Here is a 70,690-nt window from a genome sequence, read left to right on the forward strand (position 1 = left end):
AAAAACAAAAACAAACATTTGGACCACATCATCATCCATTGTTTAAATTAGTAATTAATATTTTATAAAAACTTACCTAGATAAGTACACAAATTCTCGTATAAGGTCTTGCATATTGCATGAATAATTATTATAATATTATTGAAATAGTTTTAAAATAATTTGATAATTTTCTATCCACAAATTTGAACTTTTAGGCTAAATTATTATTTTGGTTGCTATACATGTATTAGAATTTCAAATATATATATATATATATATAGTATACATTAAATTTTTTTAATTTTTTCCTTTAACTCTCAAACCAAGGCTCTTCAATTATTTGTTATGTCAAGTTCGTTGCTTAGCTTTCAAGATCTTGTCAAATTTCATACATATTTTTAAGCAAGCAAATTTTTTAGTGAAAATTACATAAAATATATAAAGTTTATACTTTATATCATGCTTCAAATTATGTCCCATGTTTATAATTTTATCAATTACAATCTAAACTTATGAAATTGTTTTAATTTGAAACCTTTTTCCATTTTCATTATTCATTTATATTATTTTGGGAATAATAGAGTAGAGAAAATGGGAAACTGTCGATAAAATTTTGTGTTTCACCTAGATAAATCAACTTCAATTTATGACGTAAAAGATTCATTTTTATTTCCTTACTCTAAAAACTCTCTCTCTCTCTCCCTAGTGGCGGTTCTAGGAATTTTTTTTAGGGTGGTTACTAAGAAATTTAATTTATACATGTGGGGCCCAAACGATTTATGGGCCAGGCCCATCTACCCGGGGAGAATCCAAAGGCCCAAGCCAAGGAGGGCTATGGCCCAAGCTCGGCAAGATAGCCTTTGGATACCGCCGAGGGCAGTTCAGTCCTCGGCAGACCCAAAGTCCCCCTTGAAAGAGGGGTAAAAACGGTATAGGACTGAAACTTGGAAGAAAGATCTAAAATATCCAGGGAAAGCTGCTCTTACTGCCATTCAATGCTCTGAACCTGACAGAGCCGCATTCTTTGGCTTTTACAACCACCCCCAACGACTTTGAATATGGGCTGATGGGACAAGTATCAATCTTGGAAAGGTTGACCCTATACGTGGACGAAGGACAATGAACGCAGGCAAATATAAAAGGAAAAATAAGTAACCTAAAGAGGGGACTGGGAAAAAAAGGCCAAAAACTAGAGCCTCCCAGCCCACCTCCAGGAGAAAGACTCCATGGGTGAAGATAACCTAGGCACGTACGAATACCATGAAAAACCCACCATCTGGTGACTAAGGCCTAGCTTTTTAAACCCACACTCTACAAATGATATTGTTTTGGGCCTTTTTACGTGCGAACCCCACATCGCTGCGGTTCGTTACGAATCGTGTCCTTACAATACAAAATCTAATAAAGCGGTAAATTGAATATTTGCTACAATTGCGAGTCAAGTCACTAAGGAGAGTAAAATTGTTGCAATTGCAAAGCTAAAAGAGTATAATTGTCGTCACCATCAAAGAGAACTCACAACCACAATATTTTTCTTATTACCATTTTTTAAGGAAAAATGAAATTAGAGATTATTTTATTGAATATGTTGAATGATCTACAAATTTAAATGATTATTGATTTTTATCTTTTTGTTTTATAATAGGCTTTTTGTTAAACAATTTTTTTCACTTGTTATTGTTTGGTCTTGTCTTGTTTTTGTTTGATTTATATTTGTTGTTATTTGGGCTAATATTTATTGTTGTTATTTAAGATTTTTTTTAAGTTTATAAAAGGGATTAAGGATTATGTTTGGGCGGGCGGGCGGGCGGGGGCAGGGGGGAATTAATTTTGGAGTAATGTTACGTCTACAACATTTTTTACAATAAATATGTTAGGTTCTAAATATTTAGGATTAAATGTTTAGATTTCTAAATTTATGTATGTTGGCAAACTGAGATCAAAACATGTCTAGATTAGATGTTAGACATTGCTCATGATGGTTCAAGTCAAGGTTCAAGAACATGTAAGCAGAAAGAAGAATCTAGTTTTTGTGAAGCTCGACTGATTGAAAGATAGGTTCAACTGATTGAAAATCGTGTTCTGCAGATATTTTAAATTAGGTCCAAGTTTGCAAAAACGTTTAGGGCTTCAGTCCAACACTACAAGGTATAAAAGGAAAACCCTAATTACATTTTAGAAGCTCTTGCAAGTCTTGTGAGTTACTTCTGTGAGGTTTTTGTAACTTTCTAACTCTACAAGCATCTACTAGAATGAGATCTACAATTAAGAACTGGTGGAAACAAGTTGTTGCATAAAGATCTACTATTGATGGTGATCTGAAACCTTTGAGTGAGATCTTAAAGTCACAAACGAGGAGTTTGTGTTTAGCAAATCCAAGATAGAAGAGTCTGTGGAGTCGAAGCTATACGTGGTCATATTAGTAAGTTCTACTTGAGGTAGTTTTAGATTTAGGGTTTAAATCTATTGTAATCTTCCATTCTATCACAATGAATTTGTTTACCTTGAGGATAGCTAGGTTAAATCTTCCTTTGGATTTTACTTTGAAACGGTTGGTTTCATTAGTTTTCCTAGGTCATCATATTATTGTCTTCTTTACTTTTCCGCACCAAGTAATATGTTTGCATGTGTTTAGCCTAGAACTCATAATTAACCTAAGTAAATACTTGGCTAATTCATTAGGTTAAACTAATCTGTTTTTTAGGGGGTCTAAACAAACAAACAAAATCTTATGCAAAAAACTGTTATTGATGAGTAAAAAAATAATATCTATATTTGGGTTAAATTAGAATTAGTAACAGCTTACTACATTGAATTTGTTGTGAATGTAACATTACTCTTATTTTTGTTGAACCAAAATTTTTGTAATTCTCAAATCAGGGTGTTTAATATTTTTATTAGGGTGGTCACAATAGGTTAGTTTAACATATAATGTTTTTTTAGCAAGTGTATATATACATTTTTTTTTGCAAGTCAGGGTGGTCCTATGACCACCTTGGCTTGCATGTGGAGCCACCTCTATCTCTCTCTCTCATAATGGCTTTCTATACCTACCTTCTATATTCAATGGGCCAAATTGATTTAAAACATATAATTTAATCAATGGCTTCCTGCTTTCCTTTGCTTCATTTTTGCTTAGGATAACGAAAATGATTATTATTATTATTTTTTTAAATTAAGAATAGAATTCTTGAAACCCCCTCTACCGCATGGGCCTTGACTTTTGATTTGTCTCAACTCTCAACAATGACTTCTTCATAGTAAACTTGAACACCATGGGTGACCCTTTTTTTTTTTTTTGGGTAACCAAAGATGGTAAATTATGAGTGGCAAAACTTTCATCCAGTATTTCAATACATTGAACAAGACATGATGCAAACATATGATCAATTTTAAACACGCATCCAAACCATTTTGGGTTCAATGCATTGAAGCCAAATCAAACTTAATTGTCCCATATTAACCTATTGATTAGGCTATTCAAGCACTTTCCTCTCTAGTTAACTTCTATTAGAGTACCAAAAATGTAAAGTTGAAGAAAAATTTATAACTTCATTCACAAAAAAGATATAAAAGTTGGAACTTATTAGTTGGACCTAACCTACCTCGTCTTTATAATAAAATTAGGTAATCTAATTCCAATATTTCTATTAAAAATATACTATAGTAGTATTAGGTAAGAAATTGATTAATGATTATTGAAACTTGGACCCCAAAACATAGTAAAGATGCAATAAGTCCCACCTTTTAAGGCAGGCAGTCATATAAACATTGGAAATTTGATTTGATGATATAGATAGTTACTACTTACCACTTTCTTTTCTCTTTTACCATTTTCTTTTTTTTTTTACTTTCTTTTTTTCAGCACGAGAATCTTAAAATTAAAAATCCTAGAATTTCTAAACGTTCTCCCAAAATTCCCATTCCCATTCCCAACGAAAGAATCAAAAAGAAAATTCCACTCGTTTTTCTCCACTTCCAACACTGTGAGACAGAAAGAGACAGAGAGACTTATTATAGACTTACGAAAGATAGAAAATTAGAAAGCGAGGTGGAAGACCAGAGCGGAGAGAAAGGAAAGGAAAGGAAAGGAAAGGAGAGAAGAAATGGTCACGTACGTGAATGCCTTGCTGTACGGAGTGGGCGGAATAGTGGTGGCCGGGATGGCATTGCTGGTGGCGTTTCAGGAAAAGCTAGTCTACGTGCCGGTGCTACCTGGTCTCACGAAGTCCTACCAGATCACGCCGTCTCGCCTCCGCCTCCCCTACGAGGACGTCTTTCTCCACGCCTCCGACGGCGTCCGCCTCCACTCCTGGTTCATCAAGCTCTTCCCCGACTGCCGAGGTCACCCTTCTCTCTCTCTCTCTCTCTCTCTCTCTCTCTCTCTCTCTCATTCGTTTGCTGTTGGTGTTTGTTTCAGAGTCTTAGGGTTTGGTTGTTGCGATATATCACATATACATACATATAGGAGTTGCTTCCCTTCGATTCGAGTTCTCCAGCTCGAATTGGAGCATTCGGCTTTTGTTTATTTATTTTGGAATTTTGAATTTCGTGCAAGTGAGTTTTTCGAAGAGTTAGGTCGCTGTTTCACTGAATTAGGGTTTTGTTGTTGTTAGGTTATAGGAATTTAGTGTTTAGAGTCGTTGAATTCTAGTTGGAGTGTGTTAGGTTTTTGTTGTTATAGCTTTTTAGGGTTTGGGTTTAATGGTTGTACCTTTACTTAACTGTGGAAGATGAGAATTGATGAGCGCAAATGGGAATCCCTTTACTTACAAGCTTGTCTTAATTTTTAGACTAGGCGGAATTTTGAATTTTCGCATTTCATTCCAAGTGACTTTTTCGAATTTGAAATGATTTTGTTTTATATATATATATATATTGTTGAAGAGTCTGAATTAGGGTTTTGTTGTTGTTGTTGTTGTTAGGTTATAGGAATTTAGTGTTTAGATTCGTTGAATTCGAGTTCTCGAGCTGGAATTGGAGTCTTCAGCTTCTTCTTCTTTTTTTCCCCTTTAATTTTTATGTGTAGTGAATTTTGGATTTTGAAATTCAGTCAAACTGAGACTTTTGAATTTGAAGGAATTCAAGACGATTTCTTCTTCTCTTAATAATTAGGTTGTTGCAGTGTGTTAGGGTTTCATTGTTATAGGTTATAGGAGTTCAGTATTCACTGTTCAGGCTTCATTTCATTGTATTGGATTCAAGTTTTCAAGCTAGAATTGGAGTATTCCTATTTTATTTTATTTTTAGTAATTGTTTAATGTTGAATTTTGGATTTCAATATTGTTGAAGAGAAATTTGGAGGAAATTGACATTTTTTTTTGGTTGATGTGGAATTGAATTTTAGAATTCGAATCTCGTTGAAGTGAGAATTTCAAAATTAAAGGAATTTGGACTGAATTTTTGCCCAGATTTTGGACGATTAAATGCGGTTGGTTTATAGGATTGGTTGGAATGATTGGATTCTATTTTTGTTGTGATAGCTTTAGGGTTAGGGTTTAATGGTTTTACCTTTAACTGTGGAAGATGAGAATTGATGAGTGCAAATAGAAAACCCTTTACTTACAAGCTTGTCTTACTTTTTTCTTTTAGGTTTTGATTGAGGCAGAGTGACTTCTGGAATTATGTGTGGATTTGAAGTGTGAAGTTCAGAAGTGATGTCTACTTGAGTTTCGATGAGATTTTTGTAAAATTAGCTTGTTTCTATGGTTTTTACTTATGGGGAGATGTGTGTTGCGCTATTATTGTTGCACTCTGTGTCAGCTTTTTCCTTGTCATTAAAAAAAAAAAAAAATACAAAAAAAAAATGGGAAAAAACACTGGGTACTGGAGGAAACATCCAGAAATGATTGGAACATCAAAATTATGGATTACTGGTGTAGCATATATTAATCATGACCTGAAATATTGCTGTTAATTGTAGAATCCATTATAGACAGCTGTATTCTATGTTAATTATGCTTTTCAAGGCTTCTGAGTTAGTGCCTTTTGTTTTTCAGGTCCAACCATTTTATTCTTCCAAGAAAATGCGGGAAGTATCCTAATAGTCATAATCATGGCTACTAAAATTTAGGGAGATTTACATCAGATTGCATATGTTATTTTGTATCTCTCAATTGGTACTTTGTCCTGGTTTTATTTTATTTTTTACTAGGTTCAGTTGCTTTTGATGTTCCTTGACTATCGCCTCAGATATTGCCCATCGTCTCGAAATGGTCCGCATAATGATACAGAGGTTGAATTGCAACGTTTTTATGCTTTCATACCGAGGGTATGTGCTGTGTTATTTCATGAGTAGCTGAAACTGGAATAGTGTCTGTGCCGTTTGTTTGACTGAATTAACACTAATGCTTCATTTATCAACACAGTTATGGAGCTAGTGATGGATATCCTTCCCAGCATGGAATCACAAGGGATGCTCAGGTTTGATTTTTGGTCAAGATATCTTCTTCTTCTTCTCTTTTTTTAACTTCCAAATTCACCCACTTAGATTTGATCATTGTTCTCAAATGGCATGGCTTTCTTTCATTTGGTTAGGCTGCATTGGATCATCTTTCTCAGAGGACTGACATTGACACATCTAGAATTATTGTTTTTGGAAGGTCACTTGGGGGTGCAGTTGGAGCTGTGCTTACCAAAAACAATCCTGACAAGGTATTTTTGCAGTGAAATGGTGAACCAGGAATCATGTTGCTAGCTCCAAATAGGCAAATATTATAACATAATGTCTTTGTTGTGTCTAATAAGTTGATGCCATATTACTTATATATAAAAATGGAAATATTGTCGGTGATATATTTCTGTAGTTAGCATGAGTTCAATCATTGTAGAACATATGGATATAATTGCCAATCTGGTTGTTTATTTCTATTGGGATTGCCAAACTTTATTTTATGCTCACTCTTATGTCATTCTAAGTTTCCCTTGCCTTTTGGTTGCTCAAGTAGCTTTATTATGTCTCTTGTCTGTGGATATAGTAAACTTGATGATCTTCTCAAACTGGTGTGCGTGTGTGAGAGAGAGAGAGAGAGTGAGAAGGGATCTACACAAACCAGTCTCTTCATCATGATTTTTTTGGCTAGCACCTTCATAATGTATATCATCACATCAATATTAGATATATTCTCACTAAATTCTCGATCCCTGATTACTTTGTCCAATTCCTTGTGATATTTGCAGCTTGTTGCAATAAAATTTCTGTTCCAATTGCCACATCTCCTTTTCTCTTTTGTGGACTTTTTTGGGCACATTATTTTTCTGGCCTGACTCTGTGTTGCAGGTTGCTGCAATAATACTGGAGAACACTTTCACGTCTATTCTTGACATGGCTGGAGTTTTATTGCCCTTCCTGAAGTGGTTCATTGGAAAAAATTCAAAAGGTCCTAAAATTCTTAATTTTCTCGTACGATCTCCATGGAGTACAATTGATGTCGTTGGCCAGGTAAGGATATGTCTTGGTAGAATCTCCTGCTTTGCGTAACTAACTTTTATGTAATGTGTTGCACATACATAAAGGACTTGAATGGTATGTCATTGATTTGGTTGTCACCTACGTAAGTTTTTTGTTTTTTTGTTTTTTTGTTTCACCCTTATGAATGTGAACTATCATGATATATGATTGAGCATGCACCGTACTTGATCCTAAGCGAAGTTTATCCTTGATTGTTTTTTTATTCTAAGCAGGCATCATTTCAAGATTGAATAATGCAGTTCAAATATTTCAGGACATTTTAAAATATTTTCAACGCATGCACCAATGAAAATTTCTACAAATTGCCCAATCTGAAATTTAATGCCTGTTAGATTCTGGCATCAAGAAATATTTCCAAATTTCATGCACAACATCTGGAAAAACGAATATGTTCTGTGCTGCTCTTTGTGCCCTTCTTTCCCTCTATCCTTGCCCTAGTTTTTCTTCTCCTTCTGGTTTACAAGTTTATGTGTCAGTCTATAATTCACCTTTCGTAACTGTAGATTAAGCAGCCAATCCTTTTTCTTTCTGGATTGCAAGATGAGATGGTTCCCCCAGTCCACATGCAGATGCTGTATGCTAAAGCAGCTGCTCATAACAGGCGATGCCTCTTTGTGGATTTTCCTAGTGGAATGCATATGGATACTTGGCTAGCTGGTGGTGATCATTACTGGAGAACAATTCAGCAATTCCTTGAACAATATGTTCCAGAGAAAAAGGAAAATGGATCATCTGGCAATAACAATGGTAAAGTTTATGCCATAAGTTCTCCTGAATTTCTAATGTTTTGAACCTTGCCTCTTCCCTTCCATAAAATAAGAGAGAGAGAGAGGAGCAATGAGGGAAAATCAGAGAATTGCGTGTTATTTGATTAATTGTTTGTGGCCTCTGATTTAGATTCTTCAAGCTCTGTTAAGTGCATTGCATGACCTGGGATATATCATGTGTTTTGTCCAGTAGGCTGGAGTAATACAGTTCAGTTGAGTTTTAAAACTCTTAATGGTTTGACCACGCACAAGCTAGCATATTTGTTTAGTTGTTTTCTTTAATTGCACAAGCTTTATAACATGGTATATGGCATGCGTTGATGGCCAATTTAAGGGTTTGCTATCTTGTTGTGTCCTGACACCTGAGCATCATCATCATGTCTAACCAGTGTTCCACTCGATATAGTTAAGCCTGAAGAGTGGAAATTCTTGTTGTCTTAAAACTTAGACCTCATTTTATAGTAATTTATTCTCCTGGATTTCTGTTGTAATAAACTGTTCAGTTTCATTTAATCTATATGCTACTTCATAAGTTTTTGATGTCTTATAAGTGAGAAATCATTAAGCCCCTCCAACCTCTGCATTTTGATTACTTTTTGTGATCATTGTTTTGGTCACAAACACCAACACTTGCACTCGTACTTAATCGTTTTTGCACTTTTTCATAGTTGTTTTATTCTGCTTCCAGATTCTAAGGCGAGCTGATTGGTTGACATGCTGACTTTTGAGATGTTATCGATTGGTTCACCCAAGGATTCAAAATATTTCTACATTTTTTTTTTGAAGTTGCAGCAATTGATAGCTTTCTGTGAGGACTAGCTGCTGCCAAGACCTGCTGCAACCACTCAGGTGTTCCTCGAGGAGATTTTTTTGTAGGTTTTAAGAACTTAAGAAGAGGTAGAAGAAATGTGAATGCCCTTTGGTATACTGTGCGACTTTGACATAAACATTAAATACCTAATTAGTACTGACTGATTCTCATTGTATGAGAAATAAGAAGTTGCTGTCAGTGCAAATATATATCCTGAGTTGATGTGCTAGACTGTTGTATTCTAGACTGTTATATCTCTTGTTCTATGATATACTCATATTGCTCTGGCAATTGTCAGTTTGACTTGCGGAGTCGTTAGAGTGTTTCATCTATAATAATTACCTTCATTGCTAAATGCACTAGTTCTTTAGTCCTGCTAGTGATGTTAGCCAGTAAGTTGACATAGAGGTCCCATGTCTCTACGAGCAGTCTTCGTTCAAGACTTTGAGCTTCAATTATGAGATGGGCCTATTGTGCCTATAATCATACCGTAACAAGATTCTTTGTTGGAAGTCCTGATCCCTGAGATTGCACTTGACTGGAAGAGTGAAGGTACAGCACCTTCATCTACTGCTATGTTGAACACAGTTATTATTAGCTAGAGAGAAAATTTTAGAACTGAGTAGCTCTCTCTCTCGTTTTATTAAGTGGGTATATCGCTGGTGGACAAATTTGGGAATTTCATTGATGAGAAAAAGAAGACGCTGACGTCGCATAGACAGGCATTGTTAACGAAAGCAATGAAAGAAGGCATTGTGGCCATTCAATTATATTGGACCATGGAGAAAGGGTTTAGTCACTTTGTGGCACCTCTATTTCGTCATGTGGTATCTGCTGGGACCGACTTCCCTTGATGTACACTCAATTCTGGGCTTCCGAGCCCCTCAACCAATGCATCATTAATAAAAAAATGGCGTTGTTTCTCTTCCATGTGACGATGCTTAGAGGTGAGCTAGCTAATGGGTACAAAACCTTTCACATTTCATCTTAAATTTTTTCAAGTATTTTTTTTTTGAGAGAATTTTTTTATGTAATTAATTGTGATTATAACACAAATAAAGTGGTTGAATTTATGTAAAAGTATTGTTGTTCTATTTATAACTTTGGGAGAGGCTTCTATCCAGTGGCCAGTTCTACTGGACACGTTAAGATCTGAACACGTGTTAGCATCTCAACGTGTCTGGTAGAACCAATCATTGGACACAAGCCAACCCTATAACTTTTCACATGAACAAATGAGAAAAGTAATGAAAAAAATTTGTATCTCCAATTGAGACAGAATTAATTCACACGTCATGAGTGTTTACTAGTGGTAGTGGTTTTTGTTTTTGGATAAATAGAATGTTAGGTAGATAATTAGCTTGAGGAGTTTTCTTAAATAATTAATATAACATATAAAAACATACTTTAACCCAAAAGGCTTAAACTAAATGAGTATGTGTTCAATTATGTTATATTAACAACTCATTTTTCTATATTAAAAAAAAAAAACTCATTCTTCTTATTATTATTAATGTAGAACTTCACTTACATGTGTATACATAACAATCTTCCACTCACGTCTAAACTCAATAGGGTATGTTCTCAATTATGTTATATTAATTATTCTTTTTTCTCATCTTAATATGAGGCTTCACTCACACATGTATACTTAACATAGAAATACTTACATACTAAATATGATTTCCTCATAGATTGAATTCATGCCTTTTCCCATGCTTCCCTCAGGGCTTGGGAGAGACTGTATCTTGTGCGCGCGGCCTAATTTCTATGGAGCATGGCTCTCAAAGCTTCCAAGTCCCGACAAAATCATTTTTCTGCTTAAGGAGACGTTAAGTTTGCCCAAATGGTGCAGAGTTTCTAGTATTTAATACTTACTACTAGTGGGCCAAATGTGTAAAAGTCCATTCGGCAATTCTCATCTTGAAGGCTATATATATGTATGTATATGTGTGAGTAACGCTGTCCTCCTCTAGGATCGATGTTCTCCAAAACCAAAACAAGCGGTGGTGCTCGCTCCGGGTCCGGTGCTCCAAAACAAAGATTTGATCAGAATACTAATACAACTACCACCGGAGCTCAAGAATATTTTGTTTCTGTTCGGGTTGCAACGACATGTCAGCAGCTACGGATCTGGACCCCACGACTTCCCACCCCCAACGACCCACAAGGCGATCTATTAATAGCCGTCCGATCCAAACGCTCCCTTGGATCGCACTCAAATCTAATTGATGGAGACACGACACAAAGTACGCAGTACCACCACCACCGGTTTTCAAAAACTTAACCAACACCTGCATCGCACGTTAGCATTACCTACGTACCACAATCTCTGTCTTCCTCTCCACCCGACCGGACCTCTCTCTTCACGCAAAATCCAATTTCAAATTTCCATTTAAATCCGCTTCTCATAATATATATATATATATAATATAAATTAAAAATTAAAAAACCCACACACAATCATCAGGCTATAAACAAACGCCACGTCAGACTAAGCTAAAAAAAATTTATTTTCTTTTTTTTTTTTTTTTTTTTTTTGGTTCCCTCCTTCCAAAAGACATCCTAAATTCCCAACCTATCTTTTCGTTCTGTTCAATTTGTAAGAAAGAAAAAATGTTTAGTTTGTTTTTTTGTTTCTCAAACTCAAAGCCTTCCTATCGCATCGTATCGTATCTCTCAATAAACACCCCTTGACAACTCTCCTATTTCCCATTCTGTCTCTCCTCTTCTTCTTCAATCTTTGTTTTTTTTTTTTTTTTTTTTTTTTTTTTTAATTTAAATTTTTTAGATTTCTAGTTTCGAAAGCGAGCTCTGGAAGAGTACGGAAATGGACGGTGGAGGACAGTACAACCCTCGCACAGTGGAAGAGGTTTTCAGAGACTTCAAAGGCCGTAGAGCTGGCATGGTCAAAGCCCTCACTACTGGTCTCCCTCTCTCTCTCTCATTTTCTCTTTTCTTTTTTCAATTTTTATTTTTAAATTTTTTTTGAGATTTTATTTTGTAATGGCTCTGAATTTTTTTTTTATTGGTTGGGTGTGATTTTCGCAGACGTTGAAGAATTTTATCAGCAGTGTGATCCCGGTTAGGGTTTCTATCTTCGCTTTGTTATGATTTCTTCTGTTGTAATGATTCTTACATTTTTTGTTGCTTCAGATTTGTATTTGCGAATTGTGTGTGTGTGTGTTTAAAACCGATAGGAAATTAGTGATTTTCCTTTACTGGTTAGTAAAAGTGTTTTAAAGTTAGTTTTACTGATGGGGTAGAAAGTTGGGTCTATTTTAGCTTTGAGTTAATTAATAATTACTATTTTTTTTTAAATTAAAATTTTTACTTATTAAAAAGAATTAATAATTACTTTTTTCTTTTTCTTTTTCTTTCTTTCCTTTATTGATGATATATATTGCTTTACAGTGTGAATATTTTGTTCGCCTATGCACTTGCTGAGTGTGTAATTAACATCATTTGCCAGATTTGTTAAGTTTAATGTTTTTGTTTGAGGAATGAATTGTGCCAAAGATGCATTTTTTATTTAATGAATTCTGGTAAATGCTGGAGTTGTTTTATATGTAAGGTGTGTTTCAAAGTTCATGCTGATTCTCAAAAAAAAGAAAAAAATTCATACTATTGGGAATTGACTATTGTTTGTTTACTTTGATTATTCACTTAATTTTTTTTTACGATTGAGAGTTTGAACTTCGTGTAATGTAAGGGTGCAATTCATTGGTGAACTTCTTCTAAGAGTTTGACTGGTTTGATATTTTTGATTTCAATACTGTTGTGGGTTTTGCATTTTCATTAATATTACTACGTTTTCTTTCTTGTAGTAATTCTATGGAGAGATGATTATCCTTTTTTTTTTTTTTTTTGCTTTATTATTTATATGATGTTTGGATATTTGAGGATCCTTAGGCAGATTCAATTGCTTTGGCGAAGAAATTGTACAATGTAAAAAGGAGTTCTGGGACAACACTAGCTTTGGACTTCAAATGTGTATATTTTTAAGCATTTCTTTTATCTTCCAATTAAATGTAAGATTAATGTACTTGTTATTTGGACTTGGTGTCTTAGTATTGAACAGCCTGAATGAATAGTAACTGTGTATTAATTCTCTGGGTGACTATGTTGGCAAAACATGGTGGTCAGCAGCTACAATTCTTTCAGTTATTCAGCTAGGTTGACCATTTTTAGGACATTGAGTGAGCACCATGGCGTTTGCTGTATCTTAAATTATGTGGTAGTTGCATCCTGTAATCCCACTTAACATTTCTTATGGAAATTTCATGTTTTGCACACATATGGGATATATTAGATTTGGTTATGGTTTTGTATTGTAAGTGATATGTAGAATATGCTAAATTAAAAAGATGACCTTTTCATTTACTTGCTGTGGCTACCTACTGCCTGTTACTGATGCCTATTGTATTTGACTGACTGGTGCCTGTCAGAGAAGGAGAATCTTTGCCTTTATGGATTCCCTAATGAACAGTGGGAAGTTAATTTACCTGCTGAAGAAGTGCCTCCGGAGCTCCCAGAGCCTGCTTTAGGAATCAACTTTGCCAGAGATGGCATGCAAGAAAAGGACTGGCTGTCTCTGGTTGCTGTTCACAGCGATGCATGGTTACTTTCAGTGGCATTTTATTTTGGTGCCAGATTTGGTTTTGATAAAGCTGACAGGTACAATCCAGAAGCTCTAGAAATTTTATATTTGTAGTAATTGTGATGATCAATGAAATTCAATAGCTGTTTATAAATCTTCTTCCTCTATTAAACTATGCCTTTTACAACTTCTGATGTTATATTTTACTTTTGTAGCCCTTATCAAATAGTTTTTCCCTTCCAATGTGATTCTTCCTTGTTTGACTTGAAAAATATGGTGTAAAGAATATCAAATAAAACAAATTTACCATTAACATAAAGGCCTCATCAGCCTCCATGATAAGGATTTCTTTTGTGTTTGCAAGCTTCCTATACATGTTTGTACTTTTGGATTTTAATTTTTGAGTTTCTCATCTATGATCTATGTGTAAGTGCTAGTGTGTGTGTGTAGATTTCGCATTCCTTGTGGTTGAGCTTTGTGTTTGTTAAATCAGTGCATGCAGCATGCGTGTCTTTTTAGAGCCTAAATCCTGTGGAACTTAGTAAAAATAGACAATGGCGCTTGATTGTTGACATTTGACATAGATTGTTGGTTTCTAATCTGTGCGGGGAACAATTGGAATGAACTCAGACAAAAAAGCAAATTAATTAATAAGTTGAAAAAGTTAGAAGTCACAATTAACTTGTATGTGTTGTCATTGAAAAGAAGCCTCAAATGTTGAGTAATGTTTGGCATGACCTTTTAGGTTATGCTTAATATTTTCTTATTTACCAATTAAAATGCATTTCTGATGCAGGAAACGTCTCTTCACTATGATAAATGATTTGCCAACAATATTTGAAGTTGTAACTGGAACTGCAAAGAAACAGTCCAAGGAGAAGTCATCAGTTTCAAATCACAGCAGCAACAAACCCAAGTCAGGCTCAAAAGGGGTAAAATAAAGATATACTTTCTTCTCATTTTGTATCTGTCACTTCTATGATTTTATCCTTTGCTGTGTCTGACAAAGAAGCTTGTTATATGCATCAAGGCTAATGTGAGCTCACATATTCTTTTTGTATGTTTCTTAGTATTTCTAATGTTAATTTTGAATGTAGAAAATGCTTGACTGTTGATAGGTGTTAATGGGATGGAGCATTCACATCAAGGATCTCAAAAAATATAGCATTTAGCAACTCAAAAAACCTACTTTATCAATTTTAACAACTCACTTTACAATTCATCCCACATCAAAGTTTCTATTTTTTTCCCATTTCATTTATAATAATATAAACAACTCATTAAAATAATAAAAAAAATCACCACTAAAAGTCTAAAACCAACCACCACAAAATCATTAAAAAATAATAGCAAGTTGCTACAGTGAGCTCTCATTTATGAGAGTTCACTGTAGCAGGATGTCAAATTTTTTTAGATATGGTATCTTTGATGGAGCATATTTTTGTGGTTTAAGATGCTAAAAATAGCTTTTGAGTGGGTTTGACACCCTTGTTGTGAATGCTACTTCCCCCTGTTTGGGGAGGGCTTGTCTGGTAAAAGGAAATTTAATAATGATGAGAACCTGTTCAGAAGTTACGCATAATTGAGACCTTTCATTTCTCATGCTGAACTCTATTTGTGCATATATTGATGCTTAAAATGCAGATCCTAGGTTAGTTGCCTTTTGTTGTTTGTGACTTTGTTCCATGAGGGATTGGATGTAGTAAACTGGATCCTTGGCTGGATGATGAATTGTAATGTTAAAGCAATTTAGTGATAAAAAGAAACTTTTAATCTTGTGCCTGTATGCACTTTGAATTTTGCATAAAGTGTCTTTGTGCAATTAATGAAGACATTCATTGAATTAGTGTCATAGACCCTTGTGATTTGCAATTTTTGTGACCAGAGACATGTCTCATCCTCATTTTTCCAAAACATGCTTTTAAGTGATTTGTTTCCACTTTTGGGTTTAATTTTTTACCTCTGTCATATAATAAGGTTTAGTTGAATTAAGTTGATTTTTAAAATGAACTATAGTTAATCTAAATGTATTCACTAATTCTCGATAATATTTCCAATAAGTGGTGCTACTTAATATAAGTTCTCTCATGTTGTTCCTGCTGAACAGTGATGCCTGTTTGCATTGAATACTTTCTAATTTTTATGTTAATTTCTTGTTAAGTTATTATATGTGGCTTAGTAATTAATTTGTTGTTCTTTTTTGATAGTTGATATGGTCTCAAATGCTTTCTTTCTTTATTTATTTTTATAATTGATATATCATTTTTATATCTCTGCTGCTTTGCTATTTGCTTTAATTGGCCATAAAAGCAGCGAGGATCCGAATCAGTCAAGTTTCCAAAGCCAACAAAGGATGAGGATGAGGTAGTGGATGAAGAAGATGACGACGAGCATGGGGAGACCTTGTGTGGTGCTTGTGGAGAGAACTATGCTGCAGATGAGTTCTGGATATGCTGTGACATATGTGAGAAATGGTTCCATGGCAAATGTGTGAAGATCACCCCTGCAAGGGCTGAGCACATCAAGCAATACAAGTGCCCCTCATGCAGCAACAAGAGAGCGCGTCCTTGATATTAAAGGGAGGTGGGTTAATTCTCACCCCTTGTTACTCATCAAAATTAAAAATTCTCACCCCTTGTAATTCTCTTATGTTGAACTCAGCTAACTATTTAGTTGGTGAGGTTTTGTGTTGTGCCATTTTAGCACAGCATATGTATTCAGTACTTTGGTCTTGGGAATCTTGTCCTTTAGACATGTTAAATATTTGGTAGTTTGCAGGTTTTGAACGTTGTCTTCTATTTATTCTTGAGTGGGATGCATATCTCCACTGTGTAAGAAAGCATTTTCCCAGTTTAAGTTCAGTAGGTTTTAATTTATCCTTGCCTTATTTCGTATCTAATTTTTTACTAGTATTATTTCAGTCTTATGTGACAGCATAGAACGTGCTTTGTAGCTTTTTGTAATACGAAAGGGTATAACTTTATCAGTGCTGTGCCTATTTCGTTGGAACTCTCAAGCGCCCTTATGAAATGCTTTTGTGACTTGGAAATCGTATTAATAATAAGTATAAACCTATTTAAAAGGTTGTCCTTCAATTGCACTAAGTAGGGCAAGAATAATTCTTTTCTATACACACAATTTTTCACAATTATTCTATGTAGCAGATTGTGATTAGATGCTTATCACTTTTACATGAACTCATTACTTTTTATCTATCACTTATTGCTTGCCACATGAGAGTTGTGGCACAAAAGGGTGTTGTAAGGACACGATTTGTGGCACAAACCTAAGATGTATGGGATCTTGATCCAATGAACTCAGTACAATAAATTTGTAAAGAGTAGGTCAAAGAATTAGGTCTTAATGAGTTGGACAACGGCTAGTATTGAGTTAAATGTCAATTAAACACAAATAAGAGGATCTGATATTAATGGACTTTCAGTCCGAGGAGGTCACCCTTGTATAAATTGATCACAATTGGATACAAAAACAATTTAGATTGCTATAGTGTTTTCTTTTTATTCTTTCAATCCTTTTCTCATGGAGAATCTCTCACATTATATAACTCCCTTAATCATACACTTGTTGATCGTCTGAGCACTTACTATACTTTCGATATTGGCTGGGGTTTACGTTAGCAGTTTTTCCTTAGATATTTTTGGATTTCCTTTCTTCTCGTATGTTCATAAGGCATGTTCCTATCATTGGAGTTTTCTGGAGGGTCATTCTAATTGCTGGAATAGATACTTGAGTTGCATTCATCATATCCGAGGAGGAGTTCCTTCTCAGACCAGCTCCATTCATTCCTTACTTATGTGACTTTAAATTGGAATCTCTAATAACTATTTGTTCCTCCTCGGACCTTTCAATGTCCTCGGACAAAACCCAAGACCCAATATATGATCTTGAACTCTTATCCCTACAGGTGTAATTTTAGATTTTTTTTTTTTTTTTTTTTTTGGGCAATGAAATGAAGCCAGTTTTTCTGAACTATACTTTCGATATTGGTTGGGGTTTATGTTAGCCAAGGTATACATGTCCTGATTCCACAAGAGATTTAAATGATCAACATTCCATTTTTTAAGTATACAGATATTGGATTTGGATCCGGTTTGTAAATACCTCTATATCACTCACAAAAATTTCAAATTTTTAATTTTTTACTTTTTTCAAAAGGCACACATCACTTGGTTCTTGAATCCACAACTTCACCTTCTGCCTTATATTCTTAGGTGTCACTTAAATTAGAATTTATTGGCAATTTCTTTACTTTTATTTCCATTTTATCACGAGGGAACTTAGATTTTCCTTATTCCTATACTCATAATTTTTTTACGCATAGGGAGTTGCATAGAATATAGTGTGTATCAGATTTGAGATTTTGATTATTTGTTGAGTCTCATAGGATTCACTTGGATGAAGTTTATATAAGTTTGAACGATAGCATGGGAAATGTGAAGTGTGGCTAAAAGTTTCGAATCTTTGTTTGTTTGAGACGTAAAAAATAAAAAATAAAAAAGAAAAAGAAAAAGAAAAAGAATCTCAAGTAGTGTGAGATTTCCAAGAAGTTTTCCCCAGTCTTTGTTAATTAATTTGACAGGGAAGCAAATGGTGTGTCATACAAAGCATGATTCATGAATTCCACAAGCAAAAAGACATCCGAGGGTTGGTTGAGATGGAACTGAACCGTTTCAGCTTAGACCGTGAATTACACGTCCTTCGGTTTGGTGCACATAAATAATAGAGAGGATAAGGTTGCTCAGGAGTCAGGACCAAGTGAGTGGTATCTCCACCAAGGTCAATTAGTCTTTTTTGGAGTACTTTGTAGAAAGCCACGTGTAGAAACCCAGCATTGAATAACATTTTTTCCTGGCTAGAAAAAGTAGACATAAAACTTTGGAGTATGCTTCCATGCAAGTTCTGTCTACACCAACCCACTCTTTCTCAACAAACAAAGATTTGACCATAGGCGCAGCCCCTTTCCCACTGGCTACCACCCACTCACTTGTTCACTACTATAAATAGATACTAGTTACCTCCTAAACTCAAAAACAAACTACACTGCATAATAGCTTGACCACTCCCAATTTTTTTTCTCCTTCACCCTTTGAAATCTTTGGTCAATTCCAGCAATGGCAACCAATGGATTTTCCCGCCCAATTGAGCATTTCCGTCCTTCAGCTCTCCCTCTCCCAAAAGACACTGCAAACCCCATTTGTGTATCGGAAAAATCTCACATATCAACCCCATTACACTGGAAGAAAGCTGCAGAGGCCCTCCAATGCAACCACTATGATGAAGTCTCTCGCATGGTGTCGCAATTTTCAGGGGTGCAAACCGTTGACATCCAAGGTACAACACTCACTGTTGCTCAGGTCACTGCCATTGCACGCCGTGGCGAAGTGAAGGTTAACCTTGATGAAGCTGTGGCTCGTGATCGTGTGGCCAGAAGTGCTAACTGGGTTGCTGACAATATCTCCCGTGGAACAGACACATATGGTGTTACCACTGGCTTTGGAGCCACATCACACCGGCGCACCAACAAAACTACCGACCTTCAAACTGAGCTTATTCGGTTCCTTAATGCCGGAGTGATTGGGAGAGAGAATCTTCCATCTAGTTATTCGAAGGCGGCTATGCTTGTTCGCACAAACACACTCATGCAAGGCTATTCTGGTATCCGGTGGGAGGTACTTGAAGGTATGGCCAAGCTTATGAACAAGAACTTGATCCCTAAACTTCCTTTAAGGGGTACTATCACTGCTTCGGGTGATCTTGTACCATTATCTTATATTGCTGGGTTACTAACTGGCCGGCATAATTCCAAAGTGGTCACCTCTGAAGGTGAAGAAATTACAGCCATAGAAGCTCTGACAAGAGCTGGAATTTCTGGTCCTTTTGATCTTCAAGCCAAGGAAGGTTTAGCTCTTGTAAATGGAACAGCTGTTGGCTCAGCTGTTGCTGCAACAGTTTGTTTTGATGCCAACATTTTGGCTCTACTTTCAGAGGTTCTCTCTGGTTTGTTTTGTGAAGTTATGCTCGGTAAGCCTGAGTTCACAGACCCTCTAACACATGAGCTCAAGCACCACCCTGGCCAGATTGAATCGGCTGCTATTATGGAGTTCCTTCTGGACGAAAGTGACTTCATGAAAGGCGCAAAAATTCGTAATGAGAAAGACCCACTTACAAAGCCAAAACAGGACAGGTATGCACTCAGAACCTCTCCTCAATGGCTTGGTCCCCAGATTGAAGTTATTCGAATGGCAACACATTCAATTGAAAGGGAAATCAACTCTGTGAATGACAACCCATTGATCGATGTTGCTCGAGATCTTGCTCTCCATGGAGGGAATTTCCAAGGTACACCAATTGGTGTCTCCATGGACAATCTCAGAATTGCCGTTGCAGCAATTGGGAAGCTCATGTTTGCTCAATTTTCTGAATTGGTATGCGACTACTACAACAATGGCTTGCCATCCAATTTAAGTGGTGGACCTAATCCAAGCTTGGACTACGGGTTCAAAGGTGCAGAGATAGCCATGGCTGCATATTGCTCTGAGCTTCAGTACCTTGCAAACCCTGTAACTACACATGTACATAGTGCTGAACAACACAATCAAGATGTGAATTCTCTGGGTTTGATTTCAGCCAGAAAAAGTGCAGAAGCCATTGAGATTCTAAGGCTTATGTCTGCCACTTACATGGTAGCACTTTGCCAGGCAATTGATCTTAGACATTTGGAGGAAAACATGAGGGAAGTTGTGAAACACGTTGTTCTCCAAGTAGTGAGGAAGACCCTTTACACTACTGAAGATGGATCACTACTTGAATCTCGTTTCTGTGAGAAAGAACTCTTGCAAGTTATTGAGCATCAGCCAGTTTTCTCTTATCTTGACGACCCCACTAATCCCTCTTATGCTCTCTTGCCTAAACTGCGAGAAGTACTTGTAGAAAGAGCACTTAAAGATCCTAAAGCTGATTCTGAAAATGACAAGGGCTACTCAATTTTCAAGAGAATACCAATATTCCTAGAGGAATTGAAGACAAAGCTTGGAGAAGAGGTAGTGAAAGCTCGGGAGAGATTTGAGAATGGAGATTTTCCAATAGCTAACAGGATCAAGAAATGTAGGACTTTTCCAATCTACAGGTTTGTGAGGACCGAAGTGGGGACTGAGATTCTTACTGGTGCAAAGAAGGTGAGTCCAGGGGAGCATATAGAGAAGGTTTATGAGGCCATCAATGAAGGGAAACTAGGAAATGTCTTGATGAATTGCTTGACAAATTGGAAAGGGTCTGCTGGTCCATTTACTCCAAGGCCAATTGTGGTGTCCTCTCCAGCACATTGTAATCCTGAGTATTGGGGTTGGTTTGAGGAGGTGAGGTCTCCTTCAGTGGCAAATGGGGGAGCCTTTTGAACTCTTCTAAGTGTTGCTTTCTTTTCTTAATAAGAATTGTATGAGGATGTAAGGAAACATTGAATCATAAATGATTCAATTTTTGTGTAATAACTAATAAGATTAAGAATGTATAAAGATTTGAACTTCTCTCTCTCTAGTATTTGGTCCTTTCTCTTTAGATAATTTATTCCCACAATCCTAGAACTGGTTTTGCTTGAATCCCAATACCATAAACAAACATCACATGTTTGACTTTCAGGCCAATCCTCTAAAATTAAATCTAGAAAAGATTGGCTAGGATAAGCATAAATATCTGTCACATGGTCAAAATTGGCCTCCCATGGAACATGTGGATTTAGCCAATCAACTTGTATTATCTTTTTCTTAATGTCTATTCTGATCCCTACGTTGGTTGATGTTAAGGGTCCACCGTCCAGGTTTATTTAAAAAGGGCAATAAATGTTAAGATGATTCATTTCATGTGCGAGAAATGTCATGTATTTTATCATGTCATTCCTATTACCAGGTCAAATAGTGCATTCACACTCTCAAGCCTTACCCCATAAATAGTGATTAATACACACCGAGACTAAAGGCGCATTAACTGATTCACACATTACTCGTTAGCTTGTGTATAATTTCTCTCTAAAAAAAAGTTTATGTACGTATCCAAATGCAGACACAGCTTCTAAATTAGAACATGACAGTCACTTATCTACGACTATTCTTTATTTACAGTACTTTTAGTAACAACTAACAAGTTAGATAAATTGTTTTTAAACGGACACTAAACACATATGCTTAAGTTAAATAAATTGTTTTCAAACGGACACTAAATACATATGCTAGAATTATTAACTGCAAATATTCCAAAGAGAATCTTGTTTGAGATTTTCCAAAGCCTCTAGCCATGATCTTCCATTTGCGGAAGAATTAATCACCAAAAGTGGTCAAAAAATTAAACACTTCGATCATTTTAATCATTTAGCCTACAATCTTGATTGTGGAAAATGAAAACTTGTGTAGGTTAGAACTCTTATATTGTTTGATTTTATTATACACTAATCACAGACCTACGCAATGCATAGGAATAGATAATTATTTTTTAATTGTGGTATAATGTACCATTTATTCTCTAAAATTTGTTAAAGATAATTTGTTCTCCCTAAAATTTATATAATTTTTAAAATTATTTTTTATCTTTCTATCTCTACCAATATATCATTTTTTATTTTATTTTGTGTGTGTTTAATTGCTATTATTCATTTATGAGTTGGTCCATATTCTTCAAAATTATGTTATAGTGCTCTATATTTTTCTATTATTTTTTATGTACAACTAAACTTTTTAAGTTTTAAATAAATTATTCAAATTCTTCATTCTCTTAAAGGAGATTATTATGACAATCAAAACTCATAACAAAATTACACTTAATATTACTCAAATAATTGATAGGCATATTCAAATGCATAGCCAAGATTGTGTTTTGATATAGTTTCAAATTCTTACTTCCAAAATAACTAAAAATTAATTCAAATGATTATAAATAAAAAAGGTATTAACTAAAATAAATAAATAAATCAAACCAGGGATCTAAGAGTGGGATACACTACTTTTGATGGGGCACTCAAAATATAACACCAAAACATATTTGTGGGGGAGGATTTTGTTCCAAGCTCGCAATCAGTTTGTCTGCTCTGGGGCCGAAGGACCCGCACGGCTTTGTTCATTCAAGCGACATGAGCAATTTTTGAGGTTGTAGTGGTACACTCTTGCCTTCAGGTAAGGCTTATAAGGCATGAGTGGGCGCATCTTTCTTCAATGTGGGAGCAAGTCTCAAATACTACTCATGTCGCTTGAAGGAACAAAGTCTTGTGGGTCCTTCAGCTCCAGAGCAAACAAACTGCTTGCGGGCTTGGAACAAAATCCTCCCCCACAATATTAATCCAAAATAGAGTTATAAAAAAAAATACAATAAAGAATAAGAGAGAGAGAGAGAGAGAGAGAGAATAATCACTTTTTCATGAGAGAATGTGAGAGAAAATAATAAATTTATAGAAAATACAATGAGAAGAAAAAATTTAAAATAAAAGATATATTAATAAACACCAAATTATTTGAGTTATGTTATGTAATGGAATAACATTATATTCTTATATAATATCTTCATATAACATCTATGAAATCAAAGAAAGGAAAAAAGATAACAATTTTAAAACACAAATAAATCACATCAACCAAAATTAGAGTTTTTAAAAACACAAAAATTCATCAACTTAAAGTAGAGGTGCAAGAAATTTTTTTTAAAAAAAAATCCACCAAAAAATGAAAAAATTGAGAGAGAGAGAGAGAGAGAGAGAGGGTAAACTTTTTGTGTGGAAAAAAATGTGCATAGAATCGGAAAGACAATTGCAGATTTATAATAAGAGGATGAGAATAAAAATAGTCAAAAATAAAGGAAAATAAAAGGATATAGGAAGAGTATGTTAAGATAGATAGTAGTGGGAGGATGAAAATGTAAAAAATGGGGGTGTAGGAAAAAGTGTAACAATAAATTGAAAAATTAATAACAAAAAAAAAATCTAAAAATAAGAGAGATGGTTGAAAATAAGTGGATGATAATGCGATTCAATAGAAGCGTAGCAATAATAAAGGCTACCGTTTAGTTTTTAGATATATAGATATAGACTAGATAGAAAATTGTGAAATTTTTTGGATTTTAGAAGAAAAAACGAGAATGTCTAAAAATTCGAATTAGAATTTGGAGTAGAAACCAAGTACCTAGCATTTAGATAAAAGGTTTTAAAACATTTATTGTTTTATCTATTTTAACATCTCAGTTTAATGCATCCAACATCAAATGCTCTATTTTTTTACCACTTCACTTAAATATTATTTATTTATTTTTTTTACTATATTTTTATCACTCAAGTCTCTCTCTCATTTTAATTTAAATAATATTTGTTGTGCTTACCATCTAGTTACAGTACAATTTCAAAGATGGCAATTTAGGTGTTAAAAAATTAAGGGCCCGTTTGGTACATGTGTCTAAAAATTGAAAATTATTGTTTAAAATTTTTTGTGAAAATATATATGGATGAAAAATTGTATAAAATTACGTAAAATATTATTTAAAAATTAAAAATTGTTGTTTGGAAACACTTACCAAACACCGCCCTTCACTTTGGGCACCGTAGTGAGTTTTTTTACTTTTTTTTTTTTTTATTTTTTATTTTAGGTTTTTGACTACTAAAATAGCTGTGAATGCTCTAAAGAAAGTCAAATAATGTTAAGAAACTTCTTCGGGTCCCACTTCTATTTTATTTTTCCTTTTTATATATATAGTTGGGTCCAACGAACTTCTTGTTTTACTTTGGTAAAAGCCACAAACTTCCAATTCCAAACCTTTGACCTCAAGCATTCAACATTTCAACAATGTTTGCTCTCCAACTTTCCAGTCAAGTCTCTCGGCTGCTGTCATCTTTCATTGGCTTCCACCAACAACACCCCAATAGCCAACACAGCTCACATTCACAAATCAATAAACTCAAAAGTCCCCGAACTTAAAAGAAATCTCAGACTGACACAAAAAACTAAAAACTTTCCACATAGAGAGAAAAAAGAAGAAGAGAGAGATGGAGAAAAGGCTCTCAGAGGCAGCAATGGAAGGAAACATTGCGACCCTCAAAGAGTTACTCTTAGAAGACCCTCTCCTTCTTGACAGAACCATTGTTTCTTGCGTATCAGAGACTCCTCTCCACATATCTTCCATGTTGGGCCACTTGGGTTTCGTCAAGGAGTTACTGAGTCTTAAGCCCGAGTTGGCCTCCGAGTTCGACTCACACGGATCCTCCCCTTTGCACCTTGCATCAGCTAAAGGGTACCTGGAGATAGTCAAAGAGCTGCTGCTGGTGGATCCTGAGCTTTGCATGGTGAGGAACCAGGAAGGGAGGACCCCACTACACGTGGCGGCTGTCAAGGGCCGAGTTAAGGTGGTGAGTGAGTTGGTACGAGTCAAGGCTGAGTCCACCCGGGTGCTCACGGACCGAGCTGAAACGGTGCTGCACTTGTGTGTGGGGCATAATAGGTTGGAGGGGTTGAAAGTTTTGGTTGAGGCAATTGGGAAAGATGATGAATTGGTGAATTGGAAGGATTGTGATGGGAATACTATTTTGCATATTTCTGTGTCCAAAAAGCAGATTGAGGTATGTTTTCTATACTTAATTTGTTAATGATTATTTGCTGTAATTGGATTGATTGGGGTATGCTTTCTCTGCTAAAGTTTTATGCATAATTGCATGGATATAAAAAGATTGGTCATTTGATGTAATTTGATTTTGATTGTATAATTTTGGACTATAAATTTCAGGCTTAATCTTTGTCTAGGAGTGAGGATATGGAATGTGGGATTAATGTGTGACCAAATTTTCAGCAATAAGGTAGCTAATGTTGAGTAAGATAATGAAAAGAATGTTTTTGGTTTAAGGAAATGTTAAGAGAATAATTAATTGTAGTTAATCTGCAGTATGTGGAATTTCCGATTCTTTACCTTTACAATTACAATGTTAAACTTAGCAGCTTTTTGCACCCACCATTTTTAATCACAAAAGTAAGAAAGAAAAGAACTTAGCAGCTTTTACTAGAGCTCATATTCACAAGATTAAAAATCTCACACTAATGAAATTCTTGGGTTTCTGGCATTTTCAAACTACTGTTAATTTAACATATGTCAGAAATCATACTATTTGTATTTTTATTTAATTGTGTAATTGTAAATAGGCAGTCCCGCCTCTTTCTTTTTAGGCTGAAGAATTGAGTATGCTTTAGACTTATCTTATCGAAGTAATGATTTTAACTAGTATGGTTAATTGCATTTCATTTACAAAAAGGGTATGTATGAATTTTGCAGACCATAAAATTTTTGCTTGCCAAGACTAGTGTTGATGTGAATGCACTGAATACAAATGGCTCTACAGCTTTTGACATTCTAATACAGAGTCCCAGAGATTTGAGGGACATGGACATTGAGGAATTTCTTCGAGGTGCTGGGGCTTTAAGTGCAAAAGATATACGTCCGATTGTGCAAGAATGGGCTCCAACAAAAGTTCCTCGAATAACCAAATCTCTAACCTCAACACTAACCACGAAAGAGAGTGGATCAGAGAGGCCAGTAGTGAAGCATAAACATACTGATTGGCTTGGTAGGAAGAGAAGTGCATTGATGGTGGTGGCATCTCTTATTGCAACTGTGGCCTTTCAAGCTGGAATAACCCCACCAGGAGGTGTGTGGCAAGATGACCTCACGGTTGATGATAATGGGAACCCTGTGAAAAACCCTCACATCGCTGGAACAGCAGTCATGGCATACACTGATTCACTTGAGTATGGTCAGTTTATGATTTTCAACACAATTGCTTTCCTCGCATCTCTAAGCATAATTCTTCTACTTGTCAGTGGCTTACCAATAAGACGTCGGAGATGGATGTGGATTCAAATGTTAATTTTGTGGATTGCCATCACTGCACAAGTGGTAACTTATTTTATCTCTCTACGTCACATGTCCCCAGATAAAGTGCAAGGCATGCTGCGTGATGTTACTGAGATATCAGTCTTGACCTGGTTGGCGCTAATTAGTGTCGTGTTCATAGGCAATATTATTCGTATGAATTTGTGGGTTCTCAGAAAGTATGGTTATATTAAGGAGAAAGAGTTAGCAGTACCTAATGCTGAAATTGATGATGACCAAGAAGAAGTGTGAGGTGAAGATTGTAATAAAAGGAAATCCTCCCAATTTTTATACTGATAGCCAACTCTGCTCTTCTTGTTTTAGTGTTGCTGATATCCCAGATTGTTAGTCATCAGTGGAATGCTATTTGTAGTATGGGTGTGGGAGTAGTCTTTAGGCAAGTTTTGTTGCTGATAAAGCCAAGTCCTTTTCTGGTAATTGCCTGAAGTAAGTCATTTTTTATCCGGATTGTTTTAGTAAGTCAGTTTTTATCCGGATTGTTTTAGTTGAGATGGGCTAAACACCATTTTTGTGATCTCTCTTGATTGGTTGTACTATTTGTTTGGGTTATAAATTGACCCAATTAATTAATTCATTTACCCAACTTTATTAATTAGATCAAATTTTATGCAAATAACCTGTAAGCACAAATAAATCATCAAATAATTTAAAGTGCAACGGAAAGTAAATTTGACACGGTAATTAGTTAACAAATGGGGAAAACCTTCACAAGACAAAAACCCTCACTAAGTGAATTTCAGGTCACCACTCTCAATAATCCACTAATCAAGAATAAGCTGTTACAAGTATGAGGAATCTTACCACTACCTGGCCTATCTCAAAATATCAACCTACAGTTAAACCTTTATTCTAATCCCCAATTAAACTTGATCTTGCAGATGACTTCTTCTGTTGTACGAATCTCAGTATGTGACTAACACTTTGCAAGAATCCTAGTATGTGACTAACTCCAATAACTGAAGAGTTGTTGTTGGGTGCAAAATTCATTAATCCATGCTTGTCGATTTGAAAGTGGCTTGGTACAAAACCCTAAGACGCATTATAGTCACAGCAACTTCACAGAAGTGTGTAGTACAGTGTATGTCTCTGTGTTAGTCTTCTCTTTTGATGATGGCTATAAAATATGTTTTTTATGTCTCTCAAAATCTTAGGCATGAAACCCTAAAAGGCTTTGGTCATCATGGGTTGCAAACAAATTTGAACAGTCGAAATCTATATGGCTCGATAGGTTGAGAGATATTGAGGCAGGTATCGCGATTCATTAAATCTTTATAGATCAAGAGATGTCGAGCTAGGTATCGAGATCTTCTGTTTGTCAAGTCTTTGATCAAGTCTATTTAGATCCATTCTTGTCCCTTTCAAGTGTAAGATAGCATAGACTCTATGTATTTTTTAGTTTTTAGAGACAGTTTTGGTTGAAAATATCATTTGGGATGGGCTATTTACGCCAATCTTGTAATCTATCTCTGTTGATTGTAAATGCACCTCTTTGAAGGCATCCTTAAACCGAAATGATAGGGTAAATTTTAATTTTTTATTTCTTTTGTTTGTCATCTGTTTAAAATTTACTCTGGATTTTCTGTTTAATTTGTGCATGTACCAATTGAGCTACAATTTTTCATGCATTTAATACCAAGCACATGGAGTGGAAATGACGAAATGTTAGAGCTTCTATCAAAAAATATTTCGCCTCAAACTTTGCCGAATAGTGTAGTCCACTCTGACTACCATAAACTAAGCATGTAAGATTCAATTTCTCTTCAAAGTTCAAACTCCACCATGCCTTGCAGAACCTTTGCTGGACGAGTCACCAAGATCACATCTCGCCTCTTCCAATGCACACAAAGACTACTACCATTGAAATCTAAGGGCAACCCTTCAACTAAATGGACTAGGAGAGAAAAGCAACACTTAAACCTACGGTTTCGGATATGGGAAAAGGCCTCCAATTCCAAATGCGTGACAAGTCATCTTCACCTTGTTTAAGCTTCTAATTGGGTTCGGAGAAGTGGGCTTTTCTAATCAATTTGGACCAAGTATTGACCTTAGGAATTGAACTCCTAGTTGGATTTTTGTCTAAGTATAGGGCTTTGCTTATAGCTTCAATCTCATTTAACTTCCTATTACTTGAATCCTCACCAGTATTCCTCCCAGCTTCAAATTTCGACAACATCTTCCTTTCCACACCCCCCCCCCCCCCCCCCCCACCCAAAAAAAAAAACCATTACTAAGCTCATCAATAAATGAATAAAACCAACAATAAAGAAATGAATAAAACCAACAATAAGGGAAGATAAAATGATAGAGGAAAAGTGATATTAAAGTAAATAATAGTGGAGAGATGAAAGGTAAAAGAGATGGGGAAAGGTTGAAGACAGTGTAACAATAAATTGAAAAATTAAGATATAAAAAATAAAAATAAAACTAAAAATAAGATAGTGTTGAAAATAGGTGGATGATAATATGGCTAAACAGAAGTGTAATAATAATAAATGTTATGCGTCAACTTTTAGATATAGATATAGACTAGATGTTTCTGAAAAAAAAAAAAAAAAAAAAAAAAAAGATATGGACTAGATAGGAAATTGTAAATTTTTTTGAATGAAGTTTAAGTAAGATTGTCTAAATAACTTAAAAGTCTGAACGATATAAGTCATTTTAATAAGAATTTGGACTAGAACCCAAGTACCTAGCATTCACATCAAAGGTTTTACAAAATTTAGCTTTTAACAACTCAAAAAACTGTTTTATCTATTTTAACATCTCATTTTACAATACACCATCATCAAATACCCTATGTTTTTACTGCTTCATTTAAATATTCTTTTTTTATTATTTCTTTTACTACTCAAGTCTCTCTCTCTAATTTTCATTTAAAATAAATTAAATAATACTAGACGATGTCCCTCGCAATGCATGGATAATTTACAATTTCATTCAAAATCACTTTTATGTATATTAAGACCTACATATAATACTTATTTTGTTGTATTATATTTATATTTACCCACAATATTGTTAAATACTTTGAAACTTGATTTTCTTAATTCATATTATGGGGCCCGGCCCAAAATAATGGGCTAGTCTAACTACAGGCCCGTCCGAGAAGCATCCTGTCCGAGGAGAAATCACAGAGAGCATTATTCAGGCCCAATTGCGCCGAAGAAACCTGTCCGAGGAGTAATCCCTCCTCGGACATTACGAAGTCCAGACGAGGAACTCGCCCCAACCATTGCAGTTCATCCTCCCAGCATATAAAAAGAATAAAATCCAAAATATCTCATGGAAAGCTGTCACCATCACATTAATTGCGCCACAACCACCCTCTTGGCCGCATTAATGAGGAAAAGACCCCTGAACAGTACTACCTTGGCCTTTGCAACTCACAAAGGGAGTGATAGGGGTGTCTGATGGGACAGGTGCTCAAGTAGATGTTTAGATGATCAACAAGTGTAAGGTTGAGATGAGAACAAGAGAGCTATATAATGTAGTGGAGTCCCTCAAAGAGAGGGGACACAAAAAACTGTATTCGGGACTAAAGAAATAGAATCTTACGTTGGAGATCCATCCTTGTGTTTTTGTTTCTGCAATAATATTGTCCATGTATCATACCAAATAGGCTCGCTGAGGCTAAGTTCTTTGACCCATCCTCTACAAAAATTTATTGTGGGTTGCATCTTGGGCCGAAGCCTGATCAATAGGATTTGGGCCAGGAAAATCGTGCAACCACAATTGGCGCCGTCTGTGGGAAGAACTAAGGCATCAGCTAGTGCAACAATTGAGCATGGCAGAACTAGGTCCGTACCAGAAGGATCCTCACCAAGCTAACTCCCAACGGACACAACCCGCCGAGTCCCAGAGGCAAAATAACCTAACCAACCCAGGCGGCAGGGGGAATCGTGAGGGAAGTGTGCATACTATCCGGACGAGCCAGAGTCACACTCAGATAGGTAGTCACATGTCTCAGAGGCGAAATAGTCACCAGGCCATGCAGCGAGAGATAGATGACCTAAAAAGGAAGTTACGACGTGTGCAGCGAAAACGATTTCCCTCTGACTCAGGCGAGTCTTTTAATGCGGAGGATGCGAGTTACAGACGGAGGTCAAGGACCCCCCCAAGTGAAACCTTTTCTTACGAAAGGGAACCGCGCCCTATACGGAAGTATGAGAGCCCATCCAGCAAGGGTTCGGGGAACGACGCCATGAAGAAAGCGCTGGACCAGGTCTCAAGGTCACCCTTCACGTATAGAATCGAAGGGGCTAAGCTGCCTAGACGCTTCAACCAACCGGTGTTCGCCATCTATAACGGCCGAGCAGACCCGGTAGAGCACGTGAGTCAGTTTAACCAAAAAATGGCAATTTACTCGCAAAATGAAGCCCTAATGTGCAAAATCTTCCCATCCAGCTTGGGATCGATGGCAATGAGGTGGTTCAACAGCCTGAAGACAAACTCCATAGGCTCCTACAAGCAACTCACTCAAGCTTTTTGCTCCCGTTTTATTACAAACACCAGAGTCCCTCGACCTCTCAGTTCGCTACTGTCCTTATCCATGCATGAAGGAGAAACCCTGAAAGCGTACTCGGATAGGTATTGGGAGGTGTATAACGATTTAGATGACAACCATGATAATGTTGCTATCAGCACGTTCAAAAGCGGTCTCCCCACCGAGCATGGCTTAAGGAAATCCCTCACCGGAAAACTAGTTGCCAACGTCCATCAGCTGATGGATAGGATCGACAAGTACAAAAGGGTAGAGGAAGATCAGCTGCAAAGGAGGGGAAATGAGAAGGTTATCCCCCCCAAAGCAAATGATTTCAGGTCGAAACGGCACAACCCTGGCCAGCCGAGGAGAGATTTTTTGCGACAGGCTGGACAGAGCAACTCGCAAACAGTGAATTCCGTATTCAGGGAGCCAGTACAACAGGTACTGGAGAAAGTAAGGAATGAGCCCTATTTCAGATGGCCGAGAAAGATGGCTGGAGACCCTTCCAAACGTAACCAAAACCTGTACTGTCACTATCATCAGGACCATGGGCATACCACTGAGGATTGCAAAAATCTATGGAATCACCTAGATCAGTTGGTCCGAGAAGGGAAGTTACGTCACCTTCTGCACCCATCGAGTGGCCATCCTGGCCAAGCAATACAAGAGTCTCGAAAGGATGTGTCCTTAAGACCCCCCACCGGGACGATACATGTCATCCTCGCTGCACTAGGAAGAACTGGGCTACCCATCCCCAGGGTATTAGCTGTCGATCGGCTCCCCTTCGAGGGCAGGCAAAGGGAACCCAAAAGGTCAAAAAAGGAAAGCTCTTTGATACTGGGATTCTCGGATGAGGATAAGAGAGGAACTATTCAATCTCACGATGATGCCTTGGTGGTTACGTTAAGAATTGGGGGCTTCGACGTGAAAAGGGTGTTGGTGGACTCGGGAAATGCAGTAGAGATAACGTACCCTGATCTATACAAGGGGCTGAACTTGAAGCCGAAAGATTTGGCAACTTATGATTCCCCCCTTCTCAGCTTCGAAGGAAGAATTTTTACGCCAAAAGGGCAGATCCGACTACCCATACAGACTGGGTCAGAGGTGGTGGAGGTGAATTTTATCGTGGTCGACGCTTACTCACCCTACACCGCAATAGTCGCCAGGCCATGGATCCACGCCCTAGAAACCGTAACCTCCACACTTCACCAAAAAGTAAAATACCCATCCAGAGGACAAGTAGAAGAGATCCGAAGAGATCAGGCCGTGGCCAGGAAGTGTATGGTGGCCGCCATTTTACATCGGCCCCTAGTCGAGTCCTCAACCCAGGAGAGCTTATAGCAACCAGCCACCTCGGCAAGGCAAGGCGATGGGCTGGCCGAGGAGATAAGGTGCGAAGGTTTAGATAAGATCGCTGTCAACAACGACCTGGAGAAGTTCTTTCAGGTCGGCTCTGAGTTGCCTTCTAGAGAAAAAGAGGAACTGATCAGATTTCTCAGAGAAAATGTCGATGTGTTTGCATGGGACGCCTACGACGCCCCGGGAGTTAATCCTAGCCTTATTTGTCACCACCTGAACGTCAATCCCTCTTCCACACCGAAGAAGCAGCCACCCCGACGCCCTTCAAAGGAACATGCTAGTACCGTAAGAGACGAAATGGCAAAACTGAAGAAAGCAGGGGCTATCAAAGAAGTCTTTTACCTCGAATGGTTGGCAAATACGGTGGTGGTAAGGAAGAAGACGGGGAAGTGGAGGGTCTGCGTGGACTTCACGGACCTGAACAAGGCGTGCCCGAAGGACCCATTCCCCCTACCCCGAATCGACCGATTAGTGGACGCAACCGTCGGACACCCTCGAATAAGTTTCCTGGACGCCTTCCAGGACTATCATCAGATACCCCTTGCGCTAGATGACCAAGAGAAGACGGCTTTCATGACTCACATCAGAAATTATCACTATAAGGTGATGCCGTTTGGGCTGAAGAACGCAGGCTCAACTTACCAAAGGATGATGACCCGGATGTTCGAGCCACAACTGGGCAAGATCATTGAGGTTTACATAGACGATATGGTTGTAAAGAGTAAGAGGGTGTTCGAGCACGTGAAAGACCTCGAAATAATCTTTGCCATCTTAAGGGAGCACTGGTTGCGGCTGAATGCTTCCAAATGTTCATTCGGGGTCGGGTCTGGGAAGTTTCTAGGGTACATGGTGACCCACAGGGGAATAGAAGTAAGCCTCGACCAAATCAAAGCAACCAACAGCCTACAGGCTCCTCGGAACCCGAAGGAAGTGCAAAAGCTCACTGGTATGATTGCAGCATTAAACCGGTTCATATCGCGATCAGCGGATCGGTGCCAACCTTTTTACCTCTTAATAAACAAGTGGAAAGGGTTTGAATGGTCGGAGGATTGTGCTCGGGCTTTCCAACAGCTTAAGGACTACCTGCCTCGACCACCCATTATGTCCAGCCCTGAGGCAGACGAGGTACTGTTTGCGTATGTCGCTGTAGCTCCCCATGCTGTTAGCCTGGTACTGATACGGGATGATCATGGGGTGCAACGACCGGTTTACTATGTGAGAAAATCATTACATGAGGCCGAGGTGCGATACCTACCTTTAGAAAAGGCAATTCTGGCGATAGTGCATACCACCCGAAAGCTTTCTCATTACTTTCAGGCGCATACAGTCGTCGTTCTAACCCAGCTTCCCTTTCGAGTAATGCTTCGAAGCGCTGACTACACAGGAAGGATCGCCATGTGGAGCGCACTTTTGGGGGCCTTTGATATCAAATATATGCCCAGACCCTCCATCAAAGGACAGGTCCTCGCAGACTTGGTAGCAGAGTTTGCTGAGCCCTCTATAGAAACAATAACCGAGAAGAAAGACACGGATGGAAAATCGGTTAGTGCAATTTCAGCAGGAGGGACCTTGCATTGGAAGGTCTACGTGGATGGCGCGGCCAACCAGAGAGAATCTGGAGTTGGGATAGTTTTAATATCGCCGGACGGTGCTGCCATTGAAAAATCACTGAGGCTCGGATTCTCAGCTACGAACAATGTAGCTGAATACGAAGCCTTGCTTCAAGGGATGACGATGGTTCAAAGATTGGGCGGAAGAATAATAGAAGCATTCTCGGACTCCAGATTGGTTGTCGGACAAGTGATGGGTGAGCTGGAAGCCAGAGATGCTAGGATGCAAGAGTACCTGGAACAAGTCAAACGGCTACAGACGAGTTTTGAATCCTTCAAACTGACGCACATTTCTAGAAGTGTAAACACCCATGCAGACTCGTTGGCCACTCTCGCCACGTCCTCGGCGCGTAATCTGCCGCGAATGATCCTTGTTAAAGATCTAGTCCGGGCAAGTCCCATCTGCGGAAACCCGACCCAAGTCCATCAGATCAGAAAAAGTCCCAGCTGGATGGACCCCATAAAGAACTTCCTCCAAAACGACATCTTACCGAAGGAAAAACTGGAAGCCGAGAAGATACGCAGGAATTCTCCTCGGTTCTAGCTATCAGAGGACCACAAACTATATCGGCACTCTTACTCTAGACCGTACCTACTCTGCATACATCCAGAAGAATCCGAGTCTCTACTTGAGGAGTTACACGAGGGGATTTGTGGATGCCACATCGGAGGAAGGTCGCTGGCGCACAGGGCACTCACCCAAGGGTACTAGTGGCCGAACATGCAAAGAGAGGCCCAAGAATACGCTAAGAAGTGCGACTAGTGCCAAAGATTCGCCCCGAATATTCACCAACCCGGAGGGGTTCTCAACCCCCTCTCTAGCCTGTGGCCGTTCGCACAATGGGGCCTTGATATTGTCGGACCTTTCCCCAAAGCTGCAGGGAACAGGCGATACATAATAGTCGGAACTGATTACTTCACTAAATGGGTGGAGGCTGAACCCTTGGCCAACATTAGGGATGTGGACGCCCAAAAATTTATCTGGAAGAACATCATCACCCGCTTCAGAACTCCACGTACACTCATTTCTGACAATGGTCTCCAGTTCGACAGTAAGAACTTTAGGGAGTATTGCCGCGAGTTTGGAATCATTAACCGATATTCCACCCCCGCCTACCCTCAGGGAAATGGGCTAGTCGAAGCCGTGAACAAGGTCATAGTGAACGGACTGAAGAAAAGACTGGATGAGGCAAAGGGGAGATGGGTAGAAGAACTCCCGCACGTCTTATAGACCTATCGGACAACATCGAGACGGTCAACCGGTGAGACCCCCTTTTCGATGACTTATGGGGCTGAGGCTGTACTCCCAATCGAGAACAACTTTCCCACACTAAGGTCTAAATCATTTACCCCAAACGGCAACGACGAGCTATTAGGAAGGAGTCTGGACCTAACCGAGGAAAGAAGGGAAAAAGCAATGATTCATATGGCCTATTATCACCAGAGGCTGAGACAAGGGTATGATGCTAACGTTAAACTGCGGCCTCTAGGTCCAGGTGATCTCGTGATGAGGAAGATTCTCGGCAGCGCAAAAAACCCCTCTTGGGGCAAGTTGGGGCCCAATTGGGAGGGACCATACCGTGTCACATCCGTGACCGAGATAGGCGCCTACTACTTAGAAGATTTGGATGAAAAAACTGTACCTCGACCATGGAATGTAAATAACCTCAGAAGATATTGTTATTAATGAAAATGGCTTAGCCTACGTTTTGTTTCAGGACTAGCCTCTGCTTACTGTTCTATTTACGACTATTCATAGTTTTAAACAGAACCTAAGTCCTGCATGGCTCCTCGGACCACAGACTTAGGAGAAATTACTACTCATGACAATTTATACAAGTTTTAAACAGAACCTAAGTCCTGCATGGCTCCTCGGACCACAGACTTAGGGGAAATTATTACTTATAACAACTATACAAGTTTTAAACAGAACCTAAGTCCTGCATGGCTCCTCGGACCACAGACTTAGGAGAAATTATCACTTATGACAACTATTCATAGTTTTAAACAGAACCTAAGTCCTGCATGGCTCCTCGGACCACAGACTTAGGGGAAATTACTACTCATGACAATTTATACAAGTTTTAAATAGAACCTAAGTCCTGCATGGCTCCTCGGACCATAGACTTAGGGGAAATTATCACTTATGACAACTATTCATAGTTTTAAACAGAACCTAAGTCCTGCATGGCTCCTCGGACCACAGACTTAGGGGAAATTACTACTCATGAAAATTTATACAAGTTTTAAACAGAACCTAAGTCCTGCATGGCTCCTCGAATCACAGACTTAGGGGAAATTATTACTTATAACTATACAAGTTTTAAACAGAACTTAAGTCCAGCATGGCTCCTCGGACCATAGACTTAGGGGAAATTATCACTTATAACGATTATTCATAGTTTTAAACAGAACCTAAGTCCTGTGTGGCTCCTCAGACCACAGACTTAGGGGAAATTACTACTTATGACAGATTGGGAGATTGTTACTTAAGGGAAATCATTCTAAGGCGTGCGCACAGTCTAGCACCATTGCAACCCTCATTCAAATTCGCTGCCCAACAACCCTTTTTATCTTGAGCGTTTACATTTATCTATATCGCGGCAAACGTTTATAAAAGAAAAGCGGTACTAGCACACATCCATAGAAAGCAAAGCAAACATTCTATATTAATATTCCGAGAACAACATAGAGAGGTCCTTACAAAAGAGCGCAAAAACAGGACGACTCTCATTCAAAAAAAAAAAAAAAAGAAGAAGGGAATACAAAAAATTGAAAGCCTAAAAGCTAAGCCTCAGCAGGAGGATCTTCTTTTTGCTCGGGCTGAGGAGGAGGAACCTCGATGGTAGGGTCCGTGGCGGGATCCTTTGCCTTGTCATGAACAGGGACGGCATCAAGCACCGCCAGATCCTGCTCTGAAGCCACCTGGACGCCGTCAGGATTCTCTCGAATCTCCTCAGGATAGAAAATGTTCTCGGGCAGTTTTAGCACCGAATCTGCAGGAACTCCTGCAGCATCAAGGGCACGAGCCCATGAGATGCTACAGTAGTCCCTGCACACCTCGGGAATCTCCTCGGATAGCCTGGCCTCCGTTTCTTAGGCCCCGAGCTGGCGAGAAGCATTCTTTTCAGCCTCTGTGGCCTCTCGGATCAGCTGGGCCTCCTCTTTGACCCGCCGCAGCTCATCCTCGACTTTTTGCAGAGCAATCTTGAGATCCAGCACTGCCTGCTTCTCGGTAGCAAGGTTGATCTGGGTCGAGTACAGCTCTTTGCGCTGGTCCTCTGCCTGGGTCTCGGCACCAGCCTCTGCACTTTTGCGTCGTTGCTCCAACTCCTTGCACTTCTCCATGAGTTCAAGGTGATCGTGCTTGAAGGACCCCAAGGTTTTCTCCATCTCCGTCCGAGACTGGGTCTCAGCCTCAGCCCGACTGCGGTTACCCCGGCAAAATTCCTCAGCCACAAATACCTGCTGAGTAATCTGCGAACGAAACAAAATTGTTTTAAAAATCTAACAAGGTTAAACAAATTAATAAAACAGTAAAAGGATCACTTACCATCGTGAGATCCCTTTTGAGGGATAGGAAGATCTCGGGCTGAGAGAACCGCCTATAGGCCTCCATATCCCGAGGAAGGAGTAGGGGTTGCTCTAAGGCATCAGCCACGTACCCTGCTCGGCCTCGGTTATACTCTCGGACCGACGCATTGTAGGGGATGGCAACCCCATCCAGCTCCAACTTGGGGTTCCACGTACGCGGGGTAACGCGCACCTCAGCAAGGTTCTCCTCATCTCTGCTTTCCGAGGAGTTGCCCTTTCTGCTCCTTGGCGCCCGAGTGGTTTTTTGCTGCTTGGTCGGCTGGGCAACCACCTCACCCTCCTCAGGAGTGTCAACCGGCCTTTTCTTCTTTAGGTCCGGATTAACCTTAAGGCCAAGGTCCGAGGTGTCCTGAGGGACCACAGGAGGAAGGGTTTGGACCTGTGACTGAGTTGGTCCCTTCGATGACTGGCCTTTTGATGACTGGCCTTTCCCTCGAGAGGCCATCAACTCCCTTAAAGTTTTTCCCTTCCCGGCCATGGGCTCTATCTCTTCGTTCGAGGGATCGTTCGAGCAGATGATGATTGAGGAAACATCGACTGCGGAATGTTGGTCCTGCTCTCCTTCAGGATCAGAAAGTTCAACCAAGGGAGTTTGCTGAACTTCCTCCTCAAAATAAAACTCGTCTATCTCTTCCTCAAGGGAAAGACGAGATGATTCAGTTTCCTCTTCGACCGGAATAGCAACGCCAAGCTCGTTTGGCAGAGGTAGCTGCTCTGCTAAGTAGGGGTCTCTAACGCCGGGTAGCACGACTGGTGGTAGATCACGTTGAGCTAGGAACCCGTTCTTAGACACGTCAATCCTAGCCAACCTCGGACTGCCAGCCCTTATGGCGTGACCGATAGCTTGGAAAGAACGGCTCAGAGGTTGATAGCCCAGAACCAGATGGGCCGCACGCAACTGTCCGTCCTTAGTAACGTAAATCTCCGACCTTAGAAGGTAGTTCAACGCTGGCACGTTCACGAAGTTTATCTGAGGAGCGACGTGAACTTTATCTGCACACGTCCAAGGAAAGTGGGGTTAGTTCATGAAATTTTCCAATTGTAAAGAAAGCGAGAAAAATAACCCCCCAATACTAAATCCTCTCCCAAAAAGGATTGGCCCTAAAGACGCCGCACCTGGAGTTCCTGCCCGAGTTGGACAATGAATACCATCGAACCACTCCCCTGAAGCAATGAGGAAGTCATTCTTCACGGTCTTATTGGATATTGGGAGACAAGAGATCAACCTAACGACCTCGGATCGGGATTTAAGATAATACCCCCCACTCTCGAGGCGGTGACACTCGTACAGATGAGCCACATCGTGCCAAGTAAGGCCTAGATTCATCCGTTCGTCTAAGACATCTACACAGCCTAGTATCTTGAACATATTCGGGGTGCACTGATGCGGCGTCAACCTATGGTTGGACAGGTATTCCCTTGTAATCCTACGCATGGGAAGTGTCATCCCTTCCTCTATGAAAGCAATCATAGGGATAACAACTTCTCCTTCACCTCTATCTGTCAATATTCCTTCAAGAGGACAGTACCGCAGCCCCACCCCCGGGGGAATGCGGTATTTTGCCCTAAAGGCCTCCATAGTGGCCGGAGTTTTTACTAGTTTTTCGAATCTACCTATTTGAGCTGAACTGGAGGAATGAAAATAAAGACCGAGAAGGAAAGTAAAGTCCGAGGAGGGAATCGAAACGACGAAATGAACAAAATTCACTGATACCTTCACAAAACGCTCAAAGGGATGCCTGGAAATCTCTCTTGGAGGAGATGCCTCACGAAAAACGGCTACGGTGGCTTAGCGGACGCAAGTATTCACCGATCTCTGGGGTTCAATGGAGTTCTCTGGAATCCTCTGGGGTTTATGAGATGCAGATAAAAAGAAAAACTGAACCCCTCTGACGCCTTATATAGCCGGGAGGAGAGAGAAAAGATCGCTCCTGCCTAAAAATTCGAGAAAAAACGATGGCCGTTCGATCCACGCCACACCGTTGGATGAGGGAGACACAAAGCCTCCAGAAGTAAATGACCGCGCCTCGTAAATTGTAGCGCGTCCAACGTAACTGTCCGCACGCGCGGCCCAAGCTCTCCTTACTTCTATCCTGTCACTAACATCAAAACCCCGCTTTTTTCCTCGGAAGGAAATAAAAACCGGAGTTTTTAGGGGCTATTGTGGGGCCCGGCCCAAAATAATGGGCTAGTTTAACTACAGGCCCGTCCGAGAAGCATCCTGTCCGAGGAGAAATCACAGACAGCATTATTCAAGCCCAATTGCGCCGAAGAAACTTGTCCGAGGAGTAATCCCTCCTCGGACATTACGAAGTCCAGACGAGGAACTCGCCCCATCCATTGCAGTTCATTCTCCCAGCATATAAAAAGAATAAAATCCAAAATATCTCATGGAAAGCTGTCACCACCACATTAATTGCGCCATAACCACCCTCTTGGCCGCATTAATGAGGAAAAGACCCCTGAACAGTACTACCTTGGCATCTGCAACTCACAAAGGGAGTGATAGGGGTGTCTGATGGGACAGGTGCTCAAGTAGATGTTTAGATGATCAACAAGTGTAAGGTTGAGATGAGAACAAGAGAGCTATATAATGTAGTGGAGTCCCTCAAAGAGAGGGGACACAAAAAACTGTATTCGGGACTAAAGAAATAGAATCTTACGTTGGAGATCCATCCTTGTGTTTTTGTTTCTGCAATAATATTGTCCATGTATCATACCAAATAGGCTCGCTGAGGCTAAGTTCTTTGACCCATTCTCTACAAAAATTTATTGTGGGTTGCATCTTGGGCCGAAGCCTGATCAATAGGATTTGGGCCAGGAAAATCGTGCAACCACACATATATATATATATATTTTTTAAATGTATAACACTATAAGACTATAACATATTATAATATTTACTATTAAGAATTTATTTTTCAAACTAATTAAATGATTTTGAAATCTATAAATAAGATTTTAAAGTAAAAAATACTTTTATATCCTAAAATTATATAAATTTAAGCAACCTCCTAAACACTTCCTCAACTACTCCACCAAATAAGGAGACCCCAATCCCAAACATTCAATTCATTATCTCAACGAAATTAAGGAAATCATGTGTAAGTATCTACATAAAGAGAACATGATTAAACAAAGAGAAATTGGCTAAAATTTATCTATTTATCAAAATTTAATTGCCTTTAGTTAGCCTTCCATATCCTTTAAAAAAAAAAGTGAAAAAACTTTGAAATCATCATTGATTTTTCTTTTTATCACTATGGCTCATACCACACAAAATAACGGTAAAATACCTACAAAGAAACTTACAAATTATGAGTTAAAAAAAATAGCAAACTTCATAAATTATCAATTAGAAGGTTTTTTTTTTTTTTTTTTTTTTTAGTTATAAAAGAAAATACATTTATGACTTTCCCAAATCAAAATCCTAAACACCCAAAGACTCAAAGCAAATCACAACCTTCACAAAATTCATAACGTTCAACTTCAACATCAAAATTGTAAGCTACCATCACTAAATAAAAAATGCAAGCCCCCTTCCTTGGTCACAACCTACTCATACAGGTTAGAATCAAATAGTACGATAATGTTGGAGTTATGTAGGTGTCATTGAAAGTTTAAAGATAAAATGACAAAGTTTTTGGTCTGGGTGTATTTGAGATGGGATGACATAAAGGGCAGTGAGCATGTATATATAAAGGAGTAGAAGTGAAAATGGGTGAATGGAAATGCAAAGAGTTTTGTGTGTGTGTGTGTATGAAAGAGGAAAAATCATGGTCTTAAAAACCAAATCAGTTAAAGAATCGGAAAATGGACCGATTATGAGTTTTTTCCTGTTCTTTACCGATTTTTTGCTGGACTGGTTTTCGGTTGAAACGGTCGGCCCGGTTTTTTAAATAGTGGAAAAATCTTGAAACATTGAACCAAAAGAAACAAATAATAGTCTTAAAATATTGAATCAAAGAAAACAAAGATTAGTCTTGAAATATTGAACCAAAAGAAATAAAGAGTTCTATTTTTAAATTTGTTTTTATCTCTAATGTGGTTTAAGAGTCTTTTAATTTTCTTTGTAAAGAGTGCGCCACATTGCAGAACCACATACTATCCGTATGAGGTGGCTACATGACAGAACCTAGTGTGTGTGTGTATATATATACACTGATTGATTTTTTGTGATTTCCATTTCAATACCAAAGATGGCGATTTACTCATTACCGTAGTTTGGTATTAAAAAATTTAACTTTTGGCATGATTGATGCAATGAGTTTTTTAGGAATTTGAGTACTAAAATAGTCATGATTCCATGAATGCTCTAAATAGGAAAAAATTGCAAACTAACACCAATCCCTAAACAATTTCGTTAGTTAGTATCGTTTCCAAATTATTTAGGAAACTAACATCTCAATTGTGTAAGGCTCGATTTTGGTGTGCTAAATCGAATATAAACAGCTCGATTTCAAGTGGAACTCAAGTCTTAAAGACTCGATTTCTCCAAGTTACCATGGGGTTCTTTGTTCTTCTTTGATAAACACCAAAGACACCCAACCCAGAAATCAAGCCCCAACCCAAAAATCAAGCGGAGACAAACGCAAAAACAAAATCAAACCCAACCTAGAGATCAAGCTACCGTGGGGTTCTTTATTCTTCTTCGGTCCGTCAAATGAAGTTCTTCTTCTTCATTCTTCTGCTTCTTCTTCACTTAGTTAGATTTTCTTCTTTTTGCAATACTGAACTCGAGTTCTAAAGGCTCGATTTTGCACCAAAATCGAGTCTTAAACATTCGAAATGTTAGTTTCCTAAATAGTTTGAAAATGATACTCCCTTCGTCCAAATCTGTTTGTCATGTTTGAAAAGTCAAACTTTTTAAGGTAGCATCATTAATTGTTTTGTCTGCCTTATAAAAAATGTATAAGTTTACAAAACTACTCTTAAATAAATTTATCAACCTTTTTTTTTTTTAAAGTTATTCTTAATGAGGCAACTAAAAATGTGCCCCAATTAGATTGATTTTTTAAATATTTGTTAGTTTTCTTTTCAAATAGTTTTGAAAATAAAGTAAGAGTATAATAGAAATATTAATAAATTAATTACTCTAATTTTTAGAAACATGACAATATTTTGGGACATCCCAAAATACAATAAAGGACAAATAAATTGGGACAGAGGGAGTACTAACTAACGAAATTATTTGAGGATTGATATTAGTTTACAATTTTTCCCCCTATACAAAGGCTGCGTTTGTTTCAGTTGAAAACTAATTCCGAAATTACTTTTACACCCTTGTGTGTGTTTGGCTCCAACGGAAAATATGGTCAAATGAAAAATCAATTACATGCTGATCATAAAAACACCCACTTCAGCCGTAAAACCAATGCAACCTTCATTTTACCTTCAAATGATTTCCAGGACTCAGAGAGAGAGAGAGAGAGAGAGAGAGAGAGAGAGAGAGAGAGAGAGAGAGAGAGAGAGAGAGAGAGAGAGAGGTGCCCATCCAGCCTAGCTCTGACAGCCTAGATCATGCCATCCCCACTACCTAGATCACGCCGCCCCACCGCCCAGATCGCGAGGCCCCACCACCCAGATCGCGCCAGCCAAGCTTCCTCATTTTTCTCTCTTCTTTCTCAACTCTTCTTCTCCCTCTTGCTCAACGTTGCTGATCTGGCCACCACCGACCACCAGCCCACTACATTCCAACCCTAAACCCACCCTCTGTGCAGGTGAGTTTAGTCCACTGTTTGAGTCTGACGACCTCACCTCACCTCCGATCCACACACCTCCACCCAGCTGTCACTCTCCCTCACGCCAACGAAGCCATACCCGCCTAAAGCTAACCCACCATCTACAAAAGCTAATCCACATCCCCTCAAACCCATCTAGTCAAAATCCACTCTCAAACCCATAAATGTTTTTATTTTGATTTTTGGTTGTGTTAAAGTGTATATTTTGAAATTTTATGTTATAAAATTTGTTTGGAAATTGAGAAAATAATTGAGAAAATGTGAAAAATTTGTAAAAAAATGACATTTTCAAAATATTACCAAATACCAAAAATTGTTTTCCAAATTATCTTTCATTGCAGAACCAAACACCCAAATTTTATTTTCTTTACGAGAATTCATTTACCCTTGCATTCATTTTACCATCTAAATTCAATTTAAATAGAACCAAACGCAGCAAAAGTCAAGGCAAAATTTGCCAAAAAGTGAAAATTCTGAAAAATTTTCGCTGGACAGCACGCGTTCAAACTTATTTAGTTAGTTAGACTGTTTTTGAAAGTCGAGTTTGGCAAACTCGACTTTGGGCTGGAATAAAGACACAATAGTGACGTTTTTTTTAGTGGCGTTTGTTAGAAACGCCACTATAGGTTCCCTATAGTGGCGTTTTCTATAAACGTTGCTATAGCCACTAAAAAAACGCCACTATAGTGTCTGTTTTCCAGCCCAAAATCGAGTTTGCCAAACTCGACTTTCAAAAACAGTCTAACTTACTAAATAATTTTGAACATGTGTCACGCGTCTAATTTTTTTTCCAAGGGTAGTCTGTTTGGCAATTTTTTCCCAAAAGTCAAACAATGTTAGGAAACTTCTTCGGGTCCCACTTCTATTTTAGTTTTCCTAACTATATATGGCTCCACATACTTTTTTTATTATCATTTGCGGTAAAACCGACAAACTTCCAAACCTTTGAGCTCAAGCATTCAACATATCCAATAAGCTTGCTCTCCGTCTTTCTATTCAAGTCTCTCGGCTGCTGTCTGGGCTTCCACTAACAACACCCCAATCGCCAACACAGCTTACATTCATCAAAGTCCCCGAACTTAAGAAATCTCAGGCTGACACAAAAAGCTAAAAACTTTCCACGTAGAGAGAAAAGAAGAAGAAGAGAGAGATGGAGAAAAGGCTCTCAGATGCAGCAATGGAAGGAAACATTGCGACCCTCAAAGAGTTACTCTTAGAAGACCCTCTCCTTCTTGACAGAACCATTGTTTCTTGCGTATCAGAGACTCCTCTCCAGTCCACATATCTTCCATGTTGGGCCACTTGGGTTTCGTCAAGGAGTTACTGAGTCTTAAGCCTGAGTTGGCCTCCGAGTTCGACTCACACGGATCCTCCCCTTTGCACCTTGCATCAGCTAAAGGGTACCTGGAGATAGTCAAAGAGCTGTTGTTGGTGGATCCTGAGCTTTGCATGGTGAGGAACCAGGAAGGGAGGACCCCACTACGCGTGGCGGCTGTCAAGGGCCGAGTTAAGGTGGTGAGTGAGTTGTTACGAGTCAAGGTTGAGTCCACGCGGGTGCTCACGGACCGAGCTGAAATGGTGCTGCACTTGTGTGTGGGGCATAATAGGTTGGAGGGGTTGAAAGTTTTGGTTGAGACAATTGGGAAAGATGATGAATTGGTGAATTTGAAGGATTGTGATGGGAATACTATTTTGCATATTGCTGTGTCCAAAAAGCAGATTGAGGTATATGCTTTCTATACTTAATTTGCTAATGATTATTTGATGTAATTGGATTGATTGGGGTATGCTTTCTCTGCTCAATATTTTATGCTTAATTGCATAGATATAAAAAGATTGGTCATTTGATGTAATTTGATTTTGATTAGTAATTTTGGACTATAAATTTCAGGCTTAATCTTTGTCTAGGAGTGAGAATATGGAATGTGGGATTAAAGAAATGCAACATGTATTAATGTGTGACCAAATCTTCAGCAATAAGGTAGCTGATGTTGAGTAAAATAATGAAAAGAATGTTTTTGGGTTAAGGAAATGTTAAAGAGAATAATTGGTAGTTAATCTATTGTATGTGGAATTTCCCTTTTTTTCCTTTACGATGTTAAACTTAGCAGCTTTTTGCACCTACCATTTTAATCACAAAAGGAAAAAAAGAAAAGAACTAGCAGCCTTCACTAGATCTCATATCAACAGGATTAAAAATCCCACCTGATTGAAATTCTTGGGTTTCTGGTGTTTTCAAATTACTGTAAATTTAACATATGTCAGAAATCATACTGTTTGTATTTTTGGTTTGTTAACGTATATTATGTTATGGGCTTTAGGCCCAACTAGGTTACTTGTATAGTACACTTGTACTTGTACTACACTTTACTTGTACCGCACACATAGGTCTCCTATATTAAGGCACTGATGTATATTCTTTGATTAAGAAATACAATACATTCATTCAGTATTTCTAACATGGTATCAGAGCCACTGCTCTGACCTTTTCTTAGCAGTCTTGTCTTCATTGTGTGACTTCCTTTCTTTTACTAACGCTTCCGCCATCACAACTGCCGCCGCAGCCTATCGCCGTTGAACCTCCGACGTCATCCAGCCGTCGTCCTTAGGTTCCGGACCTGCAGCCGCCGTCGTTCAGGAGTTTCACACTACACAGACCACTGCTCTTTGCATCACCGCAGCAAATATTACTCCGATTTCATTTTTGAAGGTACCACTGAGATCGTCCTGCGCCGATCTACACATCCGTGGAAGCCTCGTCGTCATCGGAGACATCACGCGCCCTCACGCGCCGCTCAAAGTTGCTGTTTCGACGATCACGCGCCACACGCGCCTCCACGCGCCGGAATTTCAAGTCACGCGCTGCACACGCGCCGTCACCCGCCGTCAATTTGCCGCCACGCGCCTGCACGCGCCCTCACGCGCCCTCACCTGGTCTGCTGACGTCATCTCACCTGCCACGTCAGCCCTAGCTGCGTCAGCATCCACTATTCTGCTGACGTCAGCGCCACGTCATCCAGTGACGTCATCTTCTGACCGTTGACAGATCGTTGACCTTTGACCGAGGGTTGACCGTTGACCAGCGTTGACCGTTGACTTTGACCGTTGACTTTTCCGGGTTGACTTTTTTCTGTCCAGGTGCTCCTTACCCAGTTTTTCGCGTAGATTTCGTTTTTGCAGTCCATTTTTGCATATTTTGCTTCAAAATGAAGAATAAGGACAAGTCTTCTTCCTTTTGCAACAATCGTCGCCGACAATCCAACAAACGTTTTTGCAATTTTTGCAAACGTTTTGGCCATAATATTGAGACTTGCTATCAACGCAACAAATCAGTTGTTTCCATTTCTGCTGCTACTGTTGCTAACACTGAGAGTGTCCAACCTATGGCTCCCGTCTCTGCAAAGTCTCAGTCTTCTGGATCCACTTTCACCATTTCCAGAGATGACCTTATAAATATCATCGCCAATGTCGTTCGTATGGTTGGTAATGCATCTTATTCCTCTTCTCTCTCAGCTTTATCTGGTATGTCTCCTACCTCTTGGCTTATGGATTCTGCTTGTTGCAATCACATGACACCACACTCGTCCTTATTTTCTGACCTTAAACCTGCACCACACCCTCTTAATATTCGCACAGCAAATGGTTCCACAATGTCTGGTCATAATATAGGTTCCGTTGCGACCTCCAATCTCTCGGTTCCTGGAGTCTTTAATGTTCCTGACCTTTCTTATAATTTGTTTTCTGTTGGACAATTGGCTGAGTTGGGTTATCGCATTATCTTTGATTATTCTGGGTGTATTGTGCAGGATCCGAGGACGGGACGGGAGCTTGGGACTGGTCCCAGAGTTGGGCGTATGTTTCCCGTGGACAACCTTCGTCTTCCACTTGTTGCTCCTGTTTCTGTTGCTGCAGCTGCTACAGCTTCTTCAATTCCTTCCCTTGCACTTTGGCATGCTCGACTTGGTCATGCATCTTCCTCTCGGGTACAACAATTAGCTTCTAGAGGTTTGTTAGGTTCAGTGTCTACAAAAAATTTTGATTGTGTTTCGTGCCAATTAGGAAAACAACCAGCTTTGCCTTTCAATACTAGTGAATCAATATCCACTGATATCTTTGACCTTATTCATTCTGATGTTTGGGGCCCTTCCTCTGTCTCTAGTATTGGTGGGTCTCGATATTTTGTTGTCTTTGTTGATGATTACTCTCGCTATAGCTGGATTTTTAATATGAAACATCGTTCTGAATTATTGCAAGTATATTCTAATTTTGCAAAAATGGTTGAAACTCAGTTTTCCAAACGCATCAAAATTTTTCGATCTGATAATGCTCTTGAATATACTCAATATGCTTTCCAAGCTGTTTTGCATTCCTATGGCACTGTTCATCAACTAACTTGTCCAGGTACCTCTCAGCAAAATGGTAGAGCCGAACGGAAACTTCGTCATATTCTTGACACTGTTCGTGCTCTCCTTCTCTCTGCCAAAGTTCCTGCTCCTTTTTGGGGCGAAGCTGCTCTTCATGCTGTTCATGCTATTAATCGCATTCCGAGTCCGGTTATCCAAAATCAAACTCCATATGAGCGCCTTTTTGGGTCATCTCCAGACTATCACCACCTTCGCTCCTTTGGTTCTGCTTGTTTCGTTCTTCTTCAGCCACATGAGCATAACAAACTTGAGCCTCGGTCAAGGCTTTGTTGTTTTCTTGGCTATGGCGAAACTCAAAAGGGGTATCGGTGTTATGACCCTGTCTCTCATCGTCTTCGTGTTTCCCGCAATGTTGTCTTTTGGGAACATCGCCTCTTTGTCGAGCTCTCTCACTTTCGTGCCTCCCTATCTTCCTCCTCTGTTTTAGATCTTTTTCCAGATGAGGCACATATTCCTTCTGTAGCTGCTCCTGATCCTCCTGTAGTTGCTCCTGATTCTCTTGTAGACTTCTCTGTCCAACCACCAGATATTACTGATCCCTTTCCTAGTTCACCCTTTAATGAACAGGTGGAAGATGAACAGGTTGAAGACGAGCTACCCAACCCCAACCCTGAGCTTGGGTCCCCTGCTCCTGCTCCGCCTGAAGATCTTGCACAAGACATTCCACCTCGTCACTCAACTCGAGTAAGATCTATTCCTGCACATTTACTTGACTATCATTGTTACACTGCTCTTGCTACACTACATGAGCCTCACACCTATCGTGAGGCTTCCACTGACCCTTTATGGCAGATTGCAATGAAAGAGGAACTTGATGCATTATCTAAAAATCATACTTGGGATTTGGTGACACTCCCTCCCGGGAAATCTGTGGTTGGTTGTAAGTGGATCTACAAGATTAAGACTCGCTCTGATGGGTCCATTGAGCGCTACAAAGCTCGTCTTGTTGCAAAAGGTTTTACACAGGAGTATGGGATTGATTATGAAGAGACCTTTGCTCCGGTTGCTCGTATCTCATCTGTCCGTGCCCTCTTAGCTGTTGCTACTGCCCGTAAATGGGATCTTTTTCAGATGGATGTCAAAAATGCATTCCTTAATGGGGAGTTAAATGAAGAAGTTTATATGCAACCTCCTCCTGGTCTCTCTGTTGACTCAAACAAGGTTTGTTACCTTCGACGTGCTCTTTATGGCCTTAAACAAGCTCCACGAGCTTGGTTTGCCAAATTCAGCTCTACCATCTCTCATTTGGGTTACATGGCCAGTCATTATGATTCTGCCTTATTTCTTCGTCGCACTGACAAAGGCACTATTTTACTTCTCCTGTATGTGGATGATATGATCATAACTGGTGATGACCTCAGTGGCATTCAAGAACTCAAGGGTTTTCTCAGTCAGCAATTTGAGATGAAAGATCTTGGACATCTCAGCTACTTCTTGGGTCTTGAAATCACTCATTCTACAGATGGACTTTATCTTACTCAGACTAAGTATGCTTCTGAACTCTTGTCTCGAGCTGGACTCACTGATAGCAAGACTGTTGACACTCCAGTTGAACTTAATGCGCATCTGACTCCCTCAGGGGGGAAACCATTGTCTAATCCCTCTCTTTACAGACGATTGGTTGGCAGCCTAGTTTATCTCACAGTTACTCGTCCAGACATCTCCTATGCTGTTCATCAGGTGAGCCAGTATCTGTCTGCTCCACGATCAACTCACTATGCTGCTGTTCTGCGCATTCTTCGATACCTGAAGGGCACCCTCTTTCATGGCCTTTTCTACTCAGCTCAGTCTCCTCTTGTACTCCGTGCATTCTCTGATGCTGATTGGGCAGGAGATCCCACTGATCGCAGGTCCACTACAGGTTATTGCTTTCTCCTTGGTTCTTCTTTGATTTCTTGGCGAAGTAAGAAACAAACCTTTGTGGCCCGCTCTAGTACTGAAGCAGAATATCGTGCCCTTGCTGATACCACATCTGAGCTCCTTTGGCTACGATGGCTTCTTAAGGATTTAGGTGTGTCCACATCCTCTGCTACTCCCCTTTATTGTGACAACCAGAGTGCCATTCATATTGCTCACAATGATGTCTTCCATGAACGGACTAAACACATCGAGATTGATTGTCATTTTATCCGTTATCATCTTGTCCATGGTGCTCTCAAGCTTTTCTCCGTCTCCTCCAAAGATCAACTTGCAGATATCTTCACCAAGTCACTTCCTAAGGGACGCACTCGTGATTTGGTTGACAACCTCAAGCTGGTCTCACATCCACCTTGAGTTTGAGGGGGGCTGTTAACGTATATTATGTTATGGGCTTTAGGCCCAACTAGGTTACTTGTATAGTACACTTGTACTTGTACTACACTTTACTTGTACCGCACACATAGGTCTCCTATATTAAGGCACTGATGTATATTCTTTGATTAAGAAATACAATACATTCATTCAGTATTTCTAACATGGTTAATTGTGTAATTGTAAATAGGCAGTGCAGTAGTGCCTCTTTCTTTTAAGGCTGAAGAACTAAGTATGTTTTAGACTTATCTTATGGAAGTAATGATTTTAACTTGTATTGTTGATTGCATTTCATTTACAAAAAGGGTATGCATGAATTTTGCAGACCATAAAATTTTTGCTTGCCAAGACTTGCATGGATGCGGATGCACTGAATACAAATGGCTCTTCAGCTTTAGACATTCTGATACAGAGTCCCAGAGATTTGAGGGATATGGAGATTGACGAATTACTTCGAGGTGCTGGGGCTTTAAGTGCAAAAGATACACATCCAATTGTGCATGAATGGGCTCCAACAAAAGTTCCTTGGATAACCAAATCTCTAACCTCAACACTAACTATGAAAGAGAGTGGTTCAGAGAGGCCAGTAGTGAAGCATCAACATACTGATTGGCTTGGTAGGAAGCGAAGTGCATTGATGGTGGTGGCATCTCTTATTGCAACTGTGGCCTTTCAAGCTGGATTAACCCCACCAGGAGGTGTGTGGCAAGATGACCTCACAGTTGATGATAATGGGAACCCTGTGAAAGACCCTCATATTGCTGGAACAGCAGTCATGGCATACACCGATACAATTGAGTTTGGTCGGTTCATGATTTTCAACACAATTGCTTTCCTCGCATCTCTAAGCAGAATTCTTCTACTTGTCAGTGGTTTACCTATAAAACGTCGGAGATGGATGTGGATTCAAATGGCAATTTTGTGGATTGCCATCACTGCACAAGTGGTAACTTATTTTATCTCTCTACGTCACATGTCCCCAAGTAAAGTGCAAGGCATGCTGCGTGAAGTTACTTCGATATCAGTCTTAACCTGGTTGGTGCTAATTAGTGTTGTGTTTATAGGCAATATTATTCGTATGAATTTATGGGTTCTCAGAAAGTATGGTTATATTAAGGAGAAAGAGGTAGTAGTACCTAATGCTGAAATTGATGATGACCAAGAAGTGTCGGGGAGATAAACACCTTTGGAAGCTTCCTTGAGTAATTAATATAATATATTGAGACACACTTTAACCCAAAAGGCCTAAGTCCAATGGGTATATGCTCAATTATGTTATATTAACTACTCATTTTTCTCATCTTTATTCAATGTGGGACTTCACTCACACGTGTAACCCAACAATCTCCCCCTCACGTGTGAGTCTGCCTCTCTATGGGTTTCAAGACCTCTCTGAAGGCCATGAACAATTCATACTCACTCCCCCTTGCCTAATGGGTTTTTTCTTTCACTAGTGCATCATCCATGAGCCTTCATGTGTCAACCCTGCACATCTTTTATCCTCCATGGGAACCTCGCACCTCATCGTTGTCTAGCACCATTAGCAATAATACTCCTTTGCTGGGCCTTTTCCAAGATCGTTTATGTGGGCTTTATGGGCTTGCTTGGTGTAATATACCGTCCCCGCTCTAACTGCGAAAAGGACCCGCCCTGCTCCATTTGCGAAAGGGCTTCAAGTACACACACCCCGTTTCCGCTCCAACTGCGAAAGGAATCTCGATAACCTTGCCACATTTGCCCCACACCACCATGGGCTCTGATACCACTTGTCGGGGAGATAAACACCTTGGGAAGCTTTCTTGAGTAATTAATATAACATATTGAGACACACTTTAACCCAAAAGGCCTAAGTCCAATGGGTATATGCTCAATTATGTTATATTAACCACTTATTCTTCTCATCTTTATTCAATATGGGACTTCACTCACATGTATAACCCAACAAGAAGAAGTGTGAGGTGAAGATTGTAATAAAAGGAAATCCTCCCAATTTTTATACCTATAGCCAACTCTGCTCTTCCTGTTTTAGTACTGCTGATATCCAAGATTGTTGATCATCAGTGGAATACTATTTGTAGTATGGGTGTGGAAGTAGTCTTTAGGCAAGTTTTGTTGCAGATAAAGCCAAGTCCTTCTACTGGTAAATAGCTGAAGGAAGTCATTTTTTATCAGGATTGTTTTAGTTGAGATATACACCATTTTTGTGATCTCTCTTGGTTAGTTGTACTATTTATGTCAAGTCTTTGATAAAGTTCTGTGTAGATCTTGTCCCATTCAAGTGTAAGAAGGCACCCGCTGTATTTTTTTTTTTTTTTTCTAGAGGCAGTTTTGGTTGAAAATATCATCTGGCATGGGCTATATACGCCAATCTGGTAATCTATCTCTGTTGATTGTACATGTATCTTTTTGAAGGCATCCTTAAACTGAAATGATAGGGTAAATTTTTTATTTTTTATTTCTTTTGTTTGTCTTCTGCTTAAAATTTACTCTGGATTTTCTGTTTAATCTGTGCATGTACCAATTGAGCTACTGTCTTTCATGTATTCAATTCCAAGTATATGGAGTGGAAATGTTGGTGCTTCTATCAAAATCTTGTGACCTCTGTATCTGGAAACAAAAATCATGGGTGTTAAGATTTGTATACAAATAATACTTCTATCAATTGCCATTTTATTAATTCCCAGTGAGGAGGGTGGTGAGTTGAGGTACGACTGCCAAGGACTAGGATCAAATCCATTTCACTTGAAATGGAGAGGATCCTTGTCCATAACTATAGACTCTGGCATTTCAGCCAACAGGCTAGTAGAATTTAGAGCCTTCTTTCACTCTTCGTCCACCAGATGCTTCACTGTTTTATTAATGATTTCATGCCAATTATTAGAATTTTTAAGCTTTAAATGTGAGAAAATTAGATTGCTTAATCTAAATAAGCTGAAAATGATTTGCTAATCTTTCTTTGGGTTTGATGAAAGTGCCAAACTGACTGGACATTTTTCTATCAGCAGGGAGACGGAGCACTGTAGACATAAACACTGTAAGCCATACAACTTTACACGCACACAAATTGAGGAGTATTTTTAAATATGAGTACACAACTTTGTTAATATTCATATATTTACTAGCCGCAATTCTAGCAAGAATATAAGCTGCTTCTGTTACATTCCTTGGAACAGTAAAAACATATTCTCATCCGTTCATGCTCTATAGCTCTTATGACCTCCAATACAGTTGCACACTATCACAGACCAGACACTGCTATTTACTAGCCTCTCAATTTCCTTTGGAGTGATTAACAAAATCAACTTTTGCAAACCCATCTTTCTTGTTTGAATGATTGCCTCCCTCGTAGCAAGCAACTTAATATTTTCCTTACCATTAGTATTGCAGCCAATGCTGCCACCAAAGATTATTTAGCCTTGTCTAGAATAATCAATGCTTGCCAATTTTTCATTGCTTTGCCTTTCGTTTCCTACGTCCAGTGTTATGACCATTATCTATGTTGGTCCCTTGGATTTGATTCTCTATGAATGCTTCTTTGTATCTGCCAATCAAAGACCCAGGCTATTACAAAATTTCTGAACTGGTGTATTTTTTGCCCTCATGAAGAACCTGATTATTGTATGAAACAAACCGTAGCATCTACAGGTTAATAAAAAAGTAAAAATAGTCCAACATGATCTTGGCATGTTCAATACATAAACTAAGCATTCACACTTGGGTCGGGGTCAATCTTGAACTTCTGCAGTGATACACCTGTTTAAGAATGTGGGGCCCAAATAATTTATGGGCCAGACCCATTTATCCGTGGGGAGTCCAAAGGCCCAAGCCGAGGAGGACCATGGCCCAGGCTTGACAATATAAAGCACAAGATAGCCTTAGGATACAGCCGAGGACAGTTCAGTCCTCGACAGACCCAAAGTCCCACCGGAAAGAGGGGTAAAAACGGTATAGGACCAAAACTTAGAAGAAAAATCTAAAATATCCAGGGAAAGCTGCCCTTACTGCCATTCAATACTCTGAACCTGACAGAGCCGTATTCTTCGACTTTTACAACCACCCCCAACGACTTTGGGTATGAACTGATGGGACAAGTATCAATCTTGGAAAAGTTGACTCTATATGTGGACAAAGGACAGTGAACGCAGGCTAGTATAAAAGGAAAAATAAGCAATCTAAAGAAGGGGCTGGGAAAAATGGCCAAAAACTAGAACCTCCCAGCCCACCTCCAGGAGAAAGACTCTAGGGGTGAAGAAAACTTAACCATGCATGAACACCACGAGAAAGTCATCGCCTGGTGACCAAGACCTAACCTTTCAAACCCACGCTCTACAAATGATATTGTTTGGGCCATTTCTCGTACGAACCCAACACTGTTACGGTTCGTCACGAATCATGTCCTTACAACTGTAATTGATGAATTTCAACAACTTAATTTATTTGTATTTGAATTACTTTTTTATGTGATTGGTGACATATTAATTAAACTTATAGTAAAATTTGTGGTATCTTTAGCATCACTCTTAAAAAAAGTACCAATTTTTTTAAAAAAATTATATTTTTATAAAATTTTTGGCCTTTTACATAAAGAGATGTGGTCTTTTTTTAGTAGAGAATTTTTTTTTTTTTTTGGGTTGTGGGGCCTTGGGCCGACCCTTACTAAAACAAAAGGGAAGATAGTGATTGAGATGAACCTAAAAAGCAACGTTGGAGTGGAGTATGGCTAATTGGCTTATGGCAATATTTGAAACTTGAAAAACACGTACAGAGAAGGGAGAAGGGTCAGAGAGCGGCAATAGGTATTAGAATAAAAAATATTTTATCCCATGTCTTGTGTTCCACTTTAAATATTAGTGATTTAGAGTTTACTAAATTTACAATTATAATCTTTATTAGTGCAGGATGGGAACGAGGCAAGGCGGGCACGGGGCTAGACAGGGTGGGGATAAAAATACTAAACCCATCCAATGTCCCGCCCTGGGGTGTGGGGAGAAAATATTGCCCCATCCCTACCCTGCCCTGGGATGTGGGGCGGAAAAAACCCACATGGGGGCGGGGCGGGTTAAAACGGGACGGAGCAAAATTGCCATTCCTAGACTATAGCAACAAATGCAATTGAGTAAAAGTCATTGACAATCCCTTTAGTTATTGTCAGGACTCAGGAAGTTGTTAACGTTGGAAAAATGCTGGTATTGATGTCTATCTCTGCTGATTTACAATATGATGTGCTTAAGATGACTATTTAGAAATCGTCTCCAGCCAAGCTGATTGGGTTCCATTCCACCTGCTGCTAGGTTGTTAGCCACTCACTCCTCTTAATAAAGAAACATACTAGCCTGAATTAGGAAACCAGGTTCCCAAGATTGAATGGTTGGCAGAGTCGTTTGACTATCAAAGCAATGCAGTTATGGTTCAAATCACCGAATGCACAGCGCCATTAATGGCACACCAGTGTGTAACGTGTATGTGCACCACGTTAGCTAAGATCGTGAGTTCAAAACACAATTTCAAATTTATAACCAAAATCGTGTTTTGAACATACAATTTCCAAGTGTTGTGTGCACTTCATGGTGTGCAACAACAATTTCTCATACACAAATGGCCATCTTTGCCAACCGTGAAAGATAATTTAAGAAGAAAATGCTGCTCACTCCCATTCCAGCGTTTGCTTCCTTCCAGTGCCTTGGCTTTTTTCCTTTTTTTTCCCCCCTTTATTGAGAAAAAAAGAAATGCAACTTTAGTAAATCATAGTATTTCTTTAATAAAAGACCAAGGACATGAGCGCGCTTTGTTAAAATATAAAAGACAGGGAAGGAAACTTCATTAAAGTTACTGTGACAAATTCTCTCCATTCTTCAGCACACTAAACAATCCACTGAGTGCTGCTACGAAGACCACAACTGTAACATTATTTTTGCATGCAAATACTGGCTAATGTGGGTGGGCTGAAACTATGCCTTCAATAGTACATAAATAACAATTCAAGCATGCATAATTACATAGATAACAGATTTACAGAAGAAAAAATATGAAGATATGGCAAAACCAATCATCTTTCATCCCGTATTGCATGTATAAATATCCGTTGACCATATTTGCAGTAGATACAAGAGAACACCCCACAAGCAGAACTCACCAACCTTGTTCTGTCTCAAGCCATTTAAGGTATGGATTCCATAGCAATCTCATTGCAAGATGAACTAATAAATCTTGCCCGTGATTAACAAATATTTACCGATCTCGACTAGCAAAAACAATGAGATCAACCATTTTTTGTTGAAGGGTGAAACCCATCACAAGCCAGATCAAATTGCATGCACCACTTAGCACAGCCTGATAGTTTCATTTGGTAAAATAACATTAGGGTTCCGTATATGTGGATTTAATGCTGCCAATTCCTTCCATTTAGCTCCAGTACCATGAACACGAGATGAGATGCTCCACAAGGTATCACCAGGTTGCACTTTTGTTGTTGACGGGGCAGCGGACTTAGAAACAGCCTTTGACTTCATAAATGGATGTTTGTTGCTCTTTCCCATTCCATTAGCTAACAACCAGCGGGAACCAGATTGCTGCTGGGTTGAGGTACCCCAAAGCTTCTTTTTTCCAGGCTCAGTTTTCAAACCTGCAACATGGACTTCAGTGATTCTAAACTGAGGAATGCCTTCCTCTTCAGAAGGTTTATCTTCTTTAGTTTCCTCCTTTGTCTCCTTTTCTGCTGACTCGGACTCATCCTCCTCCTCATTACTGTTCCTTACCTGTGAAACTGTGCTGTATATTTTGGGCTTTGGTGGGACGAATACCCTCTCTACTTGAATAAGAGAAAGCATTGGTGCACCAACAGGCTCATAATTCCGTAGAGGATCACGAAGTTGCACCATAAGTGCTACCGTGAAGTTGTTCCCCAGTAAACCACACTTTCTGCTAGAGCCTTTGCCCCGTCTTCTCTCACCCTTTGAACCTCCACGGATCATTTCCAAAGAGTTAGCATGATGGGCTGCAAGAATTTTAGAAGTACGTTCACTGATACAATCTTCATCATCAATATCACCAGAATCCAGCCTCATCCATTCATCAAGAGATAACGAGAGGCCCATTAACCCATCAACATCATCACCACCGTCTTTTATGTCCAACAATTGCAATCCAGCAGCTCCCTCCAAACCTAGGGACCCACTGCTGTTAATCCCCTTACCCTCGAGAGCTGAAATTTCCCCAATAGACTGTGCACTAATGTTTGCAGGTGCATCCTCATCTGACATCCCTGATTGTATTCTCAACCCTTCCATTGAAAGTGCTTCAATCTTATCCATAGCTAAAGGAGCAAGATCCTCAAGGGAGACATATTCTGAGCCCATTTCATTGCCTACAGAGCCAGAACCCAAGTTATTAGACCTGGGTCTGGCTGACCTCCCTTTAATTATCTTTTGCCCATCAAACATGTCTTGATCAATGACTGATTCATGCTGCAACAAAGATAGGCTGTGCCAGGAAGAGATAATATACAATCAAGATAACATTTACCTAAAGACATAAAACAGAAAGAAAGATTAAGCTTGTAACAAACCTCTCAAGTCCCTCCAAAGTGGGTGCAGCTTCCCATGCTACTTGCTGCATTGTCTTCCCAGTGATATTTTCCAAAGGCATCAACTTATTTGCCTGCATAGAAAGCTTTTCAATTCCCGCTGAAGCCAAACACTGCAATATTTCCATTATCCCAGAACCCATTTCTGCAGGTACCACAACTGGACTTGAAACCTGCATGATCAAGCTCCCATTATTTTTAGCATTCTTGAAAAGGGTAGGATTCATAGAGCGGACAAATCCTCCATTTTTTGTTTGAAGAAAAGGGCCTAACCCTTCTCCAAGAGGAGGCAATTCGGATGGATCTTCAGGAGGTATATCAATTGGACTCCCAAAACCACCAGAGCTTTTTGGTGGAGAATGTTGAAAGGCATTCTCATTCAAGCCCCACTCACGCATTAAGGCTTCTGACTCCAGGTCTTCCAACATTTTAGCCCTTGTTTTGCTCCTTTCTGCCTGAGTTGCTATCTGATGCTCTTCCTCGGCAGCCTGAATCACTGATGAGAGTTCAGAATCCACGGACAAGTTCCCCCACCCAGAGTCACTTGGATCATTGTAGCCACATTCTACTTGGTCACCACTGCCTTCATTAAAATCAAATAAAGAACATCCCCCAGCAAGGGCCTCCTTCTCAAATTGTCTTAACAGTCGCTCTCTTGGGGATTCAGGCTCACTCTCAGAACTCAAGCCAAACGGACTATGTTCTATTCCCAGCATGTTTAAGAACTCGCTCGCAATGGATTCAGTATCATCATCCAAGCTAATTGACTTCCCCTTACTAGTTGTTTTATAATCTGATTCAAAGTCCAAATAGTTCTCATGGTCTTCTGGAGATTCTGATGCTGCTGTCTCCAATTCTGACACAGTATTTAAAGCTGACTCTAATTCTTTCATGAGTGCTCCTTTGGTGCATGTGACATCGTCTTCGGAAGTGCAGTCATGCAAAACAAGCTCATTATCACATCGGCCCATTTCGTCATCCTTGGTTTCAAGCTTAGTGCCATCCTCAAAAGCTACCTGTACACCAGTGTCAATTTCAATGTTGGGACTTTCTACTGGAGCAGCATCAGCAACCTCTATAATTGATTCCTCTGAATTCACAGGCTCCTTTGATGGCAATTCTATGCCCTGTTCAATTACAGAAAACTCATTATCTTCACACTCAGTTTCAACATTTTCTTTACCAGATTCAGATATAGGATCGGAATATGGTTTGATGGGGTCAAGATGTTCCGTAAAGGCATTAAGTTCAGGCTTGTCAACTGGATAATCCATCTTATCTTCATCCAATTTCTGATACAGAATATCTACTGAACTGGCAAGTTCTGACCTTGATATAGGCAAAACCTCATGAAGATCTTTTACGTTCTCCACAGACCGTGATGCAACACCAGACGGCTGGTTTGTTATGCTAGGAAGACTTCCGACATGCTGAATTCTGCTCCAGCCATCACCTTGACCAAATTTCATCTCTGCTTTAACAATACTCCGACTATTCTGCCTTGTATTCAACACCTCAGGGCTTCCAGGAGCAGCAGGTTTATCACCAATCACTAAATATCCAAAACTAACATTCATCAATGCACCTTTAGCTTTTCCCGATAATTTAAAACTTGTCGACCACTTCCCTGGGCTCTTTTCCTCCTCTAATTCCTCCAAAGTCAGAGGCAGCAACCTTGTGAGATCAATCCGATGCTTCCCCAAATCAAGTTCTGGCGCACCATACACAGAAGCATAGAGCAAAAAATGTTTCGCCTCATACTTTGCCGAATGGTGTGGTCCACTCCGACTACCATAAACTGAGCATGTAAGATTCAATTTCTCTTCAAACTCCACCATGCCTTGCAAAACCTTTGCTGGACGAGTCACCAAGATCCCATCTCGCCTCTTCCAATGCACACAAAGACTACTACCATTGAAATCCGAGGGCAACCCTTCAACTGAATGGACTAGGAGAGAAAAACAACAGTTAAACCTACGGTTTCGGATATGGGAAAAGGCCTTCAAAGGCCTCCAATTCCAAATGGACGACTTCTTCTCCTTCTCCTTCTCCTTGCGCGACGAGTCATCTTCACCATGTTTAAGCTTCGAATTGGGATCGGATAAGTGGGCTGTTCCAGTCGATTTGGACCGAGTATTGACCTTAGGAATTGAACTCCTAGCTGGATTTTTGTCTAGGTATAGGGCTTTGCTTATAGCTTCAATCTCATTTAACAACTTCCTATTACTTGAATCCTCACCAGTCTTCTTCCCAGCTTCAACTTTCGACAACATCATCTTTTTCCACACCCAAAAAAACCCATCACTAAGCTCATCAATAAATAAATAAAACGAACAATAAATCTAAATCTACGCCACTCAAAATCTAATGGGTAAGTCTTTGTTGGATTTGAGAAAGCAAATTACTGTAACATTTTCTATGTATATGCAACAATATTAATTGCACTTAAAACACACACATAGTCACATAGACACAGTTCAAACCAAAACCCACTACTCTAAACTCAACAAAAAAATTCAAAAAAAAGTAAATATATAAGCAAATCTAAACCACTCAAAATTTATCGGGAAGTTCTCTTTTACAATTGAAAAGGAAAATTACTGTATGATTTTCCATGTCTAAATGCAACAATATTAATTGTATTGAAAAATAAATAAATAAACACAGAAACAAACTAGTAAAATGAATTACCTAAATGGAGCTAGCTGGGAACAAAAATCTCCGATGAATAAGAATCTTTAAAAACCCTAAAAAACTACCCGATCGAAGTCATAGGTGATAGGTTGCTTCTCCTTCTGAAAATTCAAAACTTTGGACTTTTAGCAATACATGGGAATTGAAAATTTTCAAACTTTTACGAAATAACGTATAATAAGTGGGAAAAGCGAAATTTTAAGGTTACGCTTACATACGGTGTCTGAGGCGCGTTTGTCTTTGTCTGGGAATTGCCGCTGCCACTTCAAAACCATAAAAAGTATAAGAGAATATTTTTAATGTTAGGTGCCTTGTATTTGGGTATATATTTTTGTTCCCTACATTATACTTTTTTACCCTTTATGTTTGTTGCTCTACTTTTGCAATTTCTTTCCAAATACACCCATGTAGGATAGCAAAAAAAAACAAATTTCTCACCTAGCTACCTCATATGAGTTTTTCCCATACCAAAGAGAGAACAAGGCAAGAATGGATTTTGCAAAGCTTGACTCGTGTGTGTGTATATATAAAATAATAATTTAAGGCTAAAATGTAAATTGCAATCTCTAATTTTACTTACGTTCAATCAAATCTTCTAAGTTTCAAATTTATTCAATTCAGGTTTTTCATCCAATTATGTTTAAAATATTCCATTAAGTATGCAATTAAATATTAAAAACAAATTTTTAAAAAATATTATCTTTAATGATAATTTTTCAATGAAATTTGAAGAAATGTCTGAATTGAATAAATTTGAAACTTAGATAGTGCAATTTACATTTTAGCCATAATTTAATAGTTTTTTTTAATGTATTATATTAATTAATTTAATTTTTTTTATACATATACTATTTATAATTTAATATTTTTATACATATCTATTTATCTTCTCTTAAACACAGTCATTTTTTTCTCTTTCATCACTCGCATCATCATCCCTCCCTTTTTTTCTCATCTTTATCTCATTAATGGTTAGGCTACCTAATTAGGGATAGCAAAAAATGTCTTCACCCATACCTTGCATTGATCTAATTTGCCATTGCCACAAGCTGGTTTTTGGTTTTTTTTACTCCCCAAAAGGGAACAAGAGTCAGGACATTTATGATCCCAATCCACTCTATCATGTTGCCATCCGTTCATGGAGGAGTACTAACAAGTTTTTTGGTTGTTGGTTTACAAAATCCCAAAGTTTTATCTTGACATCACAACATAGAGTTGGATGTGTGAAAAAAAAATTAAAACCTTTTTTTTATACTTATCTTGTTTCTTTGCTAAGTTTAAGAAGAATGTGAAAATATAAGTAATTATTTTTATTTATTTTTCTCCAACAATAAACTAAGTATAAGTTTTTTTTTATAGATAAAACTAAGTATAAGTTAGAACAAAGACTTTATTTGTTTTAGCTAATAGTGTTTTATGAAGAATGACTTATTTTATAAAATAAAAAAATTAAAAAAAAAAACTCATTTTTTAGTGTATGGTTACAGCCGTGTGCCATAAATCATTTTTGTTTTTTGATTCCCATGAAAAATCATAAATATCTATTGTAATTCTAATTAATAAATAATTATATGATTAAAAAAACTTAGTTCACACAAATATACTCCAAAGAGAGAGAGGGAAAAAATCAATATTCAGAATCTACACAAAAATTTAAGTGGAAAAATGACTAAAAGTATACGTTCAAGTCAACGCCAATCAATAGTTAGTTTATGCGGTGAGATTAGTGCAAAAAAGGAGCTTTAAAATATTGGGAGAATTTTTTGTGTGGTGTAGAGTTTATTCGTGGTGATTTGTCATATGTAACATTTCAAAAAATATATTTATGATCTTCTGATCATGTTTTTTTATTGTCTATTGACCACAAGAAACATGTTTTGGTAATTTTATGTTTTCCATGGTACCACGGAACACCCAAGAGCGTTCTAGAAGGGAAAAAGTGATTAATGAAGGCTGAAAAATCTAATCTAAATTCTTGTTGTCTCACCTATTTTTATCCATTGTAATTAAAATAATTTTTTTGATAAACTTGTAATTAAAATCATTCAACTACCTAATTAACGTTTGGGTGTGAATAAAATATGAAGAAACTTTAAGGCACGAAGAATAATATGACCAAATATGTGGCACCAATTGTGATTAAAGCTAAATAATTCTTTTGTCTTTTGTTCAAGAAGATTGTTAGTTGTTACTTAGAATCACAGGCTTAGCTGTCCCCGTATGGTCTCTGCAAATACTTTACTAGCATGTAACACGGTTTGGCCAACTCCTTTCATTTTATTACATAATTGACACACCTTTAAACATGTTATATGACCGAATTATTTATATAATTATATCATTCACATTAGTTCATAAAAAAAAAATTCATTTTTTTTAAACATAAAACTTATTTTTTCTATTTTATATACTCATTTTTCAAAACATCACATATCATATTATATATTTTACACTATATTACATTAAAATATTAATTTTTTTATTTTTTAAAATTGTTTTTCTTTCTTCACACAAAATAACCGTCATCCACTATTTTTCTTCAACCTCGAAATACGTAAAGAAAGAATAAAAAATTATATGCAAAGTAAATAGTGTCAGTGCAAATTTATACAATTACTGTAACAGTTTTGTAAATTTACATATTTTTAGCTTAACTAATGTGGATGATTTTGGGGATTGAATGCGTAAAAGTGGTACATTTTCTATTTTGCATTGCTTGATGCAAATGCTCTTATTTCATCATCTTTTTTTCATTTTTTTTTTTTTTTTGAATTTCCTACATCTTTTAGATGGAAGTGATCGTTTAAGTTAGCTTAAGATCATAATTAATATAATTTTGAGGTGGTCAAAAGGCCGGCTCTAGGCCTAGGCCACTTAAAACATGCCTTAGGACCCTATCAAAGAAAGGGGATTTTTTTTTAAAGTGATTTTTAACTTCTTTAAAAAAAAAAAAAAAAAATTTAAATCCACTATTAAGAAAGTGCAAAATTTTGATTAACGCCAAAAATACTATAAATTTTATTTAATAGGTCTTATAAATTATTGTGTTAGCAATCATGAGAAGTAATTCAAATACTTATTTTAATTGTTGAAGTGCTACCAATCACATTCTTTTCCTCATCAATTTGTAAACTTTTAGTAGTAAAATTTGTAATAGTTTTATCATCTCCTCCTAAAAAAAGATCAACAAATTGATGTGGCAAGAATATGACTTGCACCACTTAAACAACATAATAATAAAAAATTGTTTAGTCAATTTTACTAACTAGGGACAAGTCAATTTGTAAGGTCTATGTAGTAAATTTTGTAGTATCTCTACACCACTCAAGTGAATTAGTTGTAATTAAAAGTAAGAATAAATAGATTTCAAATAAAAAATCATAGTATAGAACATTAATTAAATCAATTGTTAATAACTAAATATTATTTAAATGATATTTAATTACAGTAATACACAAAGGCCTATTCCCCCGTTGTAACTTATACTATTGAATTATCAAAGGTCCATTTTAAGTCTTCACCTTAGACAATTTGCATAAGAAAATGCAAAATAGAAAAATGGCTTAATTTTACACATGAGAATTTGCACAGCTAGTACAAAAATTCTCGTCTCTTTTAGCATAAAAACCTACTTTTTGTATTTTATATGTTAACTTTTCAAAACACTCTACATCAAACTAAGTATTTTATGTTATATTTCATTAAAATATTAAAATATATAATTATTTATCTTTCTTCACACATAACAATAATTATTAACTCTCTTCATTCATCCTTAAGATATGTAAAGAAATAATAAAAAGCTAAATGTAAAATAAATAGTGCCCATATAAATTTATATGGTTATTGTAATAATTAATTATTTTTACACAACATTACATGAATTGATGCGGATAAATTTTAAAATTAATGGACTAAAATGTGGTTTTTTTATTCATTATACAAGTAATGATACGATTGCTATTCATCCGGCTTGAGGCATTAGCAACAGCATCAGCAGTTCAACACTAAGGCGGTGTTTGGTACATGCACTTAAAAATATGTGTTTTGTTTTTTGAAAACATGTGTGTAAATACATGTGGGTGAAAAAGTGTGTGAAAATATGTGTAATATTGTTTAAAAATTAAAAACATGTATTTGAGTTGCTATACCAAAGAGGCCCTAAATTTTCAATGAAATTGTTTCACTGTAATGATGATGTATGTGTGTGAGAAACAAATCGTAATACATACACTTGCACACACGCAAATGTTTCTGTGAAGTTCCCTTCTATTTCACGAGAATCATGTGAATAAGACAAGTGAGGAGAATGAATCCCACAAGTTTGGTTCTTTTACAACTTTGCCATAACTCATATTTCATAATTCGAAAATACCAAAAATTTGTTTTCAATTTTCATTACTCAAACTCAAAATTTTGAGTTTATAGTAATAAGAGCATTCATAAAAAAAAAAAATATATAAATAAAAATAAAAAATAAAATAAAATAAAATTTAGCAACTCAAAAAACCACTTTATCTATTTTAACAACTTACTTTATAATACATCCAATATTAAGAGAATGTATTTAGTATCAAATGATACCATGTTAGCGGTATCATTTTATACAAAATACTTTTCCCAATATTAAAGGTTCTATTTTAACATACAACACATTAAAATAATATAAACAACACAATAAAACAATATATCGTATGCAATAAACACTATAAAAAACAAAAAAGAGAAAAAAGAGGAAAGGAGACTTGTGCCACAATTTTTTTTTAAAGGTTTAGCTACAGTAAACTATCGGAGATGGCAGTTTACTGTAGCTAAGAGTTATATTTTTTAAAATATAACATTTTTGATGTAGAGACCATTTTAGTGTTTTGACTTATAAAATAGCATTTTTCACATCTTTGATGTCAATACTCTAAGAACTTAACTCAAGAATTTATCCAAACAAACTATAATTTAGTGGGCCTCACATTATTTATCCAAACAAACTATGATTTAGTTGACCCCACATTCTTTTAGTTTTGAATGATGAAAATTGAGTTTTATAACTTAGTTTTTATCGATTTAGACCCTCTCTAAAATTTTGAACAAAAAAGTTTTTTTCCCATGCCTTTTTGACATGGTTTTAAAAATGGGATCAGGGGCAAAACCAGATTTGCCTCCGATTCTCGGTTTTTTCCAATTTTTACCTAATTTTTGGCATTTTTCAGTCCGGACTACCCTCCAATTCCCAGTTCAACCAGTTGGACCGGCTGGTCTGGTCCAATTTGTAAAACCATGCTTTTTGAACAGAGCCTGCAAATACACAATTGACAATACAACGCATAATATCAAAACATGTTCCTGATGATGCAAAATGCGTACGGTGGCTGTGGCACTCATTCCATATGCTACGCTATGCTTCCAATTAATTTTATTTTCAAAAATTACTCATACTAAGAACATTAGCATTTGGTATTTAAAAAATATCTCATTTTATCAGTTTAAAAGTTACTTTATCTATCATACCATACCATTTTACAATACATCTAACATCTCAACTTTTATTTTACCATACAGCACATTAAAATAATATATCCACACAATAAAATAATATAATCCAATACCCAAATAAAACCCAAAATCCAATAAAATATTATTTTTTAAAAATACCATCTTGTATTGTAGCACAATTGTAAATTATTTTACAATTAAAGTTTCGGATAATGCATACTTTTAAGGTTTTGATGCTATAAATTTACAATTTGGGGGTTTCTACGATCCCCAATGCCAATGCTACTTAAAATAGGATTAAACACTACTCTTTATAATATAGGTTTTTTTCTCTCTTCCTTTAGGCAAATTTCAAATGAAATACTTACAAGAATTAGCAGACAATGCTATGCCAAGCATGATGTGAAAATTCAAATACTTAAACATGTATTTTGATTTGTAATGTTTGGATTTTAATTATTGTTGCTACTTGTTACAGCCTCAACAATGACCCACTCTCAATTTTTAGAAGCGCCACCAAACTGTTGTTGTTCAGAGGCTCAGACCTTAGAGCGTGGTGAGAGTAGTGACAAATTTTCCATTATTATAAAAGTGAGTTCTCAAAAGTAAAACGGAGAGAATGAATGATACATCTCATTCAATAATGTTATTTTGCCCCATTGTTTTCGTATTGAGCATGTAATAGCATGTTGATGGTGAAAGTTAAAAACTTATTTTTAATCTCAATCATTAAGTAAAAAATTTTAACTTTGAATTATTTTACCATTTTATCTTCTCAAATATTTCTTCATGGTGGACCTGGTCCGGGTCCATTATTTTCAAACCCATATCTCTAATAAACCCGTCGCCCTTTGTTGACAATGTTGAGTGGAATATTCCTTGATGGAGCATCTCAAATCAGAATAAAATACTTTTCTTATCTGAGTGATAATTTGGATAGCAATGCGTTTGTGTTTATGCTGGGAGTTGTGTTTTTTGTGTGGGTCCTGTGTATTATTTACGGGACCCATAAGTATAAATTTTAGTAAATTTTTCTTTAAAATTAGGTCCCATGATACTATTTACATATTTAAAAATTATTTTATTACAGTATTTTTAGTTTTCAGTAATAAGAGTATTCAAATAGACCCTAAGAGAACTTTTTTCTCTCCACAAAAAAAAAAAAAAAAAAAAAAAAAAAAACTACTACTACTACTACTAAGGGAACTTTTATGTTTTATCCCTCTTTTAATTATTATTATTATATTTTCTCAAAAAAAAATTTATTATTACTATTATATAAAGTATGTGATAATCCAATGTTAATCTCTCACCTTCTCCACTTTTACTATCTAGTATCTACTTATTAAAAAAAAATCTCTTCCACTTCAACCCCTCCGCTATTTATTTATTTATTTATATATTTATTTTTAAATCAAACCCTCGAGATTGCACACACTCTTGAGTGACATAGGATAGGATGGGATGCATGATGACTTGCATTGCACTTAAAGAAAAAGAAATCAAATTCTCATGCACAATTCCAACCTTTTGGGCTTCTAATTCATTTAAGAGTGCGTTTAATTTAGAAAACTACATTGCGATTAAGGGCCGTTTGATAGAAAAGTTTAATTAATGTTGTTTGTAGTTTTTTGAAATACGTGTAGGTTAAAAAATGCGTGAAAATATACGTAATGTTGTTTAAAAATTGAAAATGAATTGTTTAACAACTCTATCAAATGAGGTCTAAATTTCTCGAAATATGATAACTGACAATCTTAATGCACAAAAATGTAACTTTTTTTTATGTTTGATTTGATAAAAGGATCTAATAAAATTCATGGGAATAAAATAGGGTTATATTTTATTTATTCTTAAGAATCTTCTAAGCATAGCTAGTAATAAGTATTTTTATTCGCAAAAAAGAAAAAAAAGAAAAAAAAAGGCTGTAGCCACGTATACACAGAAGGGCAAAAATCTAGAGCTAAACTGCTACTTACTATAGAACTTTACCTAATTGCCGACATTGATATTGATAGAAGCACTAAACACCTTTTGAAGTTTGAACTCACAAATAGAGATGTATTTAATTAATTAACCTCAGAGTTATAAGAACCTTTTTAAAGTTTTACCTGCGCATGAACTCTGATAGCAAAAGAATGTCGAGCAACGAAGAGACTATGGAGGACATGAATGAAGATTCGTTTCAGAAGGTGAAGCAGAAGATAGTGGACCGGTCTAAGGTACTCTATGGTTGTTAATCTGTGAAATTTATTGTCTTTGACTGTTGGGTTGTGAATTTCATTCGTTTTTACGATCTGGGTATGTTTGGTTTTTTTCTTTTTCTTTTTTGGTTGTTGTAGAAAGTGGCTCAAACAAAAGAGTTGTTGTCGAAACAAGCGGTTCAGACGAAGGAGATCCTCTCCAAACAGGCCGTTAAGATCGCAAAACAAGCTGAGGAACACGAAAGGTTCATTAACAAGGTGGTCTTTTTGTTTTTCAAGCTTTTTATTATTATTTTATAATTTTTTTAAAATAATTAATTGGATGTATTAATATGTGGATCGAATCTTATTATATTACTGTGATTTGTGTTTTGATGTGTAGGTGACACATCTTTTGGGGGTGCTTGCTTTTGGCGCGTTTTGCTATCTATTGGGAGCGAGTGAGTAGAATTGTTTTGATTCATAGAAAGCTTTAAATACACCAATTGCTTATGTGATTCTCTTTTTGTTGATATTTCTATGTCAGGACCCCAAGATATTCCCTATGTGTATTGCTTATTCTATGTAATTTTTGTTCCTCTCCGGTGGATATACTATCGGTTCATGAAATGGCATTACTATCTTTTGGTAAGTTTTACAATTTTGAGAATTTGTTATATTCCATAATTGCCTGAGTTCATTTATTTATTGATTTATAAAGCTTAATTGGTTTTTTAGGCAGTGGGGTATTGAATTCTGATGGCAAATTTGTGTTTTTGGTTATGTAGTTACTAAACATAGGCTCATGTGTCATTTCTATTATTGTGTGAATTTGGGGGGTTGGAACTAAATGGGGACTGGACTAGAATCATTCACAGTGATGTCATACACTTGTGTGCAATCAACAGATTGCAGTAGTGACTGTTAAGTCTGTTACACCAAAAAGGATTTTTTTTTTTTTTTGATAGTTAAGAAGAATTATATTCAAGAAAACTGCTAGATGCAAAATAGCATCAGCAAAACAGAAGTACAAAAAGAAAAAATGCAAAAACATATAAAACATAAATTACAAAAAAAGAGAGCTAAGGAAAAGAGGAAGAGAGTCACTAGATGTGAGTCCCCAAACCCTAGCCCAATCAAAAAGGGAACCAGAAAAGATAGCAAGCAATTGGTCCTCGGATCTATCCAAATCCTCAAATGTCCACTGATTGCGTTTCCTCCAAATACACCACATCAAACACATCGGAACTAAGTTCCAAATGTAAGAGGAATGCTTCCCCAACCAATTCCACCAACTAAATAGAAGATCTGACACCGTACGTGAGGAAACCCAAGAAATCCCAAAAATCCTAAAGACAAAGCACCACAGCCGATAAGCCTTTCCACAATGTAACAACAAATGATCCACTGTCTCACCACAGCAATGACACATAATGCACCAGTCGACAAAGTCAAAACCCTTGAGTCGCAGGTTAGCTCCCGTGAGGATCCTATCCCATGTTGTTGTCCACACAAAGAAAGAGACACGTCGGGGTGCCTTAACCTTCCAAATGCCTTTCCAAGGAAAAACAACAGAAGAAGAACCATGTAACTTATGGTAAAATGAACGGATAGTAAAATCCCCGTTTTTTGTCAACTTCCATTTCAAACGATCACCCTCAGTCCCTGAAGGTAAATTGGATGCCAAGAGACGTAGGAACTCGTCCACCACATCTGCCTCCCAATCATTAGGACCTCGATTGAAGCTAACATCCCAAATTCTCCTATCCTCTGCCCCTTGACATATCAAAGATGACTGTACGGAAGCCTCTCTGTTTGCAGCAAAATTGTACAAGACTGGAAAAGCCAAATTGAGAGGAAGATCTCCACACCACCTATCTTTCCATAATTTCACTCTATCCCCCACTCCAACCTTATATTGGACATTTTTGTTAAAAAACCTCCCAGCCCATCCGAATACTTCTCCACAAACCACAACCATGGCAACCCCTTCCCAACTTAGAGGTCCACCCCCCCCAATCTTCCCCAAATTTCAAAGCTACCACCCTCCTCCAAAGCCTATTCTCCTCGACCCCGAAACGCTAAAGCCACTTTCCTAGTAAAGCTTTATTGAAAGTGGTCAATTTCCTAATACCCAAGCCTCCATTGGCCTTAGGCATGCACACCTTCTTCCAACCCAATAAATGAGTCTTAGGGTCTCCCCATAGGAAATCCCTTTGTAGCTTCTCAATTTTGTTAGCCACATGTGTAGGGATGGTGAAAAGAGATAAAAAATAAGTGGGGAGGCTAGATAGCGTGCTTTAAGCAAAGTTAGCCTACCCCCTTTTGATAAATACAGTTTCTTCCACCCTGCTAGCTTCCGTTCAATTTTTTCCAAAATAGGGTTCCAAATAGAGGTGGACTTATGGGACGCCCCCAACAGCATACCAAGGTAAGTTATTGGAAAGGCCCCAACCCTACAACCCAAAATCTCTGCCAAAACATGCATATTATTTACCTCCCTATAGGCACCATTTCACTTTTAGCTACGTTAACCTTCAGACTAGTCATAGCCTGAAAACAAAGTAGCAGCAGTCAAACATGAAGGACTTGCTCCACCTCTACATCACAAAACAAGATAGTGTCAGCAACCTCAACCCAAAAATCCTTTTTGGTTTTTTTTTTTTTTTTTTTTTTTTTTTTT

At 37.9% G+C, this 70,690-nt stretch overlaps 6 protein-coding genes and 1 pseudogene across 10 annotated transcripts in view; 6 read left to right on the plus strand and 1 right to left on the minus strand.

Moving 5' to 3' along the window:
* Positions 1-3,859: 3,859 nt before the first annotated feature.
* LOC115976046 (alpha/beta hydrolase domain-containing protein WAV2) lies at positions 3,860-9,349 on the plus strand. 2 transcript variants are annotated; one of them, XM_031097130.1, is made up of 8 exons: positions 3,860-4,326; positions 5,982-6,017; positions 6,175-6,253; positions 6,351-6,405; positions 6,520-6,636; positions 7,262-7,423; positions 7,957-8,200; positions 8,909-9,349. In XM_031097130.1, exons 1-8 carry the CDS (start codon positions 4,089-4,091, stop codon positions 8,923-8,925), a joined length of 948 nt encoding a protein of 315 aa, XP_030952990.1. In that variant the 5' UTR covers positions 3,860-4,088; the 3' UTR covers positions 8,926-9,349. The 2 variants fall into 2 exon arrangements, with proteins under 2 accessions (XP_030952990.1, XP_030952989.1); XM_031097129.1 differs by having other exon boundaries at positions 3,904-4,326; positions 9,007-9,349.
* A 2,242-nt stretch (positions 9,350-11,591) lies between these two features.
* LOC115976048 (PHD finger protein ALFIN-LIKE 4-like) lies at positions 11,592-16,518 on the plus strand. 3 transcript variants are annotated; one of them, XM_031097131.1, is made up of 5 exons: positions 11,593-11,958; positions 12,083-12,115; positions 13,480-13,708; positions 14,428-14,563; positions 15,942-16,518. In XM_031097131.1, the coding sequence occupies exons 1-5, from the start codon at positions 11,862-11,864 to the stop codon at positions 16,200-16,202; spliced, it is 756 nt and encodes a 251-aa protein (XP_030952991.1). In that variant the 5' UTR covers positions 11,593-11,861; the 3' UTR covers positions 16,203-16,518. The 3 variants fall into 3 exon arrangements, with proteins under 3 accessions (XP_030952993.1, XP_030952991.1, XP_030952992.1); XM_031097132.1 differs by having other exon boundaries at positions 15,945-16,518; XM_031097133.1 differs by lacking the exon at positions 12,083-12,115 and having other exon boundaries at positions 11,592-11,958.
* A 2,151-nt stretch (positions 16,519-18,669) lies between these two features.
* Positions 18,670-21,185, plus strand: LOC115976049 (phenylalanine ammonia-lyase-like). The gene has a single exon (XM_031097134.1). The coding sequence runs from the start codon at positions 18,764-18,766 to the stop codon at positions 21,044-21,046; it is 2,283 nt and encodes a 760-aa protein (XP_030952994.1). The 5' UTR covers positions 18,670-18,763; the 3' UTR covers positions 21,047-21,185.
* Positions 21,186-24,420: 3,235 nt separating this feature from the next.
* On the plus strand, positions 24,421-27,147 carry LOC115976050 (ankyrin repeat-containing protein At5g02620-like). Its single transcript, XM_031097135.1, has 2 exons — positions 24,421-25,233; positions 25,938-27,147. The coding sequence occupies exons 1-2, from the start codon at positions 24,664-24,666 to the stop codon at positions 26,784-26,786; spliced, it is 1,419 nt and encodes a 472-aa protein (XP_030952995.1). The 5' UTR covers positions 24,421-24,663; the 3' UTR covers positions 26,787-27,147.
* Positions 27,148-44,275: 17,128 nt separating this feature from the next.
* Positions 44,276-51,295, plus strand: LOC115976051 (annotated as a pseudogene).
* Positions 51,296-55,846: 4,551 nt separating this feature from the next.
* On the minus strand, positions 55,847-60,615 carry LOC115976052 (protein PLASTID MOVEMENT IMPAIRED 1-RELATED 1-like). 2 transcript variants are annotated; one of them, XM_031097137.1, is made up of 4 exons: positions 60,553-60,615; positions 60,332-60,435; positions 57,623-59,916; positions 55,847-57,537 (listed from the first exon to the last, which is right to left on the minus strand). In XM_031097137.1, exons 3-4 carry the CDS (start codon positions 59,914-59,916, stop codon positions 56,379-56,381), a joined length of 3,453 nt encoding a protein of 1,150 aa, XP_030952997.1. In that variant the 5' UTR covers positions 60,332-60,435; positions 60,553-60,615; the 3' UTR covers positions 55,847-56,378. The 2 variants fall into 2 exon arrangements, with proteins under 2 accessions (XP_030952997.1, XP_030952996.1); XM_031097136.1 differs by having other exon boundaries at positions 60,549-60,615.
* A 7,212-nt stretch (positions 60,616-67,827) lies between these two features.
* The window catches only part of LOC115976054 (uncharacterized membrane protein C776.05-like), a 6,245-nt gene continuing 3,382 nt past the window's right edge, over positions 67,828-70,690 (plus strand). The window contains exons 1-4 of the mRNA XM_031097138.1: positions 67,828-68,046; positions 68,167-68,286; positions 68,411-68,468; positions 68,555-68,655. Of these exons, the coding sequence (XP_030952998.1) occupies positions 67,942-68,046; positions 68,167-68,286; positions 68,411-68,468; positions 68,555-68,655 (384 nt within the window). The 5' untranslated portion in view covers positions 67,828-67,941. The remainder of the gene's footprint in view (positions 68,047-68,166; positions 68,287-68,410; positions 68,469-68,554; positions 68,656-70,690) is intronic.

The sequence above is a fragment of the Quercus lobata genome, chromosome 2 (assembly GCF_001633185.2).
Source record: "Quercus lobata isolate SW786 chromosome 2, ValleyOak3.0 Primary Assembly, whole genome shotgun sequence".
Taxonomy (NCBI): Eukaryota; Viridiplantae; Streptophyta; class Magnoliopsida; order Fagales; family Fagaceae; genus Quercus; species Quercus lobata.

Excerpts from the sequence above, each read along its gene's own strand:
- LOC115976046 (XM_031097129.1), top strand. The coding sequence starts at position 4,089 with ATGGTCACGTACGTGAATGCCTTGCTGTACGGAGTGGGCGGAATAGTG. Across the intron at positions 6,406-6,519 it reads GAATCACAAGGGATGCTCAG|GCTGCATTGGATCATCTTTC; the intron begins GTTTGATTTTTG and ends TCATTTGGTTAG. Across the intron at positions 7,424-7,956 it reads CAATTGATGTCGTTGGCCAG|ATTAAGCAGCCAATCCTTTT; the intron begins GTAAGGATATGT and ends TCGTAACTGTAG.
- LOC115976048 (XM_031097131.1), top strand. The coding sequence starts at position 11,862 with ATGGACGGTGGAGGACAGTACAACCCTCGCACAGTGGAAGAGGTTTTC. Across the intron at positions 12,116-13,479 it reads TTATCAGCAGTGTGATCCCG|AGAAGGAGAATCTTTGCCTT; the intron begins GTTAGGGTTTCT and ends GGTGCCTGTCAG. Across the intron at positions 14,564-15,941 it reads CCAAGTCAGGCTCAAAAGGG|CAGCGAGGATCCGAATCAGT; the intron begins GTAAAATAAAGA and ends TGGCCATAAAAG.
- LOC115976049 (XM_031097134.1), top strand. The coding sequence starts at position 18,764 with ATGGCAACCAATGGATTTTCCCGCCCAATTGAGCATTTCCGTCCTTCA.
- LOC115976050 (XM_031097135.1), top strand. The coding sequence starts at position 24,664 with ATGGAGAAAAGGCTCTCAGAGGCAGCAATGGAAGGAAACATTGCGACC. Across the intron at positions 25,234-25,937 it reads TGTCCAAAAAGCAGATTGAG|ACCATAAAATTTTTGCTTGC; the intron begins GTATGTTTTCTA and ends TGAATTTTGCAG.
- LOC115976052 (XM_031097137.1), bottom strand. The coding sequence starts at position 59,916 with ATGATGTTGTCGAAAGTTGAAGCTGGGAAGAAGACTGGTGAGGATTCA. Across the intron at positions 57,538-57,622 it reads ACTTTGGAGGGACTTGAGAG|CCTATCTTTGTTGCAGCATG; the intron begins GTTTGTTACAAG and ends TTCCTGGCACAG.